This window comes from Rhinolophus sinicus, chromosome 4, assembly GCF_057876585.1.
Source record: "Rhinolophus sinicus isolate RSI-liver-muscle chromosome 4, RSI-T2T, whole genome shotgun sequence".
Lineage (NCBI taxonomy): Eukaryota > Metazoa > Chordata > Mammalia > Chiroptera > Rhinolophidae > Rhinolophus > Rhinolophus sinicus.
Genome location: NC_142504.1, coordinates 947,133 through 1,016,602, shown reverse-complemented (window position 1 = coordinate 1,016,602; position 69,470 = coordinate 947,133). Strand labels below are relative to the sequence as shown.

Here is a 69,470-nt window from a genome sequence, read left to right as displayed (position 1 = left end):
CGTCCTCGTCAGCGCCCCACTGGGGATGATGACGACTGGTGTTGACTGACACGCAGGCTGAGGGTTAGGATGTGTCCCAGTGTCTCGGGGAGGATGAAGGGTCACCCTGGGCACTGCTGAGCCCGTGGCCATGGGAGGGGGTTAGGAAGGAAGAGGAGGACGTGGGTCCTCATGCCACCACCCTGACTCTAGGTTCAACTTTCAAGGCTCATATCAACATAAGAAATGTCAAACTAGGCATGTCCGCCAACCCTGTGACAAGTATGAAATGTCACTGCGCGTTTGTCTGTGCTCAGTGGTGGACGTTCTGGAGGAAGAGAGCGGTCAGTGCCAGTTAGTGGGACTGAGCCCGCGTCCTCTGGGTGCTTCCGGGGTCTCCAGCAGCTTGGTCACACTCCAGCCTCACCGGGACCATCCACGAATGGGTTAACCCCTGCCTCACCAGGTGCTTTTACAGAGTAAATAAGACAAGGTCTCCAGAGTGATCTGGATTTGTGTGGAGAGGTGGCCAGAGCAGGCGTGGGGACCCCTGAGCTGGAAGCCCACTTCTGCCTCTCCGGTCAGGACACGAGTCTCCCACCATGACTGTCACGCCTGTCACTCATGCTCCCTCACCCTCACACCGTCCTATGGCCGGCCCCATGTGTTCTGAGCGTCGGGGTTCAGGCCTGAAACTCGCTCCTTCCAGATGTGTAACCGGTCACTCCCTTCCAGGCCGGCCTGTAGCTCACCACCCGGCAGATGGACAAGCTCCGTCATGGAAACTACGACGAGGGCTCAAAGATGCCAAGAGAAACACAGCAGGCGACATGCAAGCCAGATGTGTTGTCTAGACAATTTAGGATCATGACCAAATCCAGCCCACAAATCAGATTATCCGCTACGTTGCATCCCAGTCCCGCTGCATGGAGAGTCACTTAGAGGGAGACGTTGTGTCGACATCTTCCTGCCACCGGTCCCGTTCTGTTCATGCACAAAGGTCTGACTTTCCTCAGACACAATTGCTGAAATAAAATTGACCTCAACACTGCACACTGTCCTAAGAGGAGTGCGTGACATTCCCAGGAGAGGGTTGGGGGGAAAGGCCCGTGTGTGGCCTTCAGAAACAATGGGAAGCAGAAGCCACGTGAAGAAGGTCGTGTGCCTGAGCATGAACTTCGGAAAGTCTTTGGCGCTGAATCAAATAACGTGATAGTTCTGTGTGTTCCTGTGACCCTGCAGGGTTACTCACCCTGCACCAGGCTCGCGCAGAGACGTCTGGGAAACGTCCACCAGTCCTGAAGTCTGGGATCCATGAAGAGCCCAGATATACGGAGGGTCAGGAGAGACGGGCCTGGAGCGGCTGGACGCCAGCGTTGCTATCTCCTGGGTGTGTCAACTTCAACAAGGCAATCCCTGCTTTCAGCCTGCTTCCTCAGTGCTGCAATGGAGATCATATTTATGACACAGGTGTCAGAAGAGTTATACTTAATAAGATGTATGTTTTTTTCAGTTAAGACTCTTAACAAGCCTGCACGCAGTAAGGAGTGTCTTCATCTCCCAGGAAAGGAAATAGGGCTCAGAGGTGATAACGGGACATTGTCACATAAAGCTACCCAGTGACACTGATGCACATGGGAGCTTTGTGGGACTCCCTGGGCTGGGCCACACTGAACATACGCTTTCTCCATTTTATTATGAGCGAAAAGTGAAGAAAGGTGATCAAGTACAGTGTTCCGTGTTGACTCTTCACCTGGGCATTTGTCCAGGTTAAAATATTCAGTGCAGTTTGGTTTGGCTTCAAGGAACAAAAAAACTCATATCAGTAGTTTCAGTAATATAGAGGTTACTTTCTTTCATGAGCGAAGTCTAGAGGTGGAAGTCCACAATTTCACGATTTCATCTGGAAGGTGGCACCGTCTCTCCTTGGAAGGCGGCTTTCTTCCTCCAATTTGCCTCGTAACCCAAGATGGCTGCTGGAGCCCCAGCCTTTCCATGGACTTTCCAGACAGGAAGGAGTGAGGGCAGAACCCCTGTTCCAGCTGGGGCAGGACCCCACCTGATGACTTATGCTGACATTACTTCAGTGAGTGTCAGCTAGAAGGGGATGAGGGTATGTTGCTCATTAGTTGGGACACTGCTACCTGAAATAAAGAGGGGCCAGGTGTGTGGAGAAGAAGAGGAAACGGACGCTAGGCAGCAGCCAGTAGTGTCGGCTGTGTCGTGAGCACCGATTCCCAACTTGGCCCACCCCAAGTGACAAGTCTACCCAGTGCTTTGCAGACGCGTTCCCACGTGCTTGCCAAGATGCCCTCACTGACAGTGTGTCACCTCACAGCATTTGGTCTGCAGTAAGTGTGGCAAATTGCGAGATGCAGAGAAAAGACCACTGAATGGGTCACATATAGGGGGGTACTAGCCCCACTCTGCCCTGAGTGGCTGTGACCCCTGGGAGCTGGTCACTTCCCCATCTGCGTCCCTTATCGGTGCAAGGAGCTGACCTGACGAGCCACAGGTGTCCAGTGGCTATCACACGTTGTGCAGGAGTCACAGCCCATCCTGGAATTCTGTGCCACTGAGCTCACACCCAGAGCTGCTCTCCACCCAGGGCCCCGGGCACCCATGGCGATGCAGAGCTGGCACCAGCACAGCTTACATCTGTCGTCCACGCACTGCGTGCCAAGAAGTACTCGTAATGCTCTGCTCAGTGACTCACATAACTGAGAGCTATGAGCAGGCGACGATCACCTCCAGCGTAAATACAGGAACGCAGCAGGGAATGTGAAACACCCCACTGAAGCCACACAGCCAGCAAGACGTGAGGCTGAACTTCCGCCTGCAGTGCTGGGGCCCCGCCCCCTCCGGCCACACTGAGGCCCAGTCTCCTCTCCCCTGGCCGCACGGCCCGCGGTGGCCCTTCTGGGGAGTGAGGTCCTCTCGCTGGTACAGGGGTGCGCTCGTGCCTCCTCCAGGTGTAAGCTGACCCTCGGGCACCTCCCGATCTCTGGGGGGCACCAGGGCTCCAGGCAGGGTGGTCATGTGTGATGTGACACCTGGGGATCCCAGGGCCTGGAGAGCTCACCCCGGAACCACGGGCAGCCTCTCACCTGACCTCTCACCAGGAACGCAGAGCGTCTAGCCATACCCTGGGGACCTTCTCTGAGCCCTGCTTTCTGATTGGAAACATGGGGTCCGACAATACCAGGTCTGAGGACGCCACAAAGACAACGGGACTTTGTCCGTGAAAATATTTATGAACAAGGGGCTCGTGAGAGGGGGAGCACGTTGTAGGGCCATTAACGAGCCTATGGGATGAAGTGCAGCCCGTGGCAAACCCCGGGTCTGCTCTGAGGGGCGCGAGCTTGGACATGCTCCTGTCTCCTGTTCTCCAGAAAGGGTGCGGGCACGTTGGTCACTGTGCAGGTGACAGCGCGACTGCATGTGTGACGCGCCCAGCATGAGCCCGGCACAGCCTTCCCTTCCTCCTCTAGTGCCGCTCTGTCCTGAGTGGCTTTGTTAAGCTCATCTCGCAATTGCTCTCCTAACTAAGCCTCCAAATCCTGGTGACAGTCACATCCTCGTCTATAAAACTTCTAATCTCACGTGCTGCTAAGAGAGCCGCACTTACGGGGAGCTCGGTGAATGCTTGCTCAGTCAACGTAAAAGTTATGTTTGATGTCCCCATTTTGCTTCTTGGTCCTTTGCTCTCTGTCTCCTTCATGCTCCAAGATTCTTTGATCATGTCCTGTGTGTTGGGAAAACTTCCCATAGACCGTCTTCAGAAGTCTGCGGCCACATCGCTTTCACTCTCCTTCTCTGAGAATGGCTTTTTGTCAAGAATAGTGTCACTAGATATAGAATTCATGGTTGGCAATTCTTTGCTTTCAGCCCTTGAAAAGCATTCTGCTCTCTCTGGCCCAGTGGTTTCAGGCGAGAGAGCCACTGTCCCTGGAGTTGCTGCCCCTATTGTAGCTCATCATTTCTCTGCGGCTCCGTCAACCGTCCTTTCTTTGCCTATAATTGTCAAAACATTATTTATGATGGATTCCTGGATTTATTTGGGTTTCTCCTACTTGGAGTTTAGTCAGCTTCATGGGTCGGTATGTTTGTGTTGTTCACCAAATTTGGGGCACCGTCCCTCGAGAGGATTTGTTTAAATCCTCTTTCTGCCCCCATCTCTCCTCCTCTCCTCTGAAATCCCATCCGTGTCATGAGATCCCGGCTGTATCATTGTCCCTCTGACCCCTGAGGCGCCGTTCGTGTTTTTCAGACTCTTTAATCTCCAGTCTTCAGATCAGCTGAATCTGTGACCCGTCCCCATGTTCACCAACTCTGTCCTCTGGGCTCTCCACTCTGCTATTGAGCCCACCAGTAGGTGTTGCTTTTTATTGCTGTTATTTACCAATTCTGTATTTTCCTTTGGTTCTTCATTGTCAGTATTGCTGTTGTTAATAACTTCCATTTCCTTGCTGAGATTTTCTATGTTTTTCACTTGTTTCAGGGGATCCCCAGTAGATTTCTGTAGTGTTGTTCTGACGGCTGCTTTAAACCCCTCGTCAGATCATTCCATCAACTGACTCATGCTGGTGTGGGCACCCGTTCATTGTCTCCTCATTCATGTTGTGATTTGGGGGGTTTGGGAATGTTTATTGCATCCTGCATGCTTTGTCTGTCACGTAAGCAATCCCTGCGTCCTGCTGAAACCTTTACTTTCTCGGGGAGTCACCATGTCAGGTGCAGCCTGCAGCTTTCAACCTGCTCTGCGGGCTGCGTTCTAATGGAAAGCCTCTGTGCTCAGACATTTTCCATGTTATCTGGGCTCCTCGGTTCATCTGGCACCACTGGCTGACACTGTCCCTCTAGTGCCCCCTCAGGAGTGGAAAGGTGGTCCCAGCCTGGCCATCGGGAGGAGAGGGTGCAGTTAGTGAGGTGCTGTCAAGATTGACAGATGATTTCGGAGGGGCTCCCGTCAGCCCAGGGGAGGGATGCGCCCACCTGGAACCCTTCTGCTAAAGGGCAGGCAGTCCAAGCGAGCCTTGGGGCCTCCGGCTGTTGGGTGAGGGGATACCAGCCATCCTGCCATTGTGCTCTGCCTCCTGCCCTGAGGTCTCCAGCCAGCTCACCACCTTCACCACCTTCCAGACTTCCTTTGATTTATCGTTGCACTCACAAGGACCACGGGTCCAGCCGTTTTAAAAAAACTAACTTTACAGTTAAAACAGTTCCACTGAGTGGAGCTGGACCACTGAGCTCCGTAGGCCAGGTGTGTTGCTGGATTTGCTTTTAAATACTCAGCTGCACAAAACAAAATGCATGCCGTCATATGTTCCTGCCAGGCGTGACAGAAAGGGGAGAGAGAGAGTCTGTGTGTGAGTGTATTGTTACAAATGTGCAAAGGGTGGGGACAAGAAAACAATAGGAAAACCGGCAAAGAACATTCTACAGGCAACTTACAGACGGGAAACCCAGAGGCCACGTGAAGTTTTGCCAAGTAACCCGGCCTCACTCCTAAGTAAGGAATTGAGCAAAGGCACGAGAGCAAGCCTGCCCTTGGGCCCACACAGGCCAACACGCGTGGTGATGCCACTGCTTTTGACATCATTGGAAAACAGAACCTCTGACAGAAATGCTCCGCAGGTGAGAGACGCCACACACCTGTGTCTTCAACCTGACAACGCTGGCAGCTCGATCAGGCACCAAGCTCTCGCCGTATGGAAAACACACATGCACCCTCCTTGTCTGAGACCTTCCACTTTTAAGGACTTCAAGATAACACACTCATAGTAAAGTTCCACGTGGTAGGAAACGACTGGAAACATCCTGAATATTATAATACGCGGCAAGAGGGTACAAACGGTGGTTACATATGTGAGTCCATTGGAAAAATGAAACACAGCAGTCATTCAATCCTCCAGGTGATGGAATCCAAGTCCCCCCGGAGATACTCCATGAAAGAAGCTGAACGAGAAAAGCATGTGAACCTTACACCACCACTGATGGAAAACTCAGGAGTGGAGCCTCCATTCGGTCACGTCAGTGTTTAGTCACGTACAGACAGACAGACACGGGGAATTAGGGGCAGTGACGGGGCTGGGGCGCCCAGGGCACACGCCATGCCCCAGTGTGTTACTCTATGACTCGTAGGTTTTCTACTTTAAATAAACATTTTTATGAAGAAATCCTATTTTTCAACACTGGACTTTTGCCAGTAGTCGATGAAATTTCATCAGATAAAATGAGAGAAAAATAAATAAGGTAAGAAAGACACACACACACCCAGAGAGCAGGTACTTTTCCAAACTTATTTGCCTTAAACAAGCCCCAGACGCTTGCCGCCAGAGGCTGCCCCAGGCCTCGGCAGGCATCAGGGTCACGTTATAACAGTCCCATTTCACAACGAACACAGTCTGTAAGTAGGTACCTGGATCTAACTTCCTGCTCACGGGATTTTTTTTCAATAATTAAGATTAAGATCATTTTTTAGTAGAATGAAGGTGTTGTGTGTGTGTGTGTGTGTGCTGTCTATAGCAATTGAGTTGATGGGATGAATATAAAATGCATGTTTTATCTACTCACTTTTGAGGGTTTTTAATCTCTAGCTTGCAGCCTGAATCTGAAAGTCAGGTTCCAGGAGAGCACAGTTAGTGCCGTAAATAAACCCCAGAACATTAGCACAGAAGGGGACCACGGCCCCACACCCCTGGCTGGCTGTCCCTGGTGGGTCCGTGATGGCCACGTGCTATGGGGACATGGTCCTTCTGTGCTGGTCCCAGGGCCGCAAAGGTGAGCTGCTCACAGAGGCCAAGGGAGTCCTGGGAACCGAGGACAGGAAAGCTCCTTCACATAGAAGATGGGTGACCCAGACGCTGAGGCCCCCCCAGCTCGTCCTCCTAAACGCGCTTGTTATTTTTAGGGTTCGCTCCCTCCGGGCGTGCCTGGCTGGTTCCGTGTTCCCTGACTACTAGATCACTATCTCACATCACATCTGCACATAAACAGTTACAAATGACACTGCCCACACCCTGCCCCAGGAGATGGACTGTGCAGGAGAGGGACACGTGACGGCGACATGGGCTCAGGATTCTCAAATGACACACTTAAGGGAAAAGTTATTGATTAATTCACTCAACTTGACAATCTTTTTTTCTTTTGGAGACCACAGGCCATGACTGTCGGAGTGGGGACACATGAAATCAGGCCCAGAGTTACAAGGTGTCTGCTGGTACAATCCCAGGTCTAACAGGGCAGGAGACGCACCTGCAAGCTGTGAGAAGATGCTAAGACCTGCGACAGCCCGGGGACGTGTCCCCGCCCCACGCCTGATGGCTGTCACGCGGGAGATGTGCACGTTGGCCCGGGCATGTCAGTGGTGACACGCACGGCCTGGGCCTGAGTCATGCTGCCCACGTGCCGACACCAGCTGTCACCCCCACTCAGGAAGGACGGGCTGAGTGATGAGTGATGCCTGGCACCTGTCCCCCTGGCTGGGTGCTCCTCAGGCCTGGAGCAGGAGCCAGCCTTACAGCTCAGACCTGCAGCTCACACCACCCTGGAGAGTGGGGCTGAGCCAGGCTGGCTGTGGCCCGGTGCTCGGCCATCACTGCAGTGGGCATGGGCCAGCTGCCACCAGGCATGCTGGGTTCGGCCGTCGGGAGAACCTCTTTTGTTCTCCACCTTGAAGGCAGGACCTGGCACTTCCTGTCATGGAGGGGGCGGTCCTGCGCAATATGGCAGGTGTTCGGTGTGTGTGCCAGTGCCCCCATGTGCACAGGGGGCAGACGGGGCAGCACACGCTAAGTGCAGTCGGTGTTCAGTGAGCCAAGGAGTCCGAGCCGTGTGGGAGGGTAGGCGGTGCCCCGTGTCCTCCTGCCCTGCACCCAGAAACAAGCCCTGAAAGACCAAACTACAGTGTGGACATGTCATCCAAGTTCTGAGTTCAAGCCCAGCTCTGTCACTTCACTGCCTGAGCCTGATTTTCTGAGTCTACGACAGGTTCTCTCTAAGACGCCTTTCCTGCACGTGGCTCTTAGGTCGTGGCTGATCCTGAGCACAGTGGCTGAGAAGGCCCCTCATCCCTTGCCTGGCACAGGTTCCAGCTAATCTGGGCCCCAGAACTGAACTGCTGTCAGATGCCTTGTTGATGAGAAGACAGTGAAAGGCACGGAAGACGACGAAGAAGACACATATCGTGTCGCAACTTTAGCCTCTGACACAGGCAAGCGGGAGGACAGGCGGCTGTAGCAGCGGCATTTTTCTTTTTCTTTTTCTTTTTTTTTTTGCAAACATAAATAGCCGAATATAAGAGATTCTAATGTCCCAGCTAAGAAACGTACAAGAGATGGCTTTGGCTGTCCTGTTCATACAAGCCCGAGTGTCACTGCAGAAATAATTAGAGCTTTATTTAGCTGCTCCAACAACATGCTCGCACGCACGCACACAGCAGCTGCAGGAAGGATCAGAGGGCCGAGGGGCTCAGAAGCCAGGCTGTGGCTTCAGTCCTGCAGAGAAGGCTGTGGGGACCCGACTGAGCAAGCATTAGCACTGGGGGCTCACCTGCGGGGGGGGGGGGGTGCTCTGCTGGGAGTCCTTCCGAGCCTGTGGGACCTGGAGGGACACTGGGGGCTGGGAAGTCAAAACACCCAGTGGGCTTCCTGCACTGAACACGCATCTTATGGTTTTGTTAAGTTGGTTTGTTTTCTGAAGTTACACTGTTCTGAAAGTAGTTTTGAGGTTGTTGTTTTAAAAGAGGTCTATACTCCCTTAAAAGTCTTAGAACCCAGAAGCACGAGATGGTCTGCGGCCGCCTGCCTGAGCTGCTCCTGCCACACTTCACTCTCCCAGCACCTGCTCCTCAGGTTTCCAGGCAGGAATTCCCACCCATTCTCAGGAATTTTTTTCACTTTCCCATTCCCAAATCCCAAGAAAAGTTGGTCGGGAAATCAGGCAAATCAGTTTCTTGAACCCAGGTGGTTCGTAGTATCAGTCATCACTTTGTGGAAACGATTCATCGTGGAGAACAGAAAACAGTTGATATCTCAGGATTCGGGGAACGGGAAAGCGAAAAAAATTCCTGAGAACGGGCAGGAATTCCGCCTGGAAACACTACCTGCTCCATTCCCAGCCACTTGTCATACTTTGAGGAAAATAGGACCCAATTCAACGTCGTAACTTGTCCACAGTCACTCAGTAAAACAAGGCCTAAATGTAAAACCTAAAACTGGAAAACTCCCAGAAGAAAACAGGAGAAAATCATTGGGACTCTGAGTTGGGCAGAGTTTTCAGATACAAGACCAAGAGCACAGTTCATAAAACAAGTGCTAAATCGGAGTTTATCCACATTAAAACATCAGCTTCCTTTTGAATGAGCTGAAAGAATGAAAAGATAAATGAGCTAAAATGTGAGTCTGAAGGCTGAAAGAGCGGCCACAGACTCAGAGACTATATTTATAAATAATATGTCTGAGGAAGACATTGAACCCGGATCTATAAAGAATTCTCAATACACAGTAACAAGAAAGCAACAACGACTTTAAAAATGGCCAAAATATATGAATAGACACTCTACCAATGAAGGTGGCAGATGACGCACCCGCGAAAGGTAATCGACATCATGAGTCACTAAGAAAACGCAGGTTAAAACCACAATGACATGCCACCGCACACCCTTAAAATGGCTGAACCCAAAAGCTGACCATGGAAGCCCATGGTAGGCAGAGCCCTCGTACACAGCTGACAAACACGAGAAATGGTGCCGCCACTTTGGGAAACAGTTTGGTTTTTTTCTTGTAAAGTTCAATAGACAAATACTGCAAGGCCCAGGGTATGTGAATGAATGTTTTAAAATGGAAAGAGAGAGAGATGAGGGTTTTGAAATAGCCCCTGCTGTGCTGAAGGTGAGCAATAATGTGCTTCTAGGACCTAAAATAGTGGCAATAAATGCACTGCAGGAAGTAGCCTCCTGGAAACAGGTCCAAGAACAGAATGCCACCCAGGTCTTCTATTTTAAATGCGAGAGGACCTTGGACAATTATGGCACTTGGTTTGACTGTCGTTGGGCCTCGTGCCATGTGCTGTGGGAGGCGAGCGCGTCATGGGACCTCTGAGCGCCTGTCCCTCTTGTGTGACGCCAGGGACGGCACCGGCCTCAGAGGCTGTGAGGCTGCGGCGACTGACCACATGACAGGGGCTGGCACAGGGCTCAGGACACTTGGTCATCAGCCACCACTGTCGTCGTCAGTATTGCCGTAACTAAGCACCACCTGACTGCACAGGCCCCACCTGGTTTGGACAAAATACTCACCAGCACAGACATGCCTCCTCGACCTGGTCTTCAACATGGAAATTCGCTGGCAATTGAAACTGTGTCGCAATTGTTTCAAGTATTTTAGGAAGGATAAATAAAAACACCTACAGCATTTTTTTCTAAATGAGAAGCTCATGTAGCTGCCATCAACACAGAAAACAAGTTCTTCCACTCGCTTTTGGCCTCACTATTTCCATGTCATTCCCGCTAAACCTCTTCATGCCAAAAGCCACGTCAAAGCCAGGGAGGGGCAGAGCGAGGCTGCAGGGTCCTCCTTGCAGCTGCCAGCCCTCCGTGTCAATGCGGCACCACATGTCTTGGAGCCGACGCTCAGGTAGAACAGGCAGCCTGGCTGTGGAAGAGGGAACAGGTGTGCACGCACTGCCCTTGGGTCCTCAGATCCAGGGGTCACTGCCATCACTGTGGGGGATTTCTCTCCAGTGGCTCCTGTTCGGTGGGGAGAAATCAGCACCCTCAGGCCTGAAAGAAACTTAGCATTGTCTTGTGGCCAGTTGCAATGCAAGCAGCTGAACAGAACTATTTTGTTTGAAGTGAGCGAGGAGAGGTGTCTGTATAAATATAATTACTCCAATTTATAACAAAGGACATCGAAGAGAAATGATCGGTACTTTGAGCCGTACAACTTTGCAAATGACAGACTCACTGCTGCCACAGGAACATGCGCTCTGGGCTGCCAGCTCCTCTGTAAAGGACCCCATGTGGAGTGACCCAGGGCAGGTGTTGGGGCCCGGGGTCTGCTCTGGCTTCCTGCTCCCTGCCTCTTACAAGCCCCCACACAGACCTCGGCACTGATGGAGTGTCAGCAGAGCCAAAGCCAAGCTTTAAGGAATGCCATCGTGCATGTGGGAAGAAGGATGGTAAAAAAATGATGAAATACAATCAATACAACATTTAAAAAGACTGCCTGGGCTTATGTCGCCCTTCACTCATGTTTTCACTCATTCAGTCACTGGTTCACTCATGAAAAATTAGACCACGTGAACAATCCTTTCTTGGGCCGGGCGATTTCGCCCTTGGAGCCCAAGCTCAGCAAAGCCCCTCCTTCCAGCCCCCTGAATACCGACACATTTCTCAAGCCCCCCAAAAAGAGCCTTCATCCCCAACCTGGGTGCTTCTGCCCAGCAGGATCCTGCACCTGGAAGGTCTCCCCCAGTCGCTCTTGCATCCCCAGCACCTGGCAGGGCACCTGGCACCACTGGGGACCCACAGACACTTGTGGGATGTGTGTGCCTGTGCATTTTAATAGAGGCTGTAACCAAGGGCAAAGCAGAGATGGTCTCTGCCCTTGTGTCACCTACAACCTGCACAAGACAGGCACAAATCAGTTTGCCGGAAAGTTAGCACTGAAACCACAACAGGGGAGCTCCACAAAGGAAAGGTGAAATCCGGCCTGAAAACATTCCACAGAGGGGCCTGACCTCAGCTAGCCGAAACCCAGAGAATGAGTAGGCGTAAAGTGGAGGCCAGTCTCAGCAAAGGATTGAGCCAAATGACTGGGTGTTGACACCATGTATCCTAGCAACGAGAAGAGGGACACCTCACGCAGGTGTGTTCCCTGAAACCCACCTGACTTCACAGGACAGAGCAAGCATCCTCACGCCCTTTGTGTCAGGTCACATGCAGGGGAGTGCCAGGTGGGGCAGGTGATGCCACCGGGAACATATTTAGGGGAGAACATGTTCCAGAGAATATGCACTCCCCGGAGAAAGGCAGTTTGCAGTGGCTTTGATTTCTTTACATGTTTATACAAGTTTAATTCAGAGAAAAAAACTCTTAATTTTCTAACAATGAGAGAAATGTGTTCTTCAATTTATTTTTTAAAAGGGTGCTTTACTTTGGGAAAAAAATATTTAAAAGAACACTCGTTTTCTCAAGCTTTGCCATAATATTTAACGTTAAAAAGAGCAAAAGTCGCATGGATTCAAAGGCAATGGGGGAAAAAGGACATTTTCAGAATGTATTTCATTTTTACATTAACTTATTTGATTCTTTATAAAACAACATTATATAAAATTGAGTTAAGATTTTCCTATATTTTAGAGTAAATTGGCTGAATATAATTACAAAGAGAGAACAATTTTTGCTGTATTAAATCAAAAAATTTCTTTTCTTTACAAGAATTAAAGAGGTTAATACAAGCATTTAAATTTAAGTTTTAGAAAGTCTGTTTTAAATAAATTTCAAGTATCTAGAGACCATGACAATGAAGTCGGTAATGAGACTGTAAAATTAAGTAATGGACCTGGGAGCAAGAATACTCGTGTGTGTGTCCACATGTGTATGTGCGTGTGTGCGCGTGTGTGCGCGTGTGTCCGCATGCATGCGTGTGTGTGCGGGGGTGTGCATAGTAATGAAAAGTGTAATTTGCGTATGATAAATGTGAGGTGCTAATGAGAAATCCACGGCATTCGAAAACTGCAGTCCTGAAACTCCAAATGACCATCCTGTCAAAGCCGAACATTTACAGTTCATCTACACACAAGGGTTTGGGGAGCTACCATTGTGACTGAACTGGCCCCCAAATAGAAAGATTAACAAAGGAAGTGAAACAAAGGCAGCACCTTGGCAATTTCAAAGTTAACAGACCCCCAAGTTATCATCACAGCAATGTAACGTCTTCCAAAGGGTTCTTATATTTATTAAGACATCATTTTAAATCTATAAACTCACTAAGAAACACCTCAATATTCAAAATAAAATTGGGGGCGGCCGATTAGCTCCATTGATTACAGAACGGTGCTCTTAACAACAAGGTTGCCGGTTCGATCCCCACAAGGGCCACTGTGAGCTGCGCCCTCCACAACTAGATTGAAACAACTCCTTGACTTGGAGCTGATGGGTCCTGGAAAAACCCTTAAATAAATAAAAGTTTTTTAAAAATTAGATTATTAAAAAATAACAATAATAAAATAAAAAAGAAAAGAGAGAAACCCGATAAACATGATGTCAGCCAGGAGATCAAGGTCAGTATCAACAGTGACACCAGGTGACAGTGCCCTTGACATGTGCTGAGAATGACACTTCGCTTCTGTGGTCTCGCTCCCAATAGCCCGTCACCCCGTCTAATCAGGAGAGAAGGATCAGGCTCGTCCCAACTGAGGGACGTCCCGTGGGACACCTGACCTCTCCTCCTCCAGCTGTCCAGGTCGTCAGGGACACAGGTGATCTGGGGACCTGTCACAGCCCGGAGGAGCCTCAGGCAATATGACGACTGAATGTCACGTGGCGTCCTGGGTGGGATCCTGGAACAGGAAAAGCACATTAGGGAAAAACTAAGGAACTTGAAATAAATTGTGGGCTTTAGTTCATAACAATGTGTTAATAGTGGTTCATTAAACGTACCAGAAAGAAGTTAAAATTTAGTTTTAGTTGTTTTTGTTTTTGTAAGCCATAATATACTAAATTTTTTTAAGGTCACACGGTAAGGGTCTGAAGGGCTTGGCTGAAGCGGGAGATGGGGAGGGTGGAGGGGGGCAGGGACACCCCAGGGAAGGACCCCAGTACACGTGCTCTCATTTCGGTCTTGACGTAAACGGCTCCAGAGCTGAGCTCTCCCAGACTGAGACCCACGCTGAGAACCATGCACCTTCCCCTATGAACTAAGGAAATGTCCCCCGATCTGAAAAGTAACACACAGTGCCCAGGAAATAAAGCCCTTTCCATCCTGAAACGTGGTGGGGATTGGGACAGGACTGCGGGAAGACCATGGCAAACAGAGGCAGGACCACGGGTGGCACTGCAGCAGGACTGCCGGGCAGCAGGCAGTGGGGACAGCAGGCTAGAGACGAGAGGTGGCAGGAGAAGGGGACCTGCCTTCACCCTGCATGAGCAGCTCCCACGGCCAGGTGGGTGCAACTGCACTGTCGACTGGTAAAGAATTACAGTGGGACCCAGGCTGCAAGTACTGCTGCATCAGTGAACTGTGTGGTCACCAAGACCTTGCGTCTGCCCGGGTTGTCCCTGCCTCACTGTTCCCGTAAAGGAGGGGAGAGCACGCGGCTAATACTTTTAATTAGTTTTCCTTGACGTGACCATAGGTTCCAATGCAGATGTAAGAAAAACACTAAGAGACCACATGTGCCCTTTGCCGACTTGCAGGGGTAGGTTTACAGGGAGTTACCAGCCTGCTTTCAGTGACTGGAAGATGTCATGGTCCAGCGATGAAGGACTAAGCCACTTTCTCCATCCTTGCCTGCACTGCGTGTTTTTTACTGTTTATTTTAGTCATTCTCATGGATGTGTGGTAACATTTCATTGTGGCTTTAATTGGCGTTTCTCTGTAGGCTAATGACCTTGGACATTACCTCCTGTGGCTGTTTGCCATCCATACATCCTCTGGTGAAATGTCTCTTCGTGTCTTTTGCCCATTTTCTAATTGGACTTTTTATTAATGTTTCATTTTGAAATGTCTTTATGTATTCTAGATACTAGTCCTTTGTCAGAGAGGCAGTTTGCAAATATTTTCTTCAGTCTGTAGCTACTCTCTTTAGCCCCATAACAGGGTGTTTCACAGAACAAACGTTTTTTAATTTTGATGCGGTTCAACTGATCGATGGTATTCCTGATGATGCTTTTGGTGTCAAGTCTATGAATTCTTCATTCAGCCCTAGAAAGTCTGTGGAATCCATTAAAATTATTAGAAATAAGTGAGCTTACCAAGACTGCAAGATATATATCTGACAAAAGACTTGTCAACAGAATATATGTTATATACACAAAAAGACAAGAAACGAAATATTTGCAAAGACTTGAGCAGATTATCACAGAGGAAGCGAAACACATGGTCAGCAAACGCTGGTAATACGCTCAGCATCATTAGTCATCAGAGAAATGCAGACTAAAACCACGATGTGGTACCATTTTACATTCACCAAAATGACCACAGTTACAAAGGACTGACAGGACCAAGTGCTGACAAGGACGTGAAAACTGCTCTGCCACTGCCACTGCTCGAAGGCACCAACCCCGTGACCCAGGACCCCACTCTAACAGCCATCGCCCCAAATAAAAATGTGTGTCCACAAAACAACTTGTGCAGAAATGTTCACAGTAGCTCAAACTGAGGAAGAAAGACAATCAGGTAACCGAACTGCCTTCTATCCATATGATGGCATGGCGCTCAGCAATAAAACCCCAAGAGTTATGGATACACACGCCAGCAAGATGAGCAGTTGGGCAAATTAGGCTGACGCACTCGGATGCATGCTTTCTGATCCTCTTTGGTTTTGTCTCTAAAACACACAAATCAATCTGTGCTGAGAACACTCAAGAACTGGTTGCTGGAAAGGGGCAAGATGCAATTTTCTGGGGGAGGGAATATTGGGGGTGACTACAGGGAACGTATACATATGTCAACATTCATTTAGCTGTACACTTAAAATTTCTGCGTTTTCCTGTATGTAAACTGCACCTGAATAAAAGTACTCCAGGAAACTAAAATGAAATACTTTGTCCGTTGGAAATAGTTCACAATAAGATGTGAAAGGCCTGCGAGGAACATAAGCAGGACCGACATGCATTCAGACCCCATCCTGACACACTCCAGACACAGACCACCCCCCCCCATTGCTCATTTGCCGTTTGCTCGTCACACCCACTCCCTCCCTCCTTAGTGCCTGACAACCACCAGCCCCGTTCTCCACTTTTACATTTTGTCAGCTCTAGAATGTTATGTAAATAAAACCGTACAGAATGTAATCCTTAGGGGTTGGCTTTTCACACAGCATATCTGTCCTCTGACGGCTGAGCTGAGCAGTCGTGTGAATCAGTTCTTCCTGCCCTTACAGTAACGAGCAGAATGGACGCGTTACATGCAGTTGGTTTAGCAGTTCACCAGGGAAGGGGCAGCTGTGCTCTTTTCTGTTTGGGGCTCTTACTAATAAAGTTACTATATATAAACTTTTATGTACAAGTTTTTGTGTGAACATGAGTTTTCCTTATTCTGAGGTAATTGCCCCAAAGTGAAAATGCTGGGTCATGTGGTCATTGCATGTTTAGTTTCATAAGAAACTGTCGCACTCGCTCCCTTCCAGAGTGGCTGCACCATCCATATAGGCCGTCAGTTTCTCTGCATCATCTCTGGCATTGGATGTTTTCATATTTTTTGTTGTAACCGTCCTGACAGGTGTGTGGCAATGCCTCACTGTGGTTCTAATTAGCATCTCCCTGAAGGTTTGTGATTTGGCCTCTTTCATGGCTTATCTGTAATACTCTCTGGTGAAATGGCCCTTCGTGTGTTTTGCCCATTTTCTAACTGGGCTCGTTTTTCTTTTTTTTTCCTTCTTTTACTGATTTACTTTTGACAACTCTTTACGTATGTTAGATACTAGTCCTTTCTCATACATGTGGCTTGCAAATATTCAGTTTTGCAAATAGGCAGTTTGTCCTTTCAACGTCTTAATAAGGTCATTGCCAAGCAAACATTTTTAATTTTGATGAAGTCATAAGTGCATTTGGCTGGGGGGATGGGAATCCCTGGGCCGTGCTCAGCAGGCAGCCTGCACCCACTACATAGTAATTCATCTTCACCAGTAGTGTTTCCTTCTGGAACTGTCCCCACACTGGCCAGTGAAATCCTAAAGGGCAGCCCTGTACCAGGACCGCTGGGAACCCCATCACAGCACAGCTCCTGGAACTGGCTTGTCTGTAATACATCACCAAGTAAGGAAGATGGGTGAAAACAGGCGTTATTTCTGTTATTTTCCAACAAACACTGTGAAAGCAAAGACCCCCAGAGGCTAACCCAGAAAGTTCATAAAATCCACTTCCTGCAGAGCTGTGAGCCCTTGATCAATACAGCAAATGTGAGGCTGGGTCCAACCTCAACTCTTACAGAGTGAAGGAGAAAGCGTCAGAACAGAAATAATTGCTGAACTCTGTTTTCCTTTAACAATGTCTTTCCGTAAACATTTATTTTAAGAATAATGAGGCAGTGGAAGAACTTCTAAATGGAAAAACCTCTGTCACACCAGAAATGCCAAAAGATTTCTAAATTCTCGTCCTTCTCTCAAGAAATGTCTTAATCACTGCAAAACAGCTTTTGGAAAATGCCTGATGCTCATCCAGACACATTCCTTGATGCTAAGAGTGACTTCCGGTTCCTGCCTGACCTCTGTCTCAGATCCTTTTGCAGACAGTGGCTGGGCAGCTGTGAGCCACCATGGAGGTACCAGCCAGGAGCGACTCGGGCCGGCGCCCTGCCAGGTCCGGGAAAGTGGGCTCCTGCGGGAGAGCAGTCAGGGTCGAGGTCTTCGCAGAAACACTGCTTGTCCTGTGGAAGAATGCCCTCCGTGATGCAGGTAAGGAGGGCCCATCATGCAGAGCATAATTCATTTATGCATGATTGGTTCTCCCGGACTGTGTCAGGGTCCGGCGTTTCCAATCCAACCCCGTCGATGGTCGGCAGTCAGTTACCGGCAGCGTCCTCCACGTCCCCGCTCACTTTGAAAAGGTTTCTTCCCCATCCGAGTATGAACGTGGTTCCCACCTTCACACCGTCTTCCCTCCTCCAAGTGAAAGCCTAGGGAGAGCCGTTTCCACCCTGTGCGTCTGAGTCTGTCTTTCCCCATGCCGTCAGCCTGCCTGTCCTTCCTCTACTGGGAATGCTCTCGTCGGGGTCACAAAGAAATTCAGCTTTTTCAAAACTCATGGGGAACCTTCAGTCCCCGCTGCACCAGCCTCTTGACAACATTTGACAGAGTGGACACTGTGCCTCCTAAGAAAACACTTCGTCCAGTGCCTTCCCGACCTCAGCCCTCCTGCTTCCCCTCTGCCCAGTTCCCATGCTCCGTCTCAGGGGCCGTTCATCCTGGAGGAAACCCACTCCTTTACCAGCAGCCAATGTGCCGAAAGGTCCACGTTCGTGCAGCCACAGGTGGCCCCTCAGCTGGCGTCATGCTCCGCGGCCTCTGACAGCCCGTATCTGGGTAACAGCTGTTGTTCCCTTGGGCCTTGTCACATCTCACCACCTGTGTCACTAGCTCCCTGGTGGAACTGCCATCTGTGCCCTGGGTTACTCAGCACAACAGCTGTCGACGGCCTGTTAACATCACTCCAGTAAAATCCACTTTGGGTCATTTGTGCCTTTTAAAGAACGCCTCCTTCTGACATCTCCACGTCAAATTCGTTGGCACAAACTTACTCCTGATGTTCCCTGATTTCCCTTTTTTAACGTCTATGGGATCTCCAGCGGGGGCCCCTTTTTCATTTCTCGAGCTGGTCATCTTCTCACCTATGTGCTAACAGGCCACCCTTCTGTGGCCCTGCCCCTCAGAGGCCCAGGGCTGCTGGCCAGCTCAGGTACTGACTGGGCAGCGGGGTGCTGGGCTCAGCGCCCACCACCTGGCATCTGTGTGCTTTCCTGGTGCGGACCCCCCCACCCGATCGTGGGGGGGGGCCCAGGCGGCCTCATCAGTACCTAACTGGACACTCACGTCCTCATGCGTCTCAGTCAGCGACTCCTGATCGGAAGGTGAGGGCCAGGCTGTGGCATCTCTGCTCTTCTCCACCTGAGGCCCCGAGGACGAGAGCTGGACACGGGGGAGGGAGTCAGCGCACACGCAGTGTCACAACCACATCTGAGGGACCAAGACGTCACACAGACACTGCAGGGGGCAGCCTGTGTCCACCTGGGGCCTTGGTTCTTCAAGGTCAAGTCGGTGAATAATTCATCACGACCTCACCCATCTCTTCATCCCACAACTGTTTATTGAGCTTTAACTACATGCCAGGCAAGGGCAGAGGAGCTGAGGAAGCCACAGAAAACAAGAGACAAGAATACCTGTCCTCCTGGTAGGACAGACAGACAGACAGGAAATGAGGTTAAAATATAGTACAGCCCGTCTAGAAAGGGCACGGGTGGTTTCCAGGGAGCAAACACTGGAGGAGGTGATGGCGGGGTGTGTGCGGCAGGGCTGGGCAAGCTGTGGACGGTGTGGACACAAGGCAGCTCAGGAAGCAACACGCCGTGGGCTGTCGGGAGCCCAGCATAGCGCCCGGTGTCTGCGGGAGACCCGGGCACAGGGCCGCAGAGGCCCTCCTGGGTCCGTCCTGCTTCGAGGACCATTCTCATCTTACCAGCACAGCTGTGACCTGCTCAGGGTCCCTTTGTCACAGGGCCAGTGATGCGTGTGAACGGGAAGCTTTGGTTCATTTCCATGGAGCCAGAAGCTCTGTGAGTTGGGAAATTATGCGCCCGTTTCTGACCAACCATGGATTAATCTGAATCGAGTACAGACACTGCTCGTCTTCCCCAGAGTTTGCACCTTGGGCCCCAGCTGGCACTTGGTGGAGTTGGTTTCCTCTCTCCCCCAAGTTCCAACTCCAGGACAGCTCCATGCACCCCAAAGCCCCTTGCTCTGCAAATAACTCTTCAGAGAAACCTTGCCTCTTGTGGGGAGACCCCCTCCCTGTGTGCATAGGAAGCCACCCTCCCGCACCTGCCCTGCCGTCTGCCCCTGGGTGTCCTTCCCGCACCTGCACCTCGTGGGGGCAGGTCCCACTCACAAACACGGAGGCTCCTCCACATCTAGTCATCAACACAAGCTGCAGCCCTGCTCCTCTGACCCCTGGGGGACCCATCACAGTAACAGAAGAGAGGGAGTGACTTCCCAGGCTGACACGTGAGAGGAAGAGAGCGGACTGCACTGGGAAGGGACATTTCAGAAAGGATGGCGGGGCCACAGCACCCGTCCCAGCATATTCCCTCCCCTGGACCCACCTTGGAAGCTGAAGGCCTCCCGGGCCCAGGGTTTGGGGGAGGGGCTGGACACAGGACCCGCCCACCCTCGGTTTCCAGACACCTCAGTAGTAACAACAAAATCCACGTTCTGAGACTCGATCATCTAGACGGTGCTGAAGGTGTCGGAGGACATTTCAAGAGCAGCGTATCGGAAAGTCCTGAGTAATTGTGGGAAAACTGTTCTGCATTAAAACCGGGCATTTTTAGGGGAAGAACAGCAGTAATTGCAACAGATGAATGAAACATGTTCATTACGTGTGAGGAAATGGAAAAGTTGATGGCATGGTTCCTCTGAGCAGCAAGGATCTCAGGCTCAGACCAAGCACCATTCCCACAGACACGGGAGTCCTGGGAAGTTAATTAAGGTCCGAGAAGAAGATCATGACAGTATCAAAAAGGATGAAACTTTCGGCAACGAAACTTACGCAGCGTCTTACCAAAATCTATAAGGAAAATATTCATGTTCCATGAAACGCATACGACAAAGATAAGGGGCTGGACTGATAGGAAGAAACCATGCTTCAGACACGAGCCGACCATAAAAGTGAAAGTACCACCAGCACATGCTATGGACCCATGGACAGACAGCAGAGGCAGCTTTGAAAACCCAAGGGCACAGCCTGTCGTGGGGACGTGATTACAACATCAGATGCTGGGGACCGACCTGCCTGGAGGACGCCGGGCTTCTGACAGGCTGAGCACTGCGTTGCAGGGGGGAGACTTTCCGCCCTCAGCCCGAGTGCCCAGTGAGGCTGAGGACACAGCGTCCCAGGCAGGCGCCCTTCATGCCTTGACGAGTGAGCCCACGAGTGCCTCAGACCCACGTGTGCAGGATGGGAGTGGTGACAGGCACCTCGCGGGATTGTTGGTGACACACACACAGAGGGATGAGGGACACCCTTTGCTGCAGGGGTGATGTTGGTCGTGGTCAATCAAACAGGCCCCCGAGGTTCAGAGGGGGCTGTGAGTCTCATCTCCCCAAGAATCAGAGTTGGCGTGTAAAGTGGGGGCACCACAGGAGGACGTGCCAAGATGAGGCGGGGGGATGAGTGTGACCGGGGGCTCCCAGGTAGCTGGGGAACAAACTGCCTAATTCTCGGTCAACTGGAATGCGGAACCATTGAGCACTGGCATCCGATGGCGGCTGGACCCATCACTGGAGGACAGGAAGACGGCGCCCCTGGCCCATCACAGACCCTGACCTTGCTCCTCGGGGCATCTGAGCCAAACAGAGGCAGATCTGGGCTGAAGTGAAGGAGGCCAGAGTTGGGGGAGGTGACCGGGGACCAGCGCTGGCCTGGAGCCCTAAGGATGCACCAGGGTTTCTCCTGAATGGACTCGAGGCCCCCAAACATCGGGCACATGGGAAGGGCAGGAGTGAGAGGCTAGAACCGGACTCCGCTCGCCTGGCTCCAGCCCTGCTGCCTTGTGATGGGGTAGGAGGTTCCAGAGCCCACGCCCGACTGACCAATCCAGCCGTCCAGTGGTGGGAACTGTCTGTAAGACATGTTTCTGAGTAAAGACTGACCTCGGTTTCCTCCTGTCCGCCTGGGGCCCCTGCAGGTGGGGCAGGGAGCAATGGGGGCGCTGAGGTTGTGAGCGTCAGGGTCCTGGTCACAAAGAGCACGATGGAGACGGCTGTGAGGGGGTCTCCGTCCCACCGTGGGCCTGGCCCCCCTGTCCCCCAGGACGGAAGGTGGGGAAGGCCCCATTACCTGCCACACAAAAGCCCCTGAGTGCAACGCTCTGACGTCACCGCCGTTGCCAGGTGGCCTGGACGTTCACAGGAGGGTGAGTGGTGCTGCTGGGCCTTTGCTTTGTCACAGAAGATGCTTCAATGGCCTTGGATTCCTTGTTCTGCTCCCACACGTCCTTTCTGTGCCTGGGAAGCAGTTTGCCTTTTCTGAGGGGAGCCCCACGGCTCTTGTCCTGCGGCTTGTCCGAGAGGCACCTGCCCTGTGGAGCCCCTGGAAGCCATTCCCACACGCCCAGGACAGCAAGTCTCTGCCAAGGGGCTCCCCACAGCCACGTGCTAGGCGGGCCAGGCTGGTGCGTCTCTCTCACTCTCCGTCTCTCCTTCTCACCCTCCCTCTCTCTCTTGTGAATAGAAATGACTCAGGTTGGAACGTGTCCCCCAGGCGGTTTCATGTGTGCCCATTCTTGGGGCTACGTAAGGGTGTTACCTTCCTCCTCCAAGGACAGGCACAGACTGACAAGTCCACCTCCTCAGGCGTCTGCTAAGAAAATAAGGCTTGTCAGCCTGTGCTATGTTTAGCAACCCGTGATTTCATTTGGCATCTTTTTGGATAAGTGGTGAATTCGATGACACAGCAAGACTCCCAGAGCTCAAGGGTGGGTGGAACGGGGCCGCCCCACTGAGGGCATGGGCTGTGGTTGTCGGGACACGCGCTGCCACGGCCCGGCTGCTGAGGGAAGCACACAGGTGCAGCTCCACACATGCAAGTGGCCGGAGGACAGAAATCTGAGTCTTCTAACTCCCTGATTGATCATGTTAGCTTCCAAATAAAAAGATGTGGCTGATAATGGAAAGAGTCAAGCACAGGGCAGGTAGGAGCGGCTGCAGCGTGTGCAGCCGGGTCCCAGCCACAGACCCGGCTGGCCAATGAGCAGCAGCCAGCCTGCTCTCCGGGGCATTACAGAGGGGACTGCAGGATGTATGACGGAAGCAGGGTCCTGTCCCCAGAGCTTGGCTGGCGCTCCTCCCGTCCCCATGTGTCACCTGAGCTGGGTTTTGCCTCAGTTCTGCTTGGCCCCCTCCCTGGCCCCATCCCTCCCCGACCCCTTCTCCAACTTCTTCTTGGACCTAAATCTTACTAACCCTCTTGCACGTGAAGCCTGCTTTGGGGGAACCCGACCAGGGAAGGGCCAGGGCCAACATGGGCACACTGCCAGGAAGTGGAGTGTCTCCCATGGGCCGTGAGCCACCTTTGTCCTGCACTCAGCCTTTTCTCTGCCACTGGAGGCATTCAAGACACTAGTAAGGAACTGTTCAGTCCGTCATGATCCGATGAAACACAAAAATACTTCTTTCCAAGAATCGCTAACTTGACCGCGGGCATGTCCTTGGGTGACCTCAGTCACGGAGGTACAAACATATTCACGACAGACTTCTCAGCGTTTATAACAGAATGTCAAGCAGAGATGTCAGCTAGCACAGCGCAGGCTTGGAGCACATTCCTGCGAGCGTGTGTGGCTGGGCGTAAGCACCATCCTCAGCATCTCTTCTGTCTCCAGGACACAAGCTTGCATCATCCATCACCACATGAAACCTAGCCGGTCACCGTGACCCACAAGTTCACCGCAGGAGGAGGACCTTGATGAGGCAGAAGGAGCTCCCCCCAACCCCACCCCCACCCCCAGCAGGAGGACCTTTCATCCCCCGCAGCACTGAGCTCTGAGGAGTGACAGCTTCCCCAGCGTCCTCACATCACCTGTCTTTCTGGCATCTGGCCCTGCAGAGGTGCATGGAAAGGAGCAGCGAGAGAGACCCGAGCACCTGCTGAGGCCTGAGTCAGGCTGGCTCTCTGGGTGAGCGTGTGGGTAACACATGTACAGCTCAGAGCGCTGAGTAATTGCTGTGTGTCCCTGAGGCCAGAGTAGAATGCACAAGTTCTGACAATGGAAGCAACTGGAAAATACCTCCACCTCCCCGGTTCATTCTGCTTTACTCTGAATTCTGTGTAATGCAGGGTACTAAACACCCGGGATCCCCGAGCCGCTGCACTGAGACGCTGTGCCCAAATCCAACACTGTCCCCCGCGGGGGCCTTGGCGAGCTTGTCACTCAGCAAGAGATGCCCGGACACTTTCCAGAACCAAGCCTGTCTTGCTCCATGAGAGATGGCGCAAAACTTCAGGGCCGAGTGTGCTGCAGTAACTGAAATGCAAAGGCTCCATTTCCCGGCACACAGATTATCAAAGACCTCGGTCCCAGGGCTTCTCAGAGTGCAGCCAGGTGCAAGGTGTCACAAGGCCAAAAGTTGTCCTTTGCTTGTGCGATGTGTTTCTTGTGAGAGCACCTGGCTCCTAAGGCTTTTCTGAGTAGAAGCTCCTGCAGGAGCTTTCAGTAACAGCAGCGAGTTTTTACAGAAATTCTCTCATGAAAAAAATGTACTGCTTTGGCTGGAGACCCTACAAATACACATTTGGTGGATGTTTACATAAAGGTGCATTCCAGATCTTTCCAGGTTCCTACATGGAGGGGTCATGTCCCTGATATGTGGGTCACCTGACCCCACAGCAGGGCTCAACAAGGAAGCCACAACCCTGGCACCAGAACCGCTGGTTCCCAGACTTCCTGCCCCAAGGTCAGATAGAAGCGGACCCACGGCAGGTCCCTGACTGCTTCATCGTCACCCAGGGTTGGGGGCCAGACCAGGAGCTCCACACGCCCAGAGAGGCCTTCTCCCCTCGTCAGGAGAATGAGGGGCCCCAGAAGGCACCTGCCTGTCCCAGCCTCTCCCATCTGGGACCTGCTAGGGCTCATGTCTGCACCACATCCATTTCTGCAAAAGGCCCTAACTCAGCCCCCACCCTGTCCCCCTGTCGTCTGCGTGCCATGTTTGTCACCTCTTCCCAGCCCTCCCACCTCCCAAGGCCTTTCACCGTCCCCTTGGAGCACATGCACAGCGGGCTTCCCCAGGTCTGCTCTCCCCCCAGCGGCCAAACGCTGTGTCACCGGGAGCCAGGTGCCACTCGTCTGTGCTGTGGCCTCAGCCCCCGCTGGCTCTGCTCTCGCCCGCCTGGCCCCACGCTGTGTCCCCTCCTCTGCATCTGCGGCTCCTTCTCGTCTGTGTGGCTGGGTCCCGTCCCATCTGCTGCCAGCTGTCTGCCGTCCGGCCCCAGCCTCCCCCACTCACCCTCCTCACCTGCTCTCCGCTGCGGTCACTCACGCATCACTTTGTGCTCTTGCTTTCCTTTCTCTGTTGGAATCTAAACTCTGAAAGTGGGCGTCTCTTTCATTCCTCAGAGCGTCCGAGGTGCCCCAGCAGAGGCCTGTGCGTGTGTGGGACGAAGGAGTGCAGCCGAGGGCCGTGAGCGTGAGGTCCCAGGGACGCCTGTATGTTGGTCTCCTGGGTGTGTGGAGGACACACGTCCAGTGCTGACTCTGCTGGCCTGGGCAGCGCTGATGTGGCAGCCGTGGCAGCCTCCCGGTCACCCTGCTGCCCAGGAGGAGGGACAGGTCTGCGAGCGCTCAGGCGCCCACACCCCGCGGCCGCTCCGGCGTCTTCTGTGCATAAATGTGCTGTTGACCTTCCCTCTCCCCGCTCCCGCCTCCTGAAACACCTCAGTGTTTGGGGTAACAGCTGAGAAATACATCAGCTGCAGGAGAAAATCCTCCAGGCATTCACAAACCTATTTCCCAGGAAGGGAGTCTGTACATTCTCACATTCATTTCTTTTTGTTTTTCTTTGTTAGAGATAAAATGACTGATTAAACCACAAAGAATTTTCACACATTTGCCCATGTTGAGAAGCAAAGTTTATTGCATCTTTTTTTTTTTTTTGAAATTTTACAGAAACATTAATTACTTTAAAAATTTAAATAAAATCTGGTTTCTGGCCAAGAGAGGAAAGGGAAATGCGAGGCCTCCCCCAGAAAAGCACAGCAGCTGTCACTCGGTGTGGCACAGCCAGAAATCACCCAAGAGCCAGTTTGCATCACCCCTCGGCTGGTTCCGACTAGAATGCGCCCGACGGTGAGTTTCTGGCTGGTGACTGTAAAGTGCCATGCAGGACAAAAGTCGCTTCGTCTTATTTTAAGATGAGATTATTTATCAGGTAATGTGATGTCCGGCCTGTCCCAGGCCGGGCTCCTTCCCCACCCAGACCAAGTCCAGTGTGTGCAGGAGTAGCCAGTGTTGGCAACGTCGTCAGGCTGGGGAGGGCCCACCTGGCAGTAAAGAGCCGTCTTTGTCATTTCAGCAAGAGCGTTTGGCTTAAGAGATGGTAAAATATAATAACATGATGACTTCAGTTTTTCCTGCATTTGCTCAAAGTGGGTTTCAGTGTGTTTAAGGAAATCTGAAAAATTAATACTCACAGTTGCTATAGGCTTGATGTGGCACCGACACCCCTTCCACAGCACGGGAGGGCTTCACGCTCGTGACGGCACTGACATCCCAATGCAGCGAGGGGTCTGGGGTCGTCACGCCACACACGTGACGCAGGGGACTCATCTGGAAGCCAGGCCATCAGCAAGGCTGGCGCTCCCGTGTCCCTGCTCCAGGCACTTCCGTACCACCACACAGACACCACTTAGGGTTACGTGGCCTCATCTGGCCACTCCCCAGTCATCAAACAGGATCCTGAAACCCCCTGCTTCCTCCCCATCCCCCCTTCCCCTGTCCCCCCATTCTCCCTCGTCGGCAGCCCGGATCCAGCGCTCCAGGGTACCGGTCACAGATACCTGGGTGGCAGGAGGCCCTCCGATTAATGGACCAAACTTGAGGGGCACCCTGGTGTCCCTGTGCATTAAGCACTTTATTTTGGGTAAAACAGTGCACTTTGCAAATGCAGAAAAGGCACAGGAGGAGCGTTGCCTGAAGTAGCTGCTTGCTTGGACTTGGCCTGGTGTTCACAGGCCAGAAGGGCCTCCGAGAAGGTCATGAACATTTTTAGGCTTTGATCACATGGCAGTATTTAACTTGGGCTTGTTTTTCTACTTTTAACTTTCCTATTCATCCTGCACGTTTCACCTACCATTTTTCTTTTTTAACCCTAAAAGCACTGACTCTTCAGAAAGACTGTCTCAATTAAAGACCTTCTGAGAAAGAATTATCTAAGAAGTGGCAGCCGTGCTCTGGCGTGGCTGTGCCAACGTGACAGACATTGAATGTGACCACAGTTGCCTGAAGTTAACCCTCATTCTGCTGTAACGGGTTGAAATCTGAGGCGTCAGTGGCTGCGAATCCTTTGTCCCCACACTCAAGCGTTAGCAGCTGGATGCAACGGCCTTGTGTTCTCTCCTGTATGCATTACGTTTCTCCTGGAGTCAAACCACTTCCTGGCTTCTTTTTTCTATAGCTGAAGACAAATCCACAGGAAAAAAATATATAATAATTAGTGGTACCAGCAGGGACTAAAATGTAAAATGACATTTTTTATCTGATTGTGGCTCATTGTATCTTACAAAAGGAAAACCATGCATTCAAAATCTTGTTCTAATTTTCCCGAGTTGTTTCAGAGATCCTGAGAAGTCATACAAAGCATATGGAGAAAAACTGTACACATAATTCGCTAAGCAAATTAAGTTTGCATGTTGCCGTGTGGTCTGACCAAGAAAAGAAGAGAGAGGACAGAGCGACCAGTGTGGGGACCAGCCTGCGGACGGTGCTTCCCAGTAAGAAAGACGCCTCGCTCATGGAAAGGTTACGAAAAATGCACGGGAAGGCGTGACAAAGGTAGGCAGGGGCGAGACTGTAAGCGGCCCTGCAGCCATGCCAAGGAGCCTTTTCTCGGCGTAACAATGCAGCAGGCACAGCTTTCTTGTCAGTCAGAGCAAACGTACATTATCTTTTTTTGTAGCCGGCAATACTTTATCTTCACATATTGATGTATAATAACGTAATTAACGCATTTCCTGCTGTTGGACGTTTGGTTGTTTTTCAGTATAGATTTTGTAAACGGCACTGACGTCACTGCCCGTTTTGAAATCATGATTTTTTGCTATTGAGTATTATGAGTTTCTTACATTTTTTTTTAATTGGGGAACAGTGTGTTTCTCCAGGGCCCATCAGCTCCAAGTTGTTGTCCTTCAATCTAGTTGTGGAGGGTGTAGCTCAGCTCCAAGCCCAGTTGCCGTTTTCGATCTTTAGTTGCAGGGGGTGCAGCTCACCATCCCATGTGGGAATTGAACCAACAACCCTGTTGTTCAGAGCTCGCGCTCTAACCAACTGAGCCACCCGGCTGCCCTCTTACATATTTTAGGTATTAGCCCCTATCAGATGTGATTTGCCAACATTTTCTCCCATTTCATAGGCTGCCTCATCACTGTGCTGACAACATCACGTGCTGTAGGTTGTTTTAGTTTGATGGAGCCCCACTTGTTTATCTGTGCTGTTGTTGCGTGTGCTTTAGGAGCCAAATCCAAAAAAATCCTCCCTAAGACCAAAGTCAGGGAGGTTTTCCCAGGTTTTCTTCTAGGAGTTTTATGGTTTCCAGTCTTACATTTAAGTCTTTAATCCAGTTCAAGGTCATTTTCGTGGGTGGTGTAAGATAGGGGTCCAGAGTCTTTCTTCTGCGTGTGGTTACCTAGTTTTCTCGGCACCATTTATTGAAGACACTGTCCTGTCCTCATTGTGTATCCTTGGCTCCCATCAAATGTCAGTTGACGATATATGGGAGGGAGGGTTATTTCTGGGCTCTTGATTCTGTCGCATTGCTCTGTGCGTCTACTTTTATGCCAAAACCATGCTGTTTTTATCATTATAGCTTTGCAATGTGGTTTGAAATCAGGGAGTGCAGTGTTCTTCTTTCTTGATTGCTTTGGCTTTGGGAGTCTTTTGTGGTTAGGGTTGTTCCATTTCTGTGAAAAATACCGCTGGGATTTTGGCAGGAATGGCACTGAAGCTATAGATGCTTTGGGTAGAAGGAATAAAACTATAGGCAGCAAGCACAGGGAAGAGAAACAAGTACTTACTGCCAGAATGAGCCGCCAGTGCACCTGCCGCTCAGGCGCAGCTGGTCTCAGGACACTCCGCCACAGACAGAGCAGACACAGATGCCCTCTCTGCTCCTCGCTGAATCAGGAAGACAAGCACAGCCGTGGCCAGAGGCGTAAAGGACCCGGTGAGTTCCATTACTGCGTGCCTGGCACTGTGCTGGGTACGTGTGCTTTTGTTGCTTTAGCTTCTCAGCACTGGCCTTGCTTTGGAAGTGAGGAATCAGGTACAGGGAGAACGTGACAAGCCAGGGTCACACAGCTAGGAAGAAGCTGAGCCATGTAATCGAGGGTGGGAGCTGGCAGCCCACGGGCCCACGCGGGACCTTGTTTTGTAAGCGGTTTTCCCTAGAGTGTAGCTGCAATCACCACTGTGGTACTATTCACAACTTCTTTTGCACAAAGTGACGGAGTTGAGTGCTTTCAGCAGAGACAGGATGGCCGGCAAAGTCTAAGCCAGTTACCTTCTGGTCCTCTTCGGGAAACAGTTGCTGACCCTGGTCTGGAACTTTTCACTGTGCACAGCTTTAAAGCTCCAGAAGAAACAAGCTGTTGCATAGGCTTTATGTGGGGCACTATTGCAAGTCAGGGCTGTCAGTGATCGATTTCTTACTTTGTAAGAAGAGAGTAAAAGAAAGAAAAAAAAAACAGCACAAAGTATTTTTTCTTGCCAACCATTCAACCCACTAATTCCCAGAAAATTAGAACTCTACACCCCAAGAGCATTTGGTGGTACTAGAATCAAAAAGAAAAATATCTACTTGTTTCAGGCAGTCCTGCAGCTGTGAGGTATTTTATTTTAAAGATACGTCACCATGAATTGAGCATACGCGATGTGCTGGGAATACGTCAGATGCTTGGTGGCCCTTTGTACCCTCAGAACAGCCCAGCAAGATGCGTATGTTTGTTCTCCTTACAGAAGAGTGATCTGAGGCTTCCTGAGATAATTTCCCCAAAGACAGTCATGAACAGAAAGACCCAGGGCTGTGTGACTCTGGAGCCCCTCGCACTGGGCAGAACGAGGGTCTCAGACTAGGAGACAGGAAGCCCGGCAGCATGGGGGTTGTCACCTCTGCCACAGACCAACTGTCTCGGGCCCCAGAGCTGGCATCTGGTGCCCTTGGCTGAGTGCCAGCCACAGGCCCCAGCACGTACTCTTCCCCCTCTGCTGCAGAGGGAGACACTGAGGCCTGGAGAGGTAGGAAGCCCCCAGACTCTTCTCGTTCCTGCACATCTGGCTGGGCCGTGGTGTTTCCGTTTGGGCAGTCCCTGTGGCTGTCACACATAGTTCGAGGTCCTACAGCACTGCTCCATGACAACATGGTGAGGTGTCACTGGGGACTGTTCTCTATAATGACAGCACATCACTGGCCACACCCGGCCTCTGTTTTGCACACAGCCAACCCCACACACCCCCGGCATAAAGCACAGCCCAGGTGGAGAGAAAGTCACACGAAAATGCAGCCAAGAAACCAAAGTGGCCACCAGAACGCCACCTTCTCGCTGTGAACCTGACCGTGAGACAGCGTGCATTTCACTTCCTTGTCAGCGTCCTGGGAAGCAGACAATAAACACCAGGACGACAGGACGAGGAAATGGAACCTGATTACTGTGGTGATTAATTCTTGTCAAAAGCTCCACCCAGGCCCCAAGCAGCAGGAGTAATAAGCCGTGTAGATTGGAGAAACGTGGTTCTCTGGATGTTTCTCTTCCAATTCCTTCCATATACAAACTCCACGTGGAGCCCAGGATGTACAAGCTGAGCTGTTTTACAGAGTCCTGGGGCTGGGGCCTGGCGAGGGGGCTACAGCACAGCCGGCCACGGCTGTCCCACGAGAGCCCCCTGACCAGGAGGGGCCAATGCCTTCCCCGAATCTGCTCCCAAGAGGCCGGGAGAAGAGCTCCATGGACCTCCTTCCAACGGTGGCATTTAACTTTCGTAAATCTGTGTTTTGGCCTTTTAATTTTAATTTAAACACAGGCCAGGGAATGCTTTCTCCCTAAAAAGTTGCATAATGAAAAAGCTGTTCTCCCTCTTGGTTAAAAAAAAAAAAAAAAAATTCCATGAACCCCTTGGAAATCATAAACAACACTGTTTCAGGAGGCTGTGATGTCATCCTTGCTTTCTGAAAAAAAGGCAACGTGACATTTCAATGGCATGAAAAACAAGAGAAAGGCTCTCGCCTCGTCTCAGTTCAAATAAATCTTCCCTGAAGGTGGACGTGTTTATATCTGCCCAAAGTGACAGGCATGTCAAGAATAGGAGGTGAACTAGACCATCAAGGCAACTGCTGGCTGATTCCAACCCAAAGGCCAGCAGCCACGCGGCCGCAAGTGACCGACAGACTCTGCTGCGCCTGGGATAGTTCGTTATCTGTGCCCACCTTGGTCACTGCTGCATTAATGCCCATTACACACACACTTACTGAGCTTGTCCCATCCCCCAGGCACTGATGTCCCATCCACTGGGCACTGATGACATGGAACTGAAACATCACAGCTGGGCACCAGACAACCCTGTGGTCGAGGAAGAGATAGAAGCACAGCAGGATGAGCCCCGCAAGCAAGGCCACCGGGGAGCTGGGACACCCCGAGGGACAGCCTAGTGGGTGGTGTGGGGAAGACTTCAGAATGCCCGGGTGAAATCCTGGAATAGAATGGAAGTTTCCGGGGGGGTCAGGGAAAGGCCATTCCGGAAAGAAGGGCAGCGGCATCCGTCTGCTGGGGAGACCAGCACGGAATGTGTCTTCTCACTGTCCTGGACGCTGGGAGCCCAAGGTCAGGCTGCTGGTTCGGTTCCTGGTGGGGGCTCCCCTCCGGCTTGCAGGTGGCCGTCTTCTGACAAGGGAGACAGTGCGACAGCCAGATCTCTAGTTAGAAGGACACTAATCCCGCCTAGGGACCCTACCCTCCTGACCTCATCTAAACCTGATCACCTCCCAGCAGCCTCCGCTCCACACACCGTCAAGCTGGGGGTTAGGGTTTCAACACAGGAATTAGGGGAGCAGAGGGGACACAAACATTCTGTCCATTAAAGGGCACGAGGCTAGCATGTGCAGCCTGGACATTTGGGTGAAAACTAACAGACTTTCATCAGAAAACGCTTGACCTCTCGTCTCAACGTCCTTCTTCATCAGCTTGCTCTGCTGCCCCTGCAGCCTCCTCGGGCGTTTGCTGTGAAGGAAACACCTTCGTAGCTCCCAGTCCACTGGGCACAGAGGGGTTAGGAACCCTCCTTGCCCACTGATGTTTCCAGATCCTTCCCCAACCTTCCTCCCTACAACTTTCCACCAGGCCGAGTGCCTGGAAGAGGGCACATTCAGTCGCTTTATTTTATTGAATGCATGCTTGTCGCCCCAACCCCTACCTTTGCAGTAACCGCCACACTGGTCCTCCCTGCGCTCCTTGGCAGCTTTAGAACCTGGTTCACCTTGATGTTGCCAGCTTCTCCTTAATACACTCAGGAGACATCCTCTCTCTGCCTCGTCTCTCCCTCCCTGTGTCCTTTTCCTCTTTCCAGAGGCCCAGCTTCAGCCACACCCATGCCACCCAGACCGCCACTCAGTCTCACACACGTGCCCCTCCACGCCCATCTATCATCGAGGCCCCTCCCTCTAGGTAAGGGCCCTCCAGCGAGAAGCCGCCTCCGCCCTGAACTCTAATTCATGGGTCTGAGCAGCACTTCGCTCCGCATCCCCACTTCCTCCTGACCCCTGTAGATTGCAGGGAGTGTCACCACAATGACCCCTTGCCCACTCTGCCTCTATCCCATTATCCTGGTCAAATCCCAGGTCTGACCAGACGTGTGACACTAGCAACGCCGTGCTTCCCCACACCCCTTGTTGGAGAAAACACGACCACGTTGACGGTGTCAGCATATGCTGTCTCAGTGACCGACACCCAGCCCACTTCCGCTCCCCTCTGCTTGGGAGACTCACGCTTTCTCTCTTCCCTGAAAATCCACCGCATCCCCTCCACGCGTGTTCTGGACTGAGGACAGCGCTTCCCAAATCAAGCGGAAGCAAAGCCGAGGGAACAGGGACTTGTTCACCTCACGACATCCAGCCAACCTCCCGAAGCCGGACCGTCAGATCTGGTTTCATTTACTTCACTCAGCAAATACTGGATGACGACCATTCCAAGTGCTGGCACCTCGGTCGTGAAGAAGGGGAAAGAGACAAAACCTTGCTGTCACTGAGATTATAGTTTCCTGTTGCTGCTGTAACAAATTATCATAAAGTTAGTGGCTTACCTCCAAACAAATTCATTCTCTTACAGATCTGGAAGGCAAGAGTCCAAAACTTGTTTTCAGGGGTTAAAATCCAGGTGTCAGTGTGGCTCGTCCCTTCAGGAGGCCCCCGGGCCCACGCCCCCCACTTCCAGAGGCTGCAGCAGCTCTTGGCACTGGCCACTCCCTTCCCTCTCTGCTTCCATCATCACGTGTCCTTCCTTCTCTCCTTCAGTGTATCTTTTGGTTGGTATTTGCGTGGAATATCTTAGCCATCCTTTTCGTTTCCGCACTTTTATGTCTTTGTACCTGAAGTGAGTCTCTTGTAGAAGCAAATAGTTGGCTCCCGTTTTCCTGTTTGATACGTGCTGAGAAGAGTTTCACCCATTTACATTTAATACTGTTAAGGAAAGGCTTGCTTCTGCCATTTTTCTATTTATATTCTGTAAGTTTTATATCTTTTTTGTTTCTCAATCCTTTCATTACTATCTTGGTTTTGGTTTAATTGATTTTTTTTCTAGTGTACCATTTTGATTCAATTCTCATTTTCCTTTCTATAGTATAATTTTTAGTTACAGTCTTAACTAAATCTTCTTTAGTTATTTCCTACTTCGTGTTCTGGAGATTATCATTAACATCTTACATTTTTAACAGTGCAGCTTGAATAATACCAACTTATCTTCAATTGCCTAAAAAAGCTCTGCTATTATGCCACCCCATTCATCCCTTTATTGTAGTTATTGTCACAAATACTTCTTTATACATTGAGTTCCCATTAACATAAATTTATATTATTGGTTTATGTATTTGAATTTTAGTCTGTGTAGGAAAAAAAAAGAAAGACAAGTTACAAACCAGAATACAGTAATACTAGCTTTTATGTTTACTTCTGAAGTTACCTTAACTGGTGTTCCTTATTTCTCCAGATGGTTTTGGTGACTGTCTAGTGTCCCTTACTTCAGCCTGAAGGAAACTTTTTAGCATTTCTCGTAGGTCCGGACTACTTGCAATGAACTCCCTCAGCTTTTGTTTCTCCAGGAATGTCTGAATTTCTCCTTCATTCTTGAAGGAGACTTTCTCCAGACCTAGAATTCTTGATTAACAGTTTCCTCTAGCCTTACTTTAAATATGTCATCCCTCCTCCTTCGGACCTCCATGCTTGCTGGTGAGAAATTGTCTGTTATTCTTACTGAGAACCCTTCTAAACAAACAAAGTAAGTTGCTTCTCTCCTGCTGCTTTCAAGATTCGTTCTTTGTTTTTGTCTTTTAAAAGCCTGACTGTAATGTGTCATGGTGTAGATCTCTTTGTATTTACTGTACTTGGAGTTCTCTGAGATTCTTGGATGTGTAGATTCATGTATTTCATCAAATTTGGCAAGTTTGGGGCCATTATTTCTTTAAATATTTTTTCTGTCCCTTTTTCTCCTTCCTCTTCTGCTGGGGCTCCCATTATGCATATGTGGGTACACTGATGGTATCCTACAGGTCTCTTAGGATCTGTTCATTTTTCTTTATTCTTTTTCCTTTCTGTTCTTCAGACTGGATCATCTAAGCTGAGCTGTCTTCAAGTTTGTAGATTCTTTCATATTCCTGCTAAACTCTGTTGTTGAAGTCCTCTATCATCTCAGATACTGTGCTTTTCAGCTCCAGAATCACTATTTGGTTTCTCTATATATTTTCTATCTTTGGTTTCTTTATATATTCTCTATTTGTTTAGATATCCTTTTCCTGGTTTCCTTTAGTTCTTTGTCTATGGTTTCCCTTTAGCTCTTTGAGCATGTATAAGACGGTTTGTTTTAAATCTTTTAATAGTAAAGCCAATGTCTGAGCTTCCTCGGGAACAATTTCTGCTCAGTGGGCTATACTTTCTTGTTTCTTTGCATGTGTTGTAATTTTTTGTTGAAAACAGACACTAATATTATAATATGGCAACTCTGGAAATCATAATCTCCCTCTCCCCAGGGTTTGTAGTTTCTGCTTTTTGTGGGTTGTAGTTGTTTGTTTTGTGGCTCTTCTAAACTCTTTTCTGTAAAGACTATTCTTTGTCATGTGGTCACTGAAGTCTCAGTTCTGTTAGCTTAGTGGTCAGCTAGTGATTTGATGGAGATTTCTTTAAATGCCTGAAGCCAACAATAAAATACTCTCCCAGTCTTTGCAGGTGGGCCCTGTGTTGGGCACACCTTCAGTGCACGGCTAGGCCATTTATAACTCTGCCTTATCCCTCACTTCCAGCATGAGCAGGGCCTAAAGGTCAGCCAGAGATGGAAGCTTAGGGTCTCGCCAGTCTCTCCTGAGCATACATCCATCGTGGGCACGTGTGTATCCTCCTAGATTCCCAGTATGCTCGGAAGCTTTCCAAGACCTTACTTCTCGTTTGTATTCCCATCCCCGTCTAAGCCTCTGGTCTGTCTGCTGCCTGTCCTGTCTCTTGCCCCTTGCCTCAGGCAGCTGCTGCTAATACATTTGCCTTTAAATGTGTTTGACAAATGCCACCCAGGAGATGCTCCAGCCCTGAGAAATTTCCAGGCAAGTGAAACAAAGCCCCACACCAATCCCTGAGGGAGCCACCAAACAGACACACAACCATAATTATTTAAGAGCATTGTCCCCTCTGGCACAGCAAGTGACACTAGGGACACTGGCTAATACCCCCAAAACTGAAACTGAGCTGGGAAGTGGAGAGTTTAGGCGGGTGAGTTAAAACACCACAATGCTCTTACATCAAAATGGAGGAGCTTCTTTTTCCATGAACTATTCCTCCAGTTGTAGTAAACTTTTTATTAGATTCCTGAATTTGGAAAACGTGGTTCTGATATTTTTTGCCAGCTTACTTGTTGCTTTAGTGGAGAGACAGAGTTCTGGAGTTCGCTACTCTGCCATTTTCCGTGGCATCGGTCCCCTGACTTACATCTCAGAATATCCTCTGGCTGCTGCCCCCAGAGCAGCCTGTGGGGGGACGAGGCCAGGGCGCTGCAATAAGGAGCCCAGACGTGAGGTGCCTTGGACCAGGAGCAGTGCAGGTGACGCAGGGCAGTCAGATCCTGGGCATAGCTCGGAGGTAGAGACAAAAGGCTTTGCAGATGGATTGGAACATAGCTCACGAACACTGTGCAGCTGAGAGGCCCGGTGAACTGGATGGATTTGCCATGTGCTGGATTCTGCAGGAGCCTCCCACTGGCCTCTGCTTCCACGCTCAGACTTCTATCATCTGTTCTCAACAGGACAGCCAGAGGGAGGGAGACTCAGAAGCCAAGTCACCTCACACTACGCCAGTGTCCCCATCCCAAATCCTTACAAGGCCGGCAGCTCGCCTTGAGATCAGAAGGGGTTAGTTCAAGCAGGTTTCTCTTTCTTCTGAAATGTGAAGGCCTGCCAGTGCCCAGGAAAGCGCAGGGAGCTGGACGAGTCTGCGTTTTTCGGCCTCCCTTTGGTAGGAGAGCACACTGGCTCCCTGAGACCGTTCTGTGCACATTTTCTGACCCACTCACCCTGTTCCAGCTCTGTTCCAAGCTGACCTCATTGCTGTTCCTTAACTCATCCTACCGGCTTCTGTCTCAGGACCTTTGCCCTCGTGTTCCCTGCTACGTTATGTATGGCTCCCACCTCGCTTCTTTATGGATCCATGTAAATGTCACCTTGTTAGAGATACTCTGAATGCCTTATGCAAACAGCAAATTGAGCTGCTGCAGCCACCCTGCCACTTCCTGCCCCCTCCCGCTCTTGCATTCCCGCCACAGTGTGTGTCGTTTGGCTGTTTCTTTATTTGATTACCATCCCTCTGAACACTGTTGTCCCACAGGACCTTCGCTCCATGACCTGAGGCGGCAGTTATCCTCGTCTGGTCTGTCCCCTGCACCTGGCAATCAGAGAGCAAGTTCACCTTTCCTGAGGTCCGGAGCGAGGTGCAGTTTCCTGGGAGACACAACCATTCTGTTCAGAGATTCCACAGTTGAGAAGAGGGACAAGCAAGCCAGTGATGGTATTCAAAGGATGAGCCCCGTGCTCAAGACGAACATGGGGGTGGCACGTTGCAGGGCGTTCCCAGGATGCACCAGGGCACAGCCCCCAGCCCCATCACAACGAGTCTGCCCTAATCCTTTATTTTATTTAGTTTTTATTAAAAATATAGCTAACGTGCCCTATTGTATGTTTCAGGGGTACACCACAGTTATTCAACATTTATACACCTAAAGAAGCGATCACCATAAGTCTAGAAACCATCTGATGCCGTCCCACGCTGTCAGGATGTTATTAACTGCACTCCCCAAGCTGTACATTATGTCCCCATCGCCAGAATCCTTTCTTATTGTTGGTGCACCTAAGACTTCGTTTGACAAAATTCCTGACCCTCAAAATAGTGTTGCAAATGCCTGGTCTGCCCCACAGCCCAGTTCTGTGCTCACCCCCACCGGTCTGCACGACTGCATCGCAGCCCTGCTTGGGTGAGACCTGCCACTAACTCCCCGGAGGTCCGGGGTGCCACCATCTAGTTCTGACCTCTGGAATGAGGGTGCCAGAGGACGTTTCCGGTGTGGTGTCCTCCAGTTTCAAAAGTGTGTCACCTGAGTCCATAAACACTTGGCCAAAAGGAGACAGAGCATCCTCACGACATAAAACAGTGAAAAGCAAGAGTTTATCAAGTACGTTATTTCTCCTGAGAGGCTTTCCAACCTCTCTTTGCTTTGCTTCTGTGCCTCAGAATTACGTGGCATGACCAATGCGACCTGTGCCACGATTTGTCATCACCTGAACTTTGATGTCACATTGCCATCGTTGGCCTCCTTGCAGCTGAGATACTTGTCCCAGGGTTAGAAGGCGCTTTTCTGCTTTGTTTAAACAGATGCTAAAGAAACAGCCAAGAAATAGAGCCACGACCACTTCCCCCACAGCTCTCCATCAGCATCTCAAGCAGATCTGAAAATACGGCAGCAGGCAAACCCCCGGCACAGAAACGCAAGCAGGTTCCTCCGCTTGGAGATACCCGATCTTCTGGTCATCTTTTCTAAATCCTTTGTATTTAAAAGTGTGGCTCATTTCTACAAAGGCTACATAATTGTTACACGCTGGTAACACAATAACCAGTGACATGGCTCCTTATCATTAAAAGGCTACAACAACAGAGAGGGGTTGTCAGTATTTAAAAGACCACAGTAGGAAAAGGAGACTGTTTGCTAGGGGACACAGGGTTTGGGAGATTTTTTTTTTGGGGGGGGGGTTATGAATATGTTGTCAAATTAGATTATGGTGACGTTTGCACAACTCTGTGAATATACTAAAAGCCCTTGAATTGCCCGGTTTAAGTGGGTGAACTATATGGCACACTGGTATATGAATGACAGCTCAATACAAGTACTGCACTTGGGGTCTGCACGGAGCCTGGGGGTCACCGAAGACATAACCTTCAGTTCTCTGCAGGGGAGAGGCGGAGGGCAGAGAGGGACGGCTCCATACAGAGCTCGGAGGCATGTGGTCGCCTGCCCCCTCCACACGTGTGACGGACGCACACCTCAGACTCAGCGTGCCCAGACCTAATACCCAGTCTCTCCTCCAGACTGCGTGAGCAGCGTGCCCGCCTCAGCTGAACACGATGCCACCACTGAGGGGCTCGGGCCAGTGACACGTGAGTGGTTCTGGACTTGGGTCTTTCTCCACGGCCCCGTCCAAGCCACAGCAAACCCTGTCTGTCGTTGAGCACCTCACCCTGCTCACCCACACTGGATGCTGTGGCAGCCTCCTCCCTGCTCTCCCTCCGCTCAGCCTTGCCCTCCAACGTCTCTTGTCAACACAGCAGCCCAAGTGAGGCTGTCAGATGACAGTCCGGAGATGGCACTGCTCGAGATGCTGACGAGCTCCCACGACTGCCCTCGGGTGCTGCCAGCCTGGCGCCACGAGCTGCTTGCACAGGCGTCCGCTCCACGGTGCCCAGCACAGCCTCACTTTCCTCGTGCCTACTTTGCTGTCAGGTGGCCGACCAAACTCCTTAACTCACCAGCTGGGTGACTGCGAGAAAGGGAAACTTTCAAGCAGAGTGGTCTTTTCCATTTTTAATGAACTTTTAATTTCAGAACAGTTTTAAATGGCAGCAAATGTAGAGGAAAATTTGTGAATATAGTAAAAAGAGCTCACGTACCGAGTACCGGACTTCCTGTTTTCAGCATCTCATGTTAGCACGCTATGTCTGTCGCATTTGGGCTGTGTCGCCTCCACAGCTTTGCCTCCTGCCTGGGCCACCCCAACAGCCTGCCCTCTCGCCCTGCCCCATCCCTCTGTCCTGCGGGCCCGGGGGCCATGGTCACCTCTCACAGCCCTGCCATTGACAGCTGTGCACCTGGGACACCCAGCTCACACCCCCCACCCCCTTCCCCTTCCTCACACGGGCTACAGCGGCCCCTCCAGGTGGGGCAGGGAACCGTGGAGGCCACACCGATGGTGCTCCAGTCGCACCTGCACACCCAGCAACTTGTTGCCTCGATGTGCTCAGACGCTGCCTTTTCCCACTAGAAAGCCCCAAGTGGGAACTTGAATCTGGGGGCGGTGTTGAGCACAAGGCAAGCCTGACACAGCTGAGTCGGCAGGGGAAACAGCCAGATCCCCTTGGGTTCGAAGAGTTTAGTAGAGGCCAAGTCAGCAGAGGAAGAGCAGCCAAAGCTGCCAGCTCCCCAGGCCCTGGTGTGGCAGCAGTGGGAAACCTCCCACGCTGCAGGGGGCAGGTGTGTCCCTGGAAGGAGGTGGGCAGAGGCCTCACACCTCCTCAGAATCAGGGACAGGGAGACACTCTCAACCCAGGGAAGTGACTGAGACAGGCAGCTCCTCACCGTCTGGGAGGACCACCGGGCATTCTGCAAAGGCTTGCAGTCCGCCTCAGCTCCAGCGCTGCCCACGGCCCACGTGGGCACCTGACAGATCCCAGGGTCCCATGAAGGAGCCGCCCCCTCCCAGGGAAGGAGGCACTTGTGGAGGGGGCCCACAGGTCTGGGGTTTCCTGCAGAGAAAATCGGGAGCCCTGTGGATTTGAAGCAAAATAATCACCCAATCAAGCTGGCCCTGCATTAGGTTTGACTGTTACTTTTCCAAAGCTCTTTGAAGAGAATGAATATTCAAATTATCATGTAATAAGGAAGGCAGTTTTTTGTTAAATAATATTAAATAACAGATTTTAATTTTGGCTGTTTAATGCCCCGACAAAACTCCATTACTCAAGAAGCTAAGAAAAATACTTTTTAAGATTTTCTTACCGGATTATGATTTTTCTCACCACATTGGACTTCCAAAGTTTCTGAGCATTTAATGTATTTTTGTTTTATGAGACACCAGGGTTTCAGCAAGTATTCTGAAGAAGAGAGCGCTTCTTGCAGGGGAAAGGGTTGGAAAGCTGTTTACATTTTAGAAAAAGCTGGGGTTGGGGGCAGGAGGGCAGGGTCAACTTGTTGGGTACTTACTGTTGCAGAGTCGGGTCACACTTTGGAAGTGAGAGTCGGGAAAGGCTCCCTCGGGCACGAGTCAGACCCCAGCCACCCAAACTTTGGTGGTGACAGGGGTCTGTTATTCTGATGTGTGTATATACTTTCTAATTATTAAGCAGTTGTAATCCAAGTACCTCCAACAAGGGAAAAAACACCTTTCCCACTAACCGCTCTAGGTTGTGCTAATAACCACGAACGCCAGAGTAACCGACAATCTGACAAAGTTAGCCAGCATGTCACAAAATTAAGTTTTATCCCATCAAGTCCTCCCTGCAATAATTACATTCTGGGGGGTTTTCCCAGCAGTTTTGTCATTAAAATGACTAACTATTGAAACAATTCTCTGTTGCAAGATTCCAGGGAAAAGGCGATGACAGTCTCTGTAACACATTGCTATGGAATATTCTTGAGCGTTACAACGGAACGGTCAATGTTTCCTGGTCTCCAGCTTGTTCGCGGGCACCCTGGCGCGTCAGCGCCCCCTAGGGACTCGCCGCGACCTCGCGGACAGGTTGGGGTTTGGGGAGCAGGACCGAGGGGAAGGGCTTAGGCATTCTCCCTGCCTCGCCTGTCCACTACTCAGATGACCACCCTGGGGGAAAAGCCACTGACAGTGACCAGCCCGGCCCGTGTACGACACTGAACTGAACAGAAGCGGGCCTGCGACCTCAACAATCTTTCGAGACACATCCCGGCTCTAATTTCAGAATCAAGTCTGTGGTTATTTCAGGAATAGATGTGACCCTAAGGGATTTGTTTCCTTTCCTTTTTAAGTTTCCAATGAAATCAGAGACCCTGTTCTTGGCTGTCAAAGCAGGGAACACACAGCTACAAGGAGCGGACGGGCAGCCAGGACAGACGGCACCATCTGTGGGGGGCGCGGACCCGAGTCAGGGGCTGCGCTCTGAGGGCGAAGGGGGGGGGGGCAGGCTCTGTCCTTTCTCTCTTCTCCTCTGTCAAGCCTCGATATTACTATTGTTTTATGTAGTGTTTATTCGCTATGAGAACACTGGTCCTCCGATTCTAAAAGGGGGATATATATTTACACACATACACACAGAGGAGAGACAGTGAGTGGCATGGATGAATGTCAACTTCACCTGCCGCTACTAGTGGGCCCGCCAGGGTTGGACATAAGGGGGCACTAATTTGCTGTTTCTGGAACAAACTGCAAAAGGCTCTTCCACGAAACCTGTCCACTCACTCCTAGGGCAAGTGTCCAATTTCAACGGCGTCCAGGAAAGTCGGTTCCGCTGTGGCCTCACCGGTTCCCAAGGCTGACTCACAAGCTCTCTCCGAGTGTAATTTCCAGTTGGATCCTGGACCACGCGCGTCCTCTGTCGGTCACCTGGAGAAGGGGAGCGCACACAACGCTGAAAAGACCGCAGAGCTGGCGGATGCAATTCACCCCGACCTCAGGTTCTCAACTGCGCAGTGTTTTAATTGCGCGGAATGAAAGAACCCCAAAGTCTCCACCTCCGCGCACCAGAGAGAACTTAGTGCAGGGGTACTAAGTGGCCGGGGGAAAATTATAGTGAAAAATCACCAGTTTTAAGGACTGTTTGATTATTAATTGCACTTCAACAGTGCCCGCTTTACTGTTTTTATTATATTATTCTTTTGTTGTGGATGGAAGTTCTATTTGAAAGCGTTATCAGGAAGAACACCTAAAACAGGTCAAACCTTGGACAAGCCCTGCTCAGGACTCGTTCCACGCCGGCCCACTTTGCCCACTGGGGACTTGCGGGGCGACAGCAAGTGTTAGCCTTCACCGCTTTGAGAAATGACCCTGTAAAGGGCAAAGCCCACGTGCACACCTGCAGATGCTCATTTGTGGGGCCGGGGAAGGGGACGAACCGGCGGGTGCAGATAAAACCCCGAATATTCGCCTCCCCGAGACCTGAGGCGAATCGGGTCTCATCAGAAATGTCCCACGAATTCCCCAGCCCGAGGACTTGAATTTTGGAAAGCTTTGCAAAGTACGCACGGGTGCGGAGAGCGCACACCAGTTTCCCCGACACAGGCTCGCCGCGGGAAACCCCACCCGAGGGGCACAGAGGGAGAAGGGCGGCGGAGACTCCAGGTAGGCCGGGGGCAGGCGGGGGTGCTGGGGTGACTGGAGAGCTGGAGACGCCGGGATGGCCGGAGGCACCAGGGCTGCTGGGTGATGGGAGAGCCGGCTTCTTGGGACCCGTCAGGTATGCGTGTGGGGAGCAGGTGCCCGGGTGGCCGCGCGCCGCGCACCTCCGCGCTCGGCCCAGCTGCACTGGACCAGATGCGCGACCCCAGAGCCTCGTCTGCGCCTGCCCGCCCCCGTCTCCCCCCACCCCCTGCGCGCTGTTCCGGGGCGTGTCCTCGGCCACAACGGCTTCTATATAGCGGCCGGCGCGCCGGGGCAGTCCAGATGCGAGCGCGGCAGTGCGACGCTGAGAACTAGCCGCTGCCTGTCCCGCTGCCTGTCCCACTTCCGCAGCCTCGCAGTCTCGTGTCACACGGTCCCCGCGCGCCCCGGCCGGCCGAGCTGCGGGTACTCGCGGCGATCACCATGCAGCTGACGTGCCCCGCGCTCTGGGCCGCGACGCTGACCGCGCTGGCGCTGCTCCGAGGGCCGCCGGGGGCGCGGGCCGGCGCGGGCGCGGCGGGCGCGGGCCCTGTGGTGCGCTGCGAGCCTTGCGACGCGCGCGCGCTAGCCCAGTGCGCGCCCCCGCCCGCCTCGCCCGCGTGCGCCGAGTTGGTGCGCGAGCCGGGCTGCGGCTGCTGCCTGACGTGCGCGCTGCGCGAGGGCCAGCCGTGCGGCGTCTATACCGAGCGCTGCGGCGCCGGCCTTCGCTGTCAGCCGAAGCCCGGCGAGCTGCGCCCGCTGCAGGCGCTGCTGGACGGCCGCGGGCTCTGCGCCAACGCCAGCGCCGCCAGCCGCCTGCGCGCCTACCTGCTGCCCGCGCCGCTCGCTCCAGGTGAGCCGCCCGCACCAGGTGCGCCCCGGGGCTGGCGCCCTCAGCCCAGGGCCGGGAATGGGCGGTGCTGCTGGGGAGACTCCACAGCTTTCCGCGCCCCAAGGGTGGTACGTGGCGAGACTGAGGCCCCGCGAGGCGAGGGCTCTACCCTAGGGACCCTCCGCAGCCGCTCGGTTCTCTGAGTGCCGAGTGCTTGTAAATTGCAAAGCGATTTCGGCGACAGTGGGTGAAAGATATCGTGGCGAGGGGGGAGCAGATACGGAGGTTGGTGGTCAATGGGAAGATCCTGGACAGAGGAGACTCCCGGCCGCGCGAGCCTGCGCAGCGCGAGGACGTGGGCGTGGACTGTGCCGCAGGCTCTGGAACGCGACTTCGGTTCCCACGAACTGGGAGCGAGCGTATCCACGCCGAGGGCTGGGAGCCGGGGCGCAGGGAGGTGGATTGGGACCGCGTAGTAGGAAACGGTACCTGCCTTTAAAAATAGTAACAGTTGCGCAGACTTACGGTTTGCAGAGCAGTGTCACGTCCCGGAGTGTCCCTAAAGGAGCCAAGTGGGAATCGGGTTATTAGTGTCTTTGCGGTTGGACATCTGACGTTTAGAAATAAGTGGCTCTCCAAGGTCCCTCAGAGGCAGGACCCTGCGCACAGCCCCCGGCACACCCGCCCCGCGCCCTGCCTGAGCGGCCCTCAGACACAGGCCAAGGGCTGAGGCTGCGGGCTGTGTGGACCCAAGGACTCGGTAACGGGAAGGGACATGGATGAAGCCCCAGGGCTGCTTGCTGCCTTAACCTGAAGTGGGAGGAATGCGTCCAATTCCGGAGCCGGAGGACGCATCAGGTTCGCGGCTGGGGAAGGACCGCACATCGTGTTCTGAAAAGAGGTTCCTCCAATTTTCACGCAGGCTTAGCCAGACGCAGCTAATGCGGTGAGCAGAGTCCCGACACAGCTAAAGCCTCGGGGAACTCGACCCCCACCCCCACCAGCCGGCGTGGGGAGGAGGGGCTCGCTTTACCGCACCCCACGGGTGTGAGGCTATGTGCTTGCCAGGCAGCGCTGGCTCCGTTTCTCCCAGGACCGGTGGAAAGACAATTTTTCAATTGCTTGACATAGTACTGTTTCGTACCAGAAAGACTGTTCAAATCACCAGAAGCGTTTGTCTCTAAGGGCAAAGTGATGCCATCGCAGTGTGCCACCTCGTTGCTGCAGCGCGTTTTGGGGCGTTCAAAAAGTGATCTGAGAGGTTCTTATAAATAGTGTCTTCTTTAGTTGCTTTACTGGACATATTAATTACTACCACAGTGTGAATTGATGTGTTTGTTACAAAATTATTATAAAGAGACATAAGTGACTTCTAAAATCCATGGGGCGGAGACATAAATGACAGTCAAAAGTTAAAATGCTCTGTTGCTTAAAAGGAAAGGTTTCCTCTTCAAGCCTAAATCATCAGGCATTAGAAAGGGGTGCTTAAGAAATTACTCAGAGTTCTTGGAAAAGAAATGCAAATATGTTTATTTACACATTCTTAGCATATCCTTTGCCCCAGTACCTCCCTGAAAAAGAAAAAGGAAGAAACGAACGTTAAAGGAAATTGAAACCAAACGCTACCAGTTAAGAGCGTGGGCGCTGGGCCAGACAAACGAGCCTCCCAGCACCACACCCCTTGGGAACCGTGGGCCTCCTCCGCCTCCTAGGATCATTTCCTGGGGGGACTTGGAGCCCCCACACCCGTGAGTGCACCCTGCGCTTGGCGCCTCCAGAAGAGAACAGGGCGTCTGCAGCTGGAGCACGCGACTGCCAGCCCCACGCAGCCCCGGGAGCGTTCCCGGAGCGCCGGCGGACTTGGCGGGCTTCCCGGCGGTGGCCCGCTGCCACCATACCGGCATGTTCCTGGAGGGCAGAGAGCAGTCCGCTGGAGCAGGGCGCTGAACACCCCAGGCGGAGCCGACTGGGGACCAGATGGCGAGGGGGGCATCAGGGCGCTCTGGACTGAGAGGAGTGGCCGCGCGGCAGCTACCTGACTGCAGGGACAGGAAGGGGAGGGACCCTCCCCCGCGACCCTTCCCCGCGACCCTTCCCCGCAGCTGCCCCAAGTTCATCCTGGACGTCTGGCTGCACGTCAGGGCAGCTTCCTCAGTGTAGTTAAACCCCATGACAGTGACATCCGACACCAGTGTCACCGCAGGTATTATTTCACCACGTCGATTTCGGAGAGGCACCTGCGGGAGGCGGCCTCCTTTTCCGGGAGTGGAAGCTGTGGCCACAGTAGTGGGAGCCGTGATGGCGCTGGTGCTATTTGAGCCTCGTCACTCACGTGCCCACTAGAGGAAGGTCTCACCCAGGAAGGTCACCCGGGATGCAGGTCTGAGCAGCGCCTCTGGGTGGACAGTGAGTTAGAGGTGTGACAGGGGACCTTTCACACCGCCAGCCTGCCTCCCAGTGGGGCGCTGCAGTGGTTCCTGGTGCTGCCGGCACCCCCAGCACTGCTGATTCGGGGGCGGGAGTGGTAGGCAGGGCCTGCGGGATTTGTGAATCCTTCGCCCAGGGCTCCCTGGGGCTCAGCTCTGCCCCCTCCTGGTGGAGGCAGGAAGTCTGGAAGCTGAGCAACACCCACATTGTAAAACCTCGGCTCACGTTTGGTTTTAAAACAGCTGCTTGAGGTAAAGCCGCTACCGCCACCGCTAGTATGACAGTCACATTACCCAGGTGTTTTCTTGACTGCACTTGGAATATTGAGTACCACTCCGACTTAGATGGGGCTGGGTGCCACAGCAGGTTCTGAAAGGACTGCATTACCGTCTGCTCTGCCTGTGGCTTCCAGGAAACAGCAGCGAGTCGGAGGAAGACCCCAGTGTCGCGGACACTGGCAGCCTCGGGCCGCCGGGGACACACCGGGCGCCCGACTCCAAGTTCCACCCCGGCCACACCAAGATGGACGTCATCAAGAGAGGGCACGCCAAGGACAGCCAGCGCTACAAGGTCGACTACGAGGCCCAGAGCACAGACACCCAGAACTTCTCCTCCGAGTCCAAGCGGGACACGGAATACGTGAGTGGGACGCTTGTCCCCCTGCTTACCGGGTGGGTGGGGCCCGCCTGGGCGCTCCAAGGTCACGAGGTCCCTGTTGGCTCAGGAGCCCTGTGGGTAAGTCCAGCCAGCTGTGAGCGGGCAGCCTGGAGCCCCTCCTTCCACAAAGGACAGTGACCCCCTCGGAGCTCTGGTGAGGGCCAAGGTGAAACAGCGCTGCTGGAAGCGTGAGGTGCAGGCTTGCAGTTCAGGGAGATGCTGTCACACACACTGCACTCTGTTTGCTTGGCCTGGGGTCCCTCTTTCCTCGGTTCTGGGCCTTGTCTGGGGACACACAAGAGACGGGGCCGTGGTTGTCCTCGTAGGAGGGGTGACGACTGCATGCATGGGTGCAGCACAGGTCCTGCCAGGCAGGCTTGGGCATGTGGGGTTTTGTGAGGCAGCTGAGCTCCCGAATAACCACCACCACCCCCCCAGGGGCCCTGCCGCCGGGAAATGGAGGATATACTGAACCACCTGAAGTTCCTGAACATGCTGAGCCCCAGGGGTGTCCACATCCCCAACTGCGACAAGAAGGGCTTCTACAAGAAGAAGCAGGTGAGTGCGGCCTCCGAGGCCCTGTCCCTCCCACCATCCACTCACTGTCCCCTCACACCTGGCCTCCTGAGAGTAACAGCCTGTAAAGGGTCCAACACATTGCACATGGGAATGTTTTAAGCCACAGTCACTTCCATAGATCCCGGTGACATGGTGGCAGCATGTCAGTTGGCTTTCTACTTGGACAACTCCTTCTGGTACCTTCAGAATTAGCACCGAACAGCTCTGCCACAGGCCCGCCTTCTCCAGTGGCCATGGCCTCATGGCCTCTCATCCACCACTGTCCAGCAAACTCCCTGAGAAACCAGCCTGTGCTGTCAGACACACATGACGGACACAGGGCATGGGCTGTTCTCGTCCCTCCTTCAGCACATGGGCCTGTGGCCGAGTGTCCACATCTACCCAGGACCCCGAGAGACACAATCTGCCCTGCCCCCTGCCTGTGTGGAAAGCTGTGCACGTATGGCCTTGCCCGGCCTGTCCACGGCCTTTTCTCTGGCCATGCTGGGAAGCCAGCCTGGGTCCTGGCACCTGCCCCTGCCATCAGGACCCTGCTCTGGGGGTCTCTGCATTCATGCTCGGTCTCCTGTGCTCCGTCCACAGTGCCGCCCTTCCAAAGGCAGGAAGCGGGGCTTCTGCTGGTGTGTGGATAAGTACGGGCAGCCCCTCCCAGGCCACGACGCGAAGGGTAAAGGGGACATGCACTGCTACAGCGTGGAGAGCAAGTAGACACAGCACGTAAGCCTGGGGCTGGGGGCGCCAGGGCACCTGGCTCCCGCTCAGCCATGGGGCAGGAGGGAGCGTCTGAGACACAGGCCTGCAGGCTGCTACACCTGGCCCGGGACAGACCCCTGAGGCAGGTGCAGGGGCCCACCCCAACTAAACAGGAGGATCTGGGCCCAGCTGTCTCAGACACTTTACTTCATTTTAAAGAACGAAGATCACATGAACATTTATACACAACATAAGATTTTCCGAGTTAAGCTTTTTCCCTTAAGCCTGACAGTTCCTTTATCATCACAGATAAACTCTTTTCATCCAAAGGAACCTGTTAAAGGAACATGTTTCTAAGTTAAAGATGTGGCTATATTTTTTCCTGTAAAATGCATTGTGGATCTTCTGATAGTCTGTGGTTAATAGAATTGTAATAAAGTTTATTTAATCTGATACGGAAATGAAATTTTAAACCATCATTTTAAAGAATACTACCATATTCAATATTTTTTCTTTTAATAAATGAGAGAGCTTTGGGAAAAAAAGAATAAATATATTTTCATCTCTTCAAGACAAATTTACATAAACAGAAGAAAATTTCATTTTTATGTTTTGTTTCCTTGCAAATTAGAGAAGATAATTCTGATTTTAGGGTGACTTTCTGTGAGCGTCTTATGGGGCTTTGTTAGCAGTGTGGGCCTGGGTGTCACGTCTCATTGTCCCAGGGCAGGCGTGGGGCCCTGATTGATGTTGGGGGGTTATTTCAATATATTTCTTTTTCTGTTTGTTTTAGTTAATGTGGAGCTCAAATACGCCTATTTTGCACAAAAGACTGCCAACGACGTGATCAGCAGCTGGCTACAGTCTCAATTTGTATTTCTTTCTGTAGAGAATTGATTTTTTTTTTTTCTTAAAACCAAAGTTTAGAAAGAGATGCGTGAAATGCCTAGGGCTCTTTCTTCTATGTGGTGAACTTGAGTGTTTTTCCACTTTGCAGTAGTCGATGAAACAGTGTGATTTTTCCTGTCGCTTCCTTTAAAACTACTTGTAAACTCAAGCACAGCACGGCCAGGCCTGACGCCCTGCTCACTGACGTGGCGACCCCCACTTCGCGCCTTAGCAGCTGCACGCTTCGTCCCCTCTGTGACATGAGCCCGGCCTCTCCAGGACAGGAAGCCCCGGCACTGTGACGTCTGGACATCCGACACGCCCATTGGAGCAAGAATCTGCGTCCCCCCGCCCCAGAGACAGCTCCAGTCTTCAGGTCGCCTGCCCTGTGTGGGAACCAGGAGAGGGAATCGGCAGAGTCTTGCTTATTAAAATAAACAAACAAAAGAGACTAAGAACGTTCTGGGGAACTCTGGGAACCCATAATGGCGGGTATCTCTAACCCTCTGTTGTCTGACAGGGCTTTTGCTGGTGGCCCCATGGGGTGGGGGGCCAGGGGCAGAGAGGTGAGTGCCAGCCCTTGGTTTCAGAGGCATTGCAAATAGTAGCACGATGCTTCAGATGATGGCAGAAAATGGTGCCTTCCTGCTCAAAAATTCAAGACCAAGGTTACTGTTGAGGATAAGTTCCTTCAAGGTAAAGGAAGTTTGTTCGTCTCTCACCTTTCGTCCTCTTGGCACGACATGAACACTAATGATTGTATCTAATCAGGAAGACAGATGGGGTGTGGGGGGCTGGCAAGGCCAGCAGGAGCACAGAATGGCCCCCCGCCTTTCTTTCTGATTCACACACAGACACAGAGAAGAAGCCTCTTCATGAGCTGCTACCTCTGTGTAGATAACCCCGGCCGAGACTCAGCCACGCTACAGGCCACAGCCACGGGGCCCTGCCGCCCGCCGCAGTCACAGCGGGGTCTCCAGACATCTGCCTGCCTATTAGCTCATCTTTATTTTTTTAATTAAGTTCTTTTTGGGGAAAAATATTTTTGAAAATTTTGTCTTGCAATGTATTTATAATTGATAAATAAAGTTCTCACCATAAAGAACCCCTCTCCCCACGGCAGTGACTGGCCCCCGATTTGGTGTGACTGTAATAACAGAAGGATCAGGGAGGGCAGGCTGTCCCCACGAGTCCACTGGTCAGAACGGCACGATAAGCACGTGCCCCCACCTGGCCCCACGAGGCGCCAGGTCACCGGTAGTGCCCTCCAGCCAGCAGGTCTGGTCACCAGCCTCAATCCGTCCCGGGAGCAGATCAGCAGGAGCATCTCTGTGGCCCTCGCTGAATTTAGCTTTTGTCCCTGGTGTCCTCTGGGGCAGGGACAAGGGGACACACACTTTCGCCCTCTGCTTGGAGAAGGGAGTGGACAAGGCAGGAGGAGACACTGCTGGGGTTCTGGGGTCTCAGTACCCCCTCCCTAGTCTTGGGACAGCTGCCCCTTGTCACAAAGCTGCATCAGGCACAGTGCCGAGCCGGTGACTTCAGGACATCGAAGGATGTACTGTGTCAAGGAACCTTTTGTTTAGAGCCATTCCTGACTCACTAGGAACGCATCTAAGCTTCGTCCTTCTCACCGGGCACATGTGCTGAGCAGTGAGTGCTAAGTGTTGGAGACCCAGGGGTGGGGGCGGTCCTCGGAGATGACAGGGGATCCAGGAAGGAGAGCGTTGCTTCTGGAGGTGAGGCGCCTGCAAAGTCATGAGGCTGGAGGGAGAGAGCGAGCCCCCCAGCAGGCAAGCACCACGGGAGCAGCGCCCCTCGGCCATGGGGTGGGGGTGGGGGCGTGGTTACCTGGGCCTGCGCCACCGGATGGCGCCTGGAGCTGGGAGCTCTGGGAGCCCCTAACGTGCCTCCCCGGAAGTACCACATCACGTGCCTCCTTCACCCCACCGGCCATCCGTACATGTCCTCCATCCCTCTTCCTTCTAAGTGCTCTGCCATCCTGTCAGGTGAACACGTGACGTTGGACCTGACTCTCTCCCGATCTTCCCTCCCTCAGCCGGCCAGCTGGACCCCGGAGCGCCCCTGGCTTCCCCCTTCACCCACCCAACACCAGAGGTCCCCAGCCACCGTCACCATGGAGTGTGTGTGTAGCCACTCCACCCCCTGGGTCAAGACCATGCAGACTTGGGTGTGGCTTTCCAGGGTTCTACTAGCAAGTGGACACACTTGAAGAGTAACGGTCACTGACCATGTCAAGATGTGTCCTGAAACCTGGCTCCTCTGGTGGCAACCTGTAGGGACAGAGTCCCAGAGAGCAGTTTCCAGGCTCTCAGCCTCACCTGGAGGGGTGCTGGCTCCGGTAGTAGATGGCCATCAGCTGTAATTGGGTGGCCATCGGCTGTAACCAGTTAGCCATTAGCCACTGATATAACTGCTGTGGCTGTGTTGGTTGGTTGGTTGGTTGGTTGGCAGGTTGGTTGGCAGGTTGGCAGGCAGAGGACCGGACGTTGATTGCGATCGTGTGGGTCCTACTTCCTGTGTCTCATCCGGCCGCCAGCGAGACTGAGGTGCAGGAAGACCCCCTGTTGGGGTACTGGCGGATGTTTGCTTTTGTGTCTCGACCAGCTGCCAGGCGCGAGAATATAGTGGTATAACTCCCCTATCCATGGCTCCGTGGGTGTTCCTTTTTGGCCTCGCCGTGTCCTGTGTTCTTGTGTGGGAAGCGGGAGCTGAGACCCTGCATGACACAACCTGTCCAGGGAGATGTTTCCTCTCTCGGTCACACTCCTTGGCCCCACTATTCCTCTCCAAAGCACAGCTGGAAGGCACACAGGAGGCCTGGAGGGAGCCAGGGGATGGGCGTGGGTCTGTGTGCCAGCCGGGCGGTGGGAGACAGGAGCTGAGGCCAGAGACAGGTCAGGTCAGGGCCAGAGTAAGTGGGGAGCTGGGAGCGGAGGGGACAGGGGAGTGACATGGGGGAGCAATGACAGGAGCCAGGGCTGGTGCAGGGGGGCTGTGTGGCCAGGCTGGGGCATGTTTGGAAGACAGCACCCCAAAACCTGGATGGATTGCGTGTGGGCATGAAAAGATGAAGGTAAGCTGTCACAAACGACAGCGAATCTGAGCGACGTGCAGCAAAGTTTGCACAGGAGAGAAAACCAGAAGAGGCAGTCTGGGGATGAGGGCATCGGATCAGGTACAAGTTACAGCTGAGGCAGCTCAGGATGAGTCCTGAAGGAGAACTTCAAGGTCACCAGAAACAGTGAGAAGCCCCAGGCAACTGTGAGCAAGGTGTGTGCACAAAGGCTGGGTCACGCGGTAAATTCATGTTGAATCATTTGAGGAACTAACTACCAGATTGTTTTCCAAAGTGGCTGCACCAGTTCACATTGCCACCAGCTGTGTGCCAGGGTCTGCTGTCTCCACATCCTCCCAGCACTTGTTACCTGTCTGTTGATCGTAGCCACCCTCGTGTGAAGTGACATCTCAGTGTGGTTTTGGTTTGCATTTTCCTGGTGGCTGGTGATGCTGGGTGTCTTTAATATGCTTTACTGACCAGTGTGTGTCTTCTTAGAGAAATGTCTATTCATAGATGTTGCCCATTTATTTATTGCGTTGTCTTTATATTGAGTTGTAGGAGTTCCTTGTATATTTTTGATACCAGCTCCTTATCAGATATGTGATTTGCAAATATTTTCTCCCGTTTTGTGAGTCGTCTTTTCACTTTCTTGATGGTGGCCTTTGAAGCACATAAGTTTTTAGTTTTAATGGAGTCTGATTTATAGTTTTTAGTTTTATTGCCTCTGTTTTTGGTGTGATATCTATTATAAGAATTCTTTGCCTAATCCAAGGTCATAAAGACCTACATTATCATCTTAAAATTTTAAATTTTTAGATTTTACACTTAAGTCTTAACTTTTGTATATAGTGTGAGGTAGGGGTCCAACTTCATTTTCTTGTGTGTGACTATCCAGTTGTCCCCATTTATTGGAAAAAAAACACCACCTTTTATCTTCATAAATGGCTTCCCACCCTCACTGACAATCAGTTGACCATCAGCGTATGGGTGTATTAATGGTCTCCCAATTCTTTTTCTCCCCTTGACCTAAATGTCTCCTTGTTCCAGTAACACACAGTCTCCATTACCATTGCTTTGTGGTAAGTTTTGAAACCAGGAAGCATGACTTCTCCTACTTCGTTCTTTTATTTTTTATTTTCCAGGATTGTTTTGGCTGTTCTGGGCTCCTTGCAATTCCCTGTGGATTTTAAAATCAGCTTCTCAGGTTCTTCAAAGTAGTCAGCTGAGATTCTGAAAAGGATTGTGTTTAACCTGTAGGTAAGTTTAGGGTGTATTGCCACGTTATGCTGTCAAGTCTTCTGATGCATGAATATGCTATGCTTTCCATCTATTTAGATCTTTAATTTCTTTCAACAATGTTTTGTAGCTTTCAGGGTCTAAGTTTTGTGCTTCTTTTGTTAAATATATTACAAAGTATTTTAATCTCTTTGATGCTATTATGAGCGAGATTGTTTTCTTAATTTCACTTTTGGCTTGTTCACTACAAGCACATAGAAATCCAATGGATTTTACGTGTTGATCTTGTCTCCTGAGTGTTGTTTGCTCATTTATTAGTTCTGAGTGTGTCTTCATGGATTATCTAGGCTTTCTACACGTAAGGTCATGTCATCTTCAGATAAGCATAGTTCACTGCTTCCTTTAGCTGGGTGCCTTTTCTTTCTCTGTCCTGCCTGCTTTCCCTGGTGGGAGCGTCCAGTATGATGCTGACTACAAGGGGTGAAGCAGACAGGCTTGTCTTGTCCTGGTCGTAGGGAGACGTAGATAGAGCTTCACCACTAACTGATGTTTGCTGGGGGGTTTTCTAGAAGCCTTGTGTCAGCTTCCTTCTACTCTTAGTCTATTGAGTTTTCTTAATTATGAAAGGGTATTGGATATCACATGCTTTTTCTGAGTCTATTGAGATGGTCATATGGTTTTTGTTTTCATATTCTATTGATATAATTTACTACATTCATTGATTTGGGGATGTCAAAACAACCTTGCATTCCTGAGATAAATCCTACTTGGTTGTGGTGAATGATTAATATGTTGCCTGAGTCAGTTTGTTAGTCTTTTGTTGAGGATTTTAGATCCATTTTCTTCAGATATTATGATATGAAATGCTGAGTTCACAGATCGCTCTTCGTGACTGGGCAGATGGAGGAGGGCAACCGTGGGGTCGAAAGGTGAAGGGGGATATAGGGAGCCCAGACGGGGGGAGGGGGGACCTGTGAGAGGAATGAGGCGACCTGGGGTGAGCAGAGGCTAGGGCTGAGGGGAGGATGGGGAGACGGGGCTGGCAGGGCAGCCAGGAGGCCCTGGTGGGGTCTGCTGGGACGGATGAGAGGCCCATCCAAGGAGCACTGTGGAAGGAGCCCTCAGCAGGGCCGGGATGAGGGGTGCAGTCAGGACAAGCAAGCGGGTAACACTTTGAGGAAGAAGGAATCCAAGGAGCAGAGAGGACTGTGCCCAAGGCTGAGCTGTGCAAACAGAAGGTGCAGGCAGGGTGCCCCGGCGGAGGCAGAGGACAGGCTGAGGGGAGGCAATAGGAGAGGGTGAGCGAGCAAATCAAGGAGTGGCTCTGTCTTCATGTCAGGTGGGAGGAACCCAGGCCTGTTTACAAGTGGGAAGGAAGGGGCGAACAGAGAGGTTAGGGCCTCAGGAGGTGGCAGTAGAAGCGTTGGTCTCGGGGGACCTCAGCAGGGCAGTACTCCAGGGGTGGGGCCAGGAGCTGCGAGAGGAAGGGGGTTCCACAAGAATCCACAGCAGTAGCAATGTCCCGAGAACATTTATTCCGAGCTGTTCACATTGTGCAAGTGTGTCTGACAATGTATTCAGTGCCTGTGTTCACATGTAGCCACATTGCCACCTCCAGCTGTGATTAATCAACATTGAACTTCTGCAAATTCACACGCACCACGGATCGTGGAAGAGACTGGAGCATGTACGCTTCAGCCAGGCTTCACTGTCCTCCACTGGTCCGTTTGAAAAACCACAGCTATACCTTTGATTTGGTGTTTTCTAGGCAGTATTTTCCCATGCTCTTTACAAAGAAAAGCACAAACCTTTGAAGAGCTACAATGTATTTACATAGAACTGGTAAGAAGTGTTTGGTGATATATAAATTATACAGCACAATTTACAGTGTAGAAAAATAACTTACAGTGAATAAATAAACTACACCTTTATACATCAAGTAGTCTGTGCAGTGTAAAAAGTAGTTCCTATATATACATACACATATATATAAAAGTATGTGTTATAGAGTATAAATATACTATGTACTTAAATATTTCATGTGAAAGAATAGGGCGTATTGCTTCTCTTCTCAGTGAAAATACTGATGGCAGCTGGGGTCCCCTCTGACCTCCACAGACCCTGGGATCTTCTTCCCACTCCAGGGGTAGACACACCAGCAGAGCCCCGCCTCTCCATCCAGGGACGTCTCACACTGCAAACACAAGATCCAAGGTCAAGAGCAGTCAGTGGGAAGCTGGAGGGAGGGGAAGACAGAGGTCCATGCCACCCAGAACCATGCAGAGAGTGTGGCGGCTGGGAGCCCGGGCCACGGGCACCACCTGCGAGTAGTGACCATGATCGCAGGCAGACCCAGGAACCAGGAAGGGGCCCTGGTTCTCCGTGTAAACTGGAGACAAAGCTCAAGTGTCCATTCTGCGTGTGTGCAGAACGGTGTGGTAAGTGCACAGCCGTCGGCGTCATGCCCCCGTGGCAGAGCCCAGGCCCCCGGACTTCCCCACAAACTCCTAGTCTGTTATGAAGCTCTGCCCAGTCTTCAGTCTCCCACCTAATAGCCACAGAACCTGCACTTCGCTGAGTCCTAAAGGGCGCTTCAAATCGAGTCTTTGTTTGATCTCATTGATTGCCTGGCCAGCTGAGAAAATACTATTGTGTTTATAGTTTTTCCCCTTGTAGGGAGAAAAAAACAAGAGGTGTCCAAGGCTAGCTCTCCTAAGCAGAGTGGCTCCCTCCCCTGGGGTGGCCGGTGAGAAGGCCCCGCCTGCCCAGGCCGTGAGTACGGTGTCCTCAGCAGCGGCAGCACTGAGCTGGACTTCAGGCTCCCAGGCTGTCTGCTCCTTGGACCAGAGGGCTGGTTCTTACTTAACAGATCAGCTCTGGAGCTTCTTGGAGCGTTGGGAAATGGGCACCGTGTCGGAGGAAAGTGGGCTGTGTGGGACACACACCTGTTTGCTGTAATAGAAGCCATTCTTGCTGCAGTTGGGCAGATAAAAGGTGTAGAGACCGTCTCTTGCTTTCTGCTGCTCCTTGGCTAATCTCTCCAGCACCCTGTACAGTTCCCGTTGGCAGGGCCCCTGAAAGAGTAACGTGACATCGGGATAAATGACAAGTGAATTCTCAGTCTAGGCGACACCGGGGTGGGAGAAGGCTGAGTGGCCTTGGAGGGCAGCCCTGGAGCGGCCTCTGCACCTCCCTGTGTCCGTCTTGGCTTAAGGACGGGACCCGGTGCCCTAAACGCCCCTAACCACATGGCTCTCTCCCACGGCTCCTGACCCGTGGGTCACTTTGGCAGCAGGCGCCTGGTTGAAAGGAGGATGGCACCCTCTCCAAATGGAGAACTTAGCCACAGAGATTTCTAGGCGTCATCGACTTGCCATCTACATTAGTTTACAAGAGCCAAATCGGGTAAGGATGAAGGCATTCTTCTGGGTAATTTGGGTCAGAATGAACTTTTCTTCATTTGTCATCACTTCCAGATGAAATTCTGAAGTATCAGGAGAATGGTTCAACCCTCTACTTTCCTGGGTCATGCAGATTGTGGAAGTGACTTTTTTGCACAAATCCACCGGGGTCACTCCAACTTCGGTTCTTTGTCGCCCTCAAGTGGCAGAATTAAAAACTGACGCCAGTGAGGACGCTGCGGGGCGGCCAGGGATGGGCGGTTTCCGCTTGGGAAGACCCAGTTTGGAGGGGGACAGTGGTGATGGCTGTCCTCATGCTACAGCACTTTAGACTTCCAAGTGGCTACATGCTAAATTGTATGTTATGTGTGGTTTACTCCGGTTTTTTCAGAAAGTGGGGGGAGATGCCATGGTGGGGGCGGGGGTGTTAAGCCGGCTGTAAGCTTTAGAAGTCTGTGGTGATGCTCTTTGGCTGGCGTCTCATCTGAGGCCCTTATCCAGAGACGAGCTCAGAGACATGAAGTAACAAGTCTAACGTCGCACAGCAGAGACTGCACAGGCACCGCTGCTCAGAGTCCTGTGCTCAAAGCTCAGCTGAGAAATGTCTGCTGGGTTTGGGGGAGGAGCATGTTTGTGTCCAGGGCCTCAGGACCCACGAGAGGCTCATCTGCTCACCCAGCACAGCAGGGTCAAGCGAGCAGCAACCCTGCCCCAGCCTCACCTTCCCGTTTTTGACGTCGGCGACCTCGAGAGCGCTTGTACTCTGGGAATTACTGATGGCACGCCAGAGGGTGGGCAGGTCATCCCCGGATGGGCCCATCAGGTGGGAACTGCCCAGCAACTGCTCCTGGGTCATCTCAACGCTCTCAGGGGACACGTTCTCTGGGGCCATGGAGCCCTTTGCATCTGAAAATGGAACACCACAGACCATGAGACCTCCTGAGGCGTCTGCACCTGGCCCCCTGAAGTCGCATCCCTTCCCAAAAGAGGAGGCTGGGATGCAAGGCTGGGACGCTGACCCAGAGCGGTGCAGCATCCCTCTCCACAGGCACTTCTGAGGGTTCTGGGAGAGTGACACCGGCTGTTCTGGGAAAACGCTAAGCTTCAGGTCTGGCCAGGGTGTCCTGTGTTCTGCTCCCACCACAGCAGAGAGGGAGCCACGTGCACCTTCGTCCCAGTCCCGGGGAGGAGCCCTGAAGCAGCCACAGGTTACGGCGTAACTCCTGAGCCTGCCCTTGGCTTCCCGCCCATAAAATGGACATTTCAGTAACTCCAGGTAAGCAGCGTGGGGCCGTATAGGAGTGAGTCCCGGTGCTCACTCGGCCTCCTCGCAGACTCCCTGAGACTGAGGGACTTCTCCACAACTCCCGGAGAGGGGTGTCAGCACACACCTTGCAGATTGTCATAGGGTTTGTATCAGGTGCTGGACAGAACCTCCCGGAACTGGCCTCCTGAGGGGCCACGGGGAGCCCTGTGGCTGGAGGACCATGGAGACCACTCCATTTCCTTGCCCCTGAAGGCAGAGAACCAGCAGGAAGGCTGTGTCCCCTGCATGGAGGGCCAGGCGCCCAGCAGGGAACCTGGAGGTCGGGAGGTGGGCAGTGGGGGGAGAGGAAGTACTTCCTCTGCTTCCTACTGCAGACAAATCACCGCTAAATTCAGGAAAGAGCCTGATTGTCAAGTTGTGGGGAGGCGGCAGGTACATCAGACACTGTTTTCTATGGCTTGAATGCAGTGAGGTTTTCAGCCTAAACTCTCACGTTATGTTCTGTAAACATCTGGGAAGCACATGCTGTCTCCACAGGGCGTATATACAAAGGACATTCCAAACATTGGTGGGGGGCAGCCGGAGGGGTTCCTATCCCATGCCTTCTGGAGGCCCCCGAGAGGAGGGCCAGGGGCCCTGGTGGCACCCCATTGCCAGGGCTCCCCACCGGCCCCCTGCACTCTCAGTGGGCTGCCCACCAGCTCTGGGCTCTCCCCAGCTCGCCCATCACGTTGCCGGAGCTCCTGGGCCCCTCCCCCAGGACGTGCAGTCAATGACGCGGCTCCTTACAGGCTTCAGCCCCAAGCTCTGGGCCCCGCGGGTTTGCGCCCCACTGACTGTGGGTTTTGGACGTGCCCTGCCCCTGCCCACCCCACGGTGGCTCCTCTGTCCCAGGGGAGGGGACCAGGTGGGGGTAATGGCGGTACCTGTGGCCTCAGCGCTGGGCGTGGTGTCGTCCTGGATGAGCATGCAGACGCCCTGGCCGCGGGTGAGGACGTACAGGGGCCTCGGCTCCCCGGGCAGCGCCCGGCAGCTGAGCCCACGGCCGCAGCGCGCAGTGGCCACGCCACAGGCGGCGCCCAGCGGCAGGGCGCACGTCGGGCAGCAGCCGCAGCCGGCGGGCCGGGTGGGCTCCGGGCACGAGGCGGGTACCGGCGGGCAGAGCGCGAGCCTCTCGGCGGAGCAGGGCGCGCAGCGCCACGGCTGGGGAGTGCCGACGACCGCGCCCAGCTGGGCGGCCAGCAGGAGCAAGAGCGGCCAGGCGCAGGCAGCGGGAGCCGCGGACATAGCGGGGCGGGTGGCGGACAGGTCCTGCTCGCTGCTTGCTGCGCGGTGGTGCAGGTGGGCACTCGCCGGGCGGTGGATGCTCGCTGGGCGCAGCGCGCACCTTTTGAAGGGCCCGGGGCCGGGTCACCTGAACCTCGAGGTTAATGATTGGCAGAGCCGCGTGCTGGCGGCCAGTGTTCCAAATAAGTTTGTTTTCTCGTGCTCTCAAGGCCCTGCGCAAACTGTGGGTGGAAAGAGGATTAACGTCCAGGTTTCAGACTGTTTGTCCTGTTGTCATGGGGTTCCCACCGGGCACACAGCCAGCTGGAGGATGACGCTGGCTCCTCCGGTTCCAGGTCACCATGGCTGACCCCGGCAAAGCCCAGAGATCAGCGCCCGTTCGCAAATGGGGACACTGAGGCCCAGGGAGAGAAGAGGAAAAACTAGCTTAGAACCAAGGTCTCTATCAGCCCTGTCTGGTTTAGTGGCCAAGCCCAGACTGCTGCTTCTGCTGGAAGGTCCCCAGCCACTAAGCTTCAGTCACCACCACCTCTCCAGGAGGGAGAAAGGAATGGAGCAGAAGGTTCCCCCAGGGCTGAGGCCAAGCTGCCCGACACCACAGCCCAGAACCGGCCTTACTAACTGCCCTTCCAGAGAGGAGGCGGCCTTAGGGCCCAGGCCCCAGGCTGCTTCTGACTTTCTAGCTCAGACCAAACTTTTATCAGGAGTCGAATACCAAGGCTTTCCTATTTCTTGAATATTCTCTTGGTTCACAAGAGAAATGTCACTGCATCTTCAGAGACAGTGAGAAATGGCTGCACTGTTCCCAGAAGCTGTAGGCACGCTCGCTGACACCCAATCCCTGGAGAGCGGGCAGCTCTGTGTTCAAAGAGAAATCCCCAAACTGTGAGGCCACACAGGTGAGGTGAGCAGGAGCAGCACAGAATACACTGTGTGCACATCACGTAATGTGAACTCCTCTGTCCCGGCGATTTAAAATGTGCCCAAGTCCTGAAAAGATGCAGAAGAAACGACACCAGTGCCCATCGGGGTGGCAATCAGAGACTGAGTGGACTGGCTTTCCCTGTGCCCTGGCTGGTCCTTCTGGGGTTACGTGATGTAGGAAACATTGCATTTGGTAAAATCAGGTACTTGCACTACCTAGCTCATCGCCTAGTTTTAATAACCAAATTAGAATTACTATGGTAACTCCGCTTCTGGCCACCACCCCTGAGATTCCTTCTGTTCTGCCCGTGACCAGAGACAGGTCACAGCTGCAGCATCACCCCCCACACACACACAACAATCAAAATAAGGTCCTGAGAATGATGGCGCTTAGAAGGTTACGGCCATGTTTGTCAGTATTTTTCCAGAGCAAAGTTTGGTGTCCAGTTAAGGAGCGGACCAGGCCGCTGCTTTGGACTTGGTTAACACAACTTTTGCTGTGAGTTCCGGAATGGTTCAATTTCCAGAAGAATTTGTGCTCTGAATGTTCCCCAACTTCCTCAGCACGGAATCAGTGTGCCCCAGAAACGTTTTCTTAATGACACATGAGAGGATCACCGTAAACATCCGGGGACCACCTGCGTGTGCTGGCAGACGGTCAGCCCTGGGCACTCCCCGCTGTGCACCTGGCCGGCCCCTCCGTCTCCAAAGTGTACACGTAGTGGAAATCCCTCCCCACAAGGATCGATTTCCCAGTGTTTCCATTGCTTGCCTCACAACAGCCGCAGCAAAACAAACGGCCACCAAACCCCTAGAATACACCCCCATCTGACCCCGCAAAAGGAGTGGGACCCTTCCTGGAGGCCTGTGTGGGCCGCCTGTCTGTCTGTCCTGTGAGACAAGTGCCCCCCCAAGCAAGCCGAGTCACAGTGAGGTGGCCATGCGTGGGGTCATCTCTGGGTGCCTGAACCCAGCCCCTGTGGCCCACTGCTGGGTGTCCACAGCCTGGCCTGGCCTCCTGTGCCCCCCGATCTGACTCCCAAGGCCGGCCCGACTAGGTGGACAGGTGCTCCCTGTGGGGCACAGGTGCAGGGAGCCCATCCTCCATGTTGAGCCTGGGAGCCTCCCCTCCCCATCCCAGTCCTGTGGACTCCTACTCGTGGTCCAGCCTTACTGTCCCCCTGCCAGCCCAGAAAACAAACTGTCACATCTCCGTACATTTCTTCTTACTGTTTCTCATGCTCAAATTTCTATCACCTAATTCTTTACATCACCCTGCCATCCACCTGTCTCCATCACCCACGTCTCTCCGTCACCCACGTCTCTCCGTCACCCACGTCTCTCCGTCACCCACGTCTCTCCGTCACCCACGTCTCTCCATTACCCACGTCTCTCTATCATCCATGTCTCCCTGTCATCCACATCTCTCTACTCCATCATTTTTCTGTCCATCTTGTAAGCTCATTCTTCTATGGCTCTATCCTGATCCCCCCCTTCCTGCACTTACCCCTCAGAATGAAGGGCTCTTCCTTCCAGCCATCCCTCCCCAGTGCATGTCTTGAGCTTCTGTGTTACATTCTTTCCTCCTGTGCCTTTGGTGGCAGGACCTGTGGGTCTAGATGTCAGAGGCTGCACCTGAGGACCTGAGATCTTATGTTGTATTGGCCCTGGCGGGGGGGGGGGACAGGCTGTGGAAACTGAGTCCCTTCAGTGAAACCGTGGCCCCCAGCAAAACCATCTGTGCTGGCACTTTGCATGCCTATATCCTGGCACATTATATAACCTCCCTGGGCCCCAGTTTCCTCGCCTGTGAAAGGGGGACAGTGCTGCTCTGGCACATTAGCCCTGAGTGCACCTGAGCTGTCACCACCATCCTTAGCAGAGGGGGGGGGGGGCTCTCTGGGTGAGAAGCTGTTTCTAGCTCTGCCTTCACACAGCCCGCTGCTTGCTCACGGGCAGTGGAAAATTGGGCAATCCATGCTCTGAAAAACAATGCTGGGTCAAGGGCAAAGCCAAGCTTCAAAGGGAGAGAATGCCGCAATCCAGGGACCCCTGAAGGGAAGTTGTTTTCAACCTGGGGAAAAAAACAAAAATATGTTTTGCTGAACTCTCTGATCGACGGGAATGATGTCAACTTGTGCAAAGGCTGGCCTGCTGCCCGGTCCGCGAGCGATGAAGGGTGCCGCCCCACACTAAAGGCATGCCCAGCCCGCCTGCTAACCACTGTGGAAAAGTCACCACAATCTTGCCAGGGTGGCACAGCCCCGACCCTTCATGTGTCTACAGGCCCATCAGGGTCCCCTTACAGAGCCCACTGGACCCACGCGTGGGGCAGCAGAGCCTCCCCCACCCCCAGGAGGCGGCTCACGCCCACCTGTCTGCTAATCTCTGATCTGGGCAAACAGCAAGGACCCTGGCCCAAAACAGGGACGACCTCTTCCTTCTTAGTCCCTAGTCCAATGTTGTGTGTACATTTGTGCATGCATGTGTGTGTGTGTGCGTGTGTGGTGTGTATTATTTTTGAAATGGCATCACATGATACTGTCAGTTCTACAGCCTTTCCTCATGTAATGTGTTGTGGACACCTTGTCTGTAGGGTGTGTTGCGTGCACGTGCATACATGGATATACATACATCACAGACACACAGGCACGGATGTACATACATGCACACACAGGCACGGATGTACATACATGCACACACAGGCACGGATGTACATACATGCACACAGGCACGGGTGTACATACATGCACACAGACACACAGGCATGCACACAGTACTGGCTGCAGAGTATCCCTGCCCTTGGATAAGCCCTAATTTATTTAATCAGTGTGCTTTTCCTGGCTATGGGTATTGTTTCCATTGGGCTCTTAAAGATAACGCTCCATGGATGTCAGAGTCAGGAAATGAGTGAGGGCTGAGCTGATCATCTCCTGGTTTTCCTGTAAGTGGACCTGCTCCTTGAAAGGCCACATGTGGCCTCAAGTATCTGGCCCCTAGAGTCCTGCAGTCAGAAGGGCTGTGTCCCCCAGGGTGAGGCGGCTGCTGCGCACTGCCCAGTGCCCACACACTGGACCTGGTGGGGGACAGTCTCAGGCTGTGATGGTCTGTGGTAACAGGAAGAGGACAGGACAGCCCCTGGAGGCGCCATGCCTCTGACGGCACCTTCCACACCCTCTGACCCTCGGTCAGGCCCCAGGATTCAGGGACCTCAAAAGGATTGGGAGATTGCCTCAGTGCCTCAATTTACAGAGAAAAGACAGAACAGGTGACTGTAATGCAGGGTCTCAGCTCCTGGCAGGTGAACGCAGGAGACGTGGAGACCAAAAAGGAACACGGGCAGGGGGTTCATACCACTATACTCTCGCTGGCAGCTGGTCGAGGCCCAAGAAGCAAACACCCGCCAGTACCCCAACCAGGAAGTAGGATCCACACAATCCGTACCATCAACAACACCTGCGCTTGCTGACGTGGCTACGGCAGTTCTATACAAAACAGTGGCTAACAGCCAACTGGCCACAGCTGACAGCCATCTACTACCCGAGCCAGCACCTTTCCACGTGAGGCCGAGAGCCTGGAAACTGCTCTCCTGGCCCTTTCCCTACAGTGCCACAACCCCTCCACCCCAAACCACACGGTGGCTGGCTGCCAGTGTAGTGCACAGTACCTTTTCTACACTAGAGGAGTCGTCAGGAGCCCTGCGGCTGCAGCCTGGCAGGCCAGGTTCCCGTGTTAGGCGGCCACCACCACCCAGTCAGTGCCCTTAAGCTGTCCTGCCTCTCTGGGTTCAGTCTTCCCCTCCGTGAATGGGGCTGATGGGGCAGGCACACGGATAAGAACAGACATGGTTGGGCCTCTCCACGGCTTTCTCCACTTAGTCCCCTCCCCTAAGTGCTTCAGGAGTGGGAGGGGATCAGTACAAATTCAGTGAACTGGCCACTCGTTAGTGCAGGGCACCTGGGCGTTGTTAGAAATGCCAGTGTCGTGCGGGGAAGCCTGCGGGGTCTCTGCTCCCGCTCCCCATATAACGCAGGATATGGTGAGGCCAAAAAGGAACACCCACGGAGCCATAGGTAGGGGAGTCATACCACTATATTCTCTCTGGCGGCACTATACTCTCAATGGAGGCTGAATCCACACTGTCCGCAAACCGCCATCCGCGCTTGCCAGCCCAGCCGCCATCTTCTTGCTAGCCCCCATTCTCTCTTCTCTCCTCTCCTTCTGCTTGCGTAGCCACAGCAGTTATATTAGTGGCCAATGGCTCACTGGTTACAGCTGACGGCCAACTAGCCACAGCTGATGGCCATCCAATCACAGTTGATGGCCATTTACTACCTGAGCCAGGCACCTGTCTATGTGAGGCTGAGAGCCTGGAAACTACTTTCTGGGGCTCTGCCCCCACAGCCAGTCAGGGGTCCCCACGCAGAAACTGGGCCACGGCAGGGTTCCCATCAGCTCCAGTTTGAGAACCTCTGATTGAAGGCTGGAAAGGACCCTCACAGCAGCAGGACTCTGGACTGTGACAGTTGTGGTCATGCTCAGCTTCCCTGCCTCTGACGCTGCCCTCAGGACATGACATGCGGTATCTGGTCTCGTCGCCATGGGGACCAAATTGGGATACTGACCACCACCCCTTTGGGCTGTCCCGCTGATGCCTAGACCGTGTGGCACATAGTGAGGGAACAGCCATGGCTACTTCCTGTTCGGGAGTCCACAGGCCCCTGGCGTCCTGCAGGCAGGACACACACTCAGGTAAAGCTGGGAACCATCAGCTGCAGACCCTCAGGGCTCCTGCCGCCCGCGCCTTCTGCGCCTGCGCGGCCACGGGGTCAACAGGTGGAGGCCGGACACAGGTGGGCTCCTGCGCGCCTGAGCGCCTGATCCCACCTGCGGTGAGGACGCCATGTACTTCAGGGCGCTGGGCTCGCAGGGCTCAGCAGCTGTCCGAGGTGCTGTCCCCACGGGAAGCGGGATGGAGCCCGGGGCGCAGGTGGGCCGAGCAGGAGGGGGGTGCGGGGCGCATGTAGGCGGGAGGGGCGCCAGGTGGGGAGGACAGCTAGGAGGGGAGGGGTGCCATGGAGGAAGGGGGGCGCCCGGGGGACAGGTGGGCGGAGAGGAGGAGGCCCAGGAGGTTCGGTCTGCGCACTCTGCGGGGGGGGGGGGGGGGGGGGGCACTGAGGCCTCCGGCCCCGCCCCTAGTCGGTACCGGACTCCCCTGTCGGGAGGCCGCACCCCCTCCTCCTGGGCCGCCCCAGCTCCGCTTCGCCCCAGCCGGCGCTTGCCCCAGACCCCAATGGGCCATCCCAGCGACCTCAGGGTGCGGATACGGGCCAGGGGCCCAGGCGCCGTGGCCCCTCCTCCTCCCCCCTTGTCCTAGGAAAGCTGGGACGCCGCAGGGAGCAGGGGCTCCGGGTTCGAAATGAGAGCCGGGCGCAGAATTAGGTAACGGTCTGCAGGTGATGCTCAAAACCCGACCTCATCCCCCGCACTGGGCCCCAGAGGCACAGCTGGGTGGGGACCCCTTGGCACTCCCTAAGGGGCAGGCGACTTCCTGCGTCTCCTCATCAGACAAGCAGGGGTTTTTTCTTTTGTAAATAGGAAATAAGCAGGAATACCCTTGTCACCACCTGCCCAGCCCCCACCATAAGAAAACATTGTTTTTAGCTTCTTCTGTAACATTTTTTTTCACAACCAATAACTCGTTTTTTAAAAAATATTTTTATTGGGGAACAGTGTGTTTTCCAGGGCCCATCAGCTCCAAGTCATTGTCCTTCAGTCATAGTTGCAGGGGGCGCAGCCCATCCCATGGGAGGGAATCCGACTGGCAACCTTGTTGAGAGCTTGCTCTCTAACCAACTGAGCCATCGGGCCGCCCTTTCTAGAACTTCTTTAGATTCTTATTTGCCTTCTACCCAAAACATGGAGCTCCTTATCAGTGTATTTTTTAAAGTTTGCAGAAAAAAAACGGTGAAAGGTCCTTGCACGTTTCTCCATTAGGGGGATGGTTTTTTCTCAGGTATTAGGAAGAGTGGCCCCTTTTATCTTTCATTGTGGTTTGTCTTTTCTCACTTAGTATATCATCTTTTGTTTTTGTTTTTGTTTTTTTCGTTTGTTTTTTGCTTTGTAGAAGCTTTCTTTTTTAAATTACATTTAGTTTAGCTTTTTCTTTTGTTCTGTGGCCTCTGTGTTGTGCGTTATCCTTAGAAAGCCGACTTCTGACAAGTCTTCAGAAGAATAACCAATATTTCCTCCCAGAACTGTTATGCTTTTGTTTTTTACATTTAAACCTTATATCCATTTGGAATTTATCTTGTTGAATGACGTGATATAAGATTTTTTAATTCTCTTTTTTCCGAATAATCTATGAATTTTTAAAGAGCATACTGTTCAACCCCTTGTAACTCATTTTAGGGTAAGGCATGAGGTGGGGCTGTGGCTTTCCTATTGTTCTGGGGTTTTTCCAAATGACCAACCAGTTAGAACAACGTGAAATGAGAGAGAAGACACTGTTCCCTACTGGTCTGCAATCCCCCCTTTCCCCTATGGTACCCCACCGCATGTTTGGATCGGTCTATTCTGTGTTGCAAAACAACACTGAATTGTTTCATCTGTAAGCTTTCATTCTGTTACAATATTATTTCATCAAAGAATATATCAAATCACCATATGTCATTATTGGTTCTTAGTTCACTTCATTCGCAGGTGAGTAAAAAGCAGGTCCTGTTAGGAAGAAAATACGCTTGTGTTCCCTCGTGTGTGTGACTTCTGAGGGTGGGTCCCGGACATGCCGGACTCCGCACCACACTGGAGAGGGCAGGGTGAATGTCTTCTCGACACTCAACCGGCCCAACATCACTTATGTCCAAAAACCTGCAGTGTTTTCAACGGGTTTGCTTTATTATGTTGAGTTTAAATGTTAAGATGATTTCATTAACAACACTTTGCACTTTTTTTCCTGAAAAATAATATTTTTACCTGAAAGCCACCATTTCCTGATCCCATCCTTAACAACACATTTTTGACTGGCGCTTAAAATTTTGACCCCCCAAAAAAGACAAAACTAATGAAAAGGCAGGCATAGCGTCCGTGTCCAGTCTGGCGCTGGGCCTGGTCTGGGTGCTGCCTGCCCTTCCTGGGGCCATGGGGATCGCACTTGGAGGATAGAGTGCCCGCTGGGCTCAGGGACCATCCCTGGCCTCCGCTGGAAGCCACCTCTGTGCTGTCCTGACAGGTTTCCAGCTGGAGCTCCTCCGAGGACGAGGGCCCCCCTTCAGTGCCAAGATGGCCGTTGTCAGGGCCGGTCCCCAAGCACAGCACCCCGGAGGAAGGCTCCCTTCCCTGGCGCAGGAGGCCACCGGGCCATGTCCCCTACCACTGGGGAGGGGACCCTGCTGATGGGTCACCGCTGCCTTCACGCTCTTCCCGAGTCCTGTCGTCCTCCCTCAGAAAAAGGCGGCTTTCTACTATCTGGGCCTCTGAGGAGTCCAGTGGGGAGCTAGGGCCCGACTCGGACCCCCAGACTCCTGAGGAAGAGCCACCTGTGCCAGCCTCGGTCACCCGACGACAGCAGCAGTGGCAGGAAGAGTCCCCAGAGAGCTGGCCAGGAAAGGTGGGGTTGCCTGGGATCCAGAACACGGCCAGGAAGAGGTCTCGGAACCCCAAGAAGTTGGCTGCTGTGGTAGGCCCCCACCCAATGCTGCCCCAACCCCAGGAGGTGGCCTGTGACAGCTGGGAGCAAAGTCTCTGCCTTTCCATCACTGAGGGCATGGTGAGGTCACAGGCTGGACAAGGCTGGTGGCCGGCCCCTCTCTGGGGTCCCAGTGCTCCCAGGTGGAGTATCTCTGTGCAGTTAAAACCTGTGCACCTGTTCCCATTACTCCCTAAAATCCTGGGCGCACTGTGTAGACTGTCCCATGTTCCAGAGACGAGGCAGGATGGGTGGGAGTCCCGGAAAGCCGCTCAGCCTCATGTCCCCTGCAACCCCTGCGGCCTCCCCTCTGCTCTAGCCGGTGCCCGAGGGTCCCAATGGTCATGGTCAGTCAGCAGGAGGGTCCCTGGGCCCTCAGCCTCCTGACAACCTCCCCAGTGACCTCTCTGTGCCCTGGTCAGAACCAGCTCCTCGGAACCTGACCCCCCTGTCCCCACAGCAAGCCTCGGCCCTCTGGGTGTTTGCTGGCTCTGTCATGGGGTCACGGTGCCCAGCTCATGCAGGGGGGCAGTGCAGGCCGGCTAGGGCAGTCTGGGTCATGGCGCAGACGGTGTCCGCAGCCTGGGATGGGCATCGCTGAGCCTACGTGGCTGGTCCCCAGCAAGGCCAGTGACCCCGCAGAGTGTTCTCAGAGAGCCTGTTCCTCCCCCAGATGGAACGAGTGCGGCAGTGGGAGGCCCGCCAACTTCAGAGCATTGAGGAGGCCACCCAGCATGAACTCACTGTGGAGGACGACTGAGACACGCAGGTGCGCTCGGGACCCCCCCCCCCCCCAGCCTGACTGGCTTGGCCGTCCATCCGTCCACCTGTCTGTAAACCCCATGCCCTCCTCAGGGCTTGCCCCAGGTCCCCCTCACTGGCACCCCCTCCCTGTGTTGTACCTGTCAGCCCGGGCGGGGTGGGTAACTGGGAACGGAGCTTTGTGGTCAGAGCGAGTGTGGCGCTGAGAGGCGTCAGGTGAGGTGCCGGCACCCAGACCGGCTGCAGCTCCGCATGTCCCTGCTTCCAGCCTCCCGACGAGCCTTAGATGCTGCGATGATGTTTGGCAGAGAAAGACCAGGAGCTCAGCCACCCACCGGCCTGGCCAAGGCTGGGGCGTCCCACTCATGGGCTCAGATCACCACCCCAGGAAAGGCTGGAACCAGCGCTCTCTCCTGGGGGGCCTCTGGGATCTGTGGGCACTGATTTTGTTTCTTTAGTTGGGGGCAGAGGAATTTAACTTCCTGCCCCGTCCCCCTCCAGCACTGAGCTGAGGGTCCCACCAGAGGGACTCAAGTCCTATGAGCTTCACACTGAGGAAGAAGAAACGGGCACCCAGCACACGTTAGTTGCACAGAACCCGGCACCCAGCGCCCAGGCGGCACCCAGACCGTCTTCCTAAGGCCGACACACTCAGAGCCAGGCTTTACCTCGTAAAAGTTTCATCCCTACTTTATCTGCTTTTCGTTCCTTCTGAAAAACCAAAGAATGCTTGTTTCCAGTCCCCTCCTGTGCCACCCCCTGGCCCCTCGTCCAGCCTGAAGCAGGGCACCTCCAAGCAGCACCCAGAGACACTCAGAGTGTGTGGACACGGGACACGGTAGAGGGCAAGGGCTTGCCAGGCTCCAGGAGTAGGGGCAGCCCTGGGCAGACTTCTCCCTGGAAGTGCCACACCCTCTCCAGGGGGTGGGACAGGTGTAGGACAGGCTTCCCCCGAGGGTGGCATTAGGTGTGGCCAGTGGCAAACCCTCCCTGATCCCTCTGTTCAGGCTCCTTGGGGCACTTCTCTGCTAGGCCTGCCCTTGGCCTGCCAAACCCAGTTTTAGCCAACAATCCCACTAAGCCTGCTGGTGGAGCCCCCCACCCCAATCTCTCCCCCACTGTGAAGTCCAAGGCCCTGGCCTGGGCATCTGACCAAGCCCTTCTCTGTGACTGTGTGTCCATGGGCCCCTCACTCTGCCCGGGGGCTGACAACCCCAGCTGTCTTTGCTGTGT

General features: G+C 52.9%; 3 protein-coding genes across 4 annotated transcripts; 2 read left to right on the top strand and 1 right to left on the bottom strand.

Annotated features, from left to right (window-relative positions):
• The first annotated feature begins 42,828 nt into the window (after window positions 1–42,828).
• On the top strand, window positions 42,829–49,696 carry IGFBP3 (insulin like growth factor binding protein 3). Of its 2 annotated transcripts, none has more exons than XM_019731560.3 (5): window positions 42,829–43,368; window positions 46,187–46,413; window positions 46,870–46,989; window positions 47,593–47,727; window positions 48,497–49,696. In XM_019731560.3, exons 1-4 carry the CDS (start codon window positions 42,960–42,962, stop codon window positions 47,716–47,718), a joined length of 882 nt encoding a protein of 293 aa, XP_019587119.2. In that variant the 5' UTR covers window positions 42,829–42,959; the 3' UTR covers window positions 47,719–47,727; window positions 48,497–49,696. The 2 variants fall into 2 exon arrangements, with proteins under 2 accessions (XP_019587119.2, XP_074197181.1); XM_074341080.2 differs by having other exon boundaries at window positions 42,829–43,386.
• A 4,728-nt stretch (window positions 49,697–54,424) lies between these two features.
• Window positions 54,425–58,954, bottom strand: IGFBP1 (insulin like growth factor binding protein 1). The gene is made up of 4 exons (XM_019731554.3): window positions 58,504–58,954; window positions 57,032–57,216; window positions 55,855–55,983; window positions 54,425–55,103 (listed from the first exon to the last, which is right to left on the bottom strand). Exons 1-4 carry the CDS (start codon window positions 58,862–58,864, stop codon window positions 54,981–54,983), a joined length of 798 nt encoding a protein of 265 aa, XP_019587113.3. The 5' UTR covers window positions 58,865–58,954; the 3' UTR covers window positions 54,425–54,980.
• Window positions 58,955–64,476: 5,522 nt separating this feature from the next.
• CCDC201 (coiled-coil domain containing 201) lies at window positions 64,477–68,235 on the top strand. The gene is made up of 4 exons (XM_088798077.1): window positions 64,477–64,778; window positions 64,988–65,105; window positions 67,020–67,466; window positions 68,149–68,235. The coding sequence occupies exons 1-4, from the start codon at window positions 64,477–64,479 to the stop codon at window positions 68,233–68,235; spliced, it is 954 nt and encodes a 317-aa protein (XP_088654203.1).
• The last annotated feature ends 1,235 nt before the right edge of the window (window positions 68,236–69,470 follow it).

Bases quoted from the DNA above. Each gene is read 5' to 3' on its own strand.
- IGFBP1 (XM_019731554.3), bottom strand. From the start codon at position 58,864: ATGTCCGCGGCTCCCGCTGCCTGCGCCTGGCCGCTCTTGCTCCTGCTG. The intron at 57,217-58,503 runs GTACCGCCATTA...TTCCATTTTCAG, and splicing joins GCCCAGCGCTGAGGCCACAG to ATGCAAAGGGCTCCATGGCC. The intron at 55,104-55,854 runs GTGTGTGTCCCA...TTGTGTTTGCAG, and splicing joins GCTTCTATTACAGCAAACAG to TGTGAGACGTCCCTGGATGG.
- IGFBP3 (XM_074341080.2), top strand. From the start codon at position 42,960: ATGCAGCTGACGTGCCCCGCGCTCTGGGCCGCGACGCTGACCGCGCTG. The intron at 43,387-46,186 runs GTGCGCCCCGGG...TGTGGCTTCCAG, and splicing joins AGGTGAGCCGCCCGCACCAG to GAAACAGCAGCGAGTCGGAG. The intron at 46,990-47,592 runs GTGAGTGCGGCC...CTCCGTCCACAG, and splicing joins GCTTCTACAAGAAGAAGCAG to TGCCGCCCTTCCAAAGGCAG.
- CCDC201 (XM_088798077.1), top strand. From the start codon at position 64,477: ATGGCTACTTCCTGTTCGGGAGTCCACAGGCCCCTGGCGTCCTGCAGG. The intron at 65,106-67,019 runs GTGCGGATACGG...CTGTCCTGACAG, and splicing joins GCCATCCCAGCGACCTCAGG to GTTTCCAGCTGGAGCTCCTC. The intron at 67,467-68,148 runs GTAGGCCCCCAC...TTCCTCCCCCAG, and splicing joins CCAAGAAGTTGGCTGCTGTG to ATGGAACGAGTGCGGCAGTG.